This window comes from Papaver somniferum, chromosome 2, assembly GCF_003573695.1.
Source record: "Papaver somniferum cultivar HN1 chromosome 2, ASM357369v1, whole genome shotgun sequence".
Lineage (NCBI taxonomy): Eukaryota > Viridiplantae > Streptophyta > Magnoliopsida > Ranunculales > Papaveraceae > Papaver > Papaver somniferum.
Window position 1 is genome coordinate 49447158 of NC_039359.1, and position 72089 is coordinate 49519246.

The window sequence follows — 72089 nt, forward strand, 5'->3', positions numbered from 1 at the left end:
TAATTCTTAACCAAATTGCATAGATAATTCTTATATATTGGCTTTGTGTATTTTAAGTTACATGAAGAATGCGAGTGTAGTTAATATTTTGCCTTAAAACTAGATGATTCAATTGAAACTCTGTCGGGAAGTATTCTAAGGAAATGTAGGATTTGGAAATAGTATCTGAACTTGTTACTGGTAGGAATCTGGATTTGCATTTGTTCTGATTCTGTCTCCATGTTAATCAGTCCCTGATTATTCGGCAATGGAGTTTTAGTGGGTATTGCGATCTCCATGGATGAGCAGTGATATTTCGAGCTTACATGAAGACGTTAGAGTATCCAGATAAGTACGGGTAAGTAGTCTTTTCTTATCAGCCTAACTTTAATTTGAATGGCGAATTCTCTTTCATAGAAAATCCTGAAACATGATTAAAATGTATATATCTTTATTGAGTGAGATGCTTCTTAGTGATAATATTGTAGGAAACTTAGTAGGCATTGTTGTAGTAAGTTCTATAGTTCGAAGGAGCCATCAATGTTGATTCATCTGTTAAGTCTAAATTCAGCCGTTAGTAAACTGTAACAAACACCACCCCTTTTTCAAGTATAATGAAGGATTTGCAATTTCAGTAAATCAAGACACATTTTATTATTATTTTTTCTGTGACTTATATGCCGTATTCATTTATAATAACTGGCATAGTGCACCGAGGTAAAATTTGAACTTGTGAGTTCGAAGTTTCAATAGAATGTAAAAAGGATGAGGTGACATGATTCTATGGCTATATGTTACAAAAAGTTACAGTTTCTTGACTGAGGTTGGCTGCATTGGTGGTGAGAGCATCTGTTGCTCGTTCTGCTTCGTAGGCATGAGGATGAGGTACCTGTGATGGTGGTATGGTTCTCATTTATTAATAAGTGGCATCGTGCACGATGTAAAGTTTGAACTTGTTGGTCCAAAGTTTCAACAGAATGTAAAGAGGATGGAGTGACATGATTCTATGTCTATGTGTTACAAAAAGTTACAGCTTCTTGACTGAAGTTGGCTGTGTTGGAGGTGAGAGCATCTGCTTTTTTGTAGGCATGATGTACCTCTGATGGTGGTATGGTTTGAAAGTGTTGGGTTGATCTTGGTAATGATCTTTGCCAGGTTACCATAGTGGTGTTTGGTTCTTGATTACACAATTCACTAAAGTAAGTGAACTTCAGGACTAGCACAAATGCCAAGTATATAGAGTTGCTGCACTTATAAACCTCTAAGCTTCTGCAGTTCCCATCAAGGCGAAGTAGAGTGCATCCCAATGGTTTCTGCAAATGTCCACAATTTCAGCGAAAATCAGGTGCACGTCTTGAAGCTCCAACTGGGTTGATCTTTAGTGTAACCCACTGGTTTGGTGGTGGCTGACACCCAGTTATATTGGTATGGGTTTGTCGTGGTACGATGGCTAAGGTGGAAGAAGGAGACATGCTCTGAATTATAATGGAGTGGATATGGAGAAATGTTCCAAAAGCATATGGCTATAGATACTTGGGTTTTCTGTGCCAGCTCCATGAAGATGGGGGGGGGGGGGGGGGGGGGGGGGGGGGATAAATCTGGCAGCTATTGCAATCAGCTTTTAAATAGTCCCCCCAAGTAAATGGTTGAGGCTGATAATGTAGGAACATAAAATTAACGTTTTGGAATCGGTAATCTGTATCTCAATCAAGCTTAGGGAGATGCCTTAAAATGGAATTTTCATTTTATGTTCTTTAGTCTTAGATAACATTTTATGTTCTTTATCAATAATTTTCACTGGAAAAATTGAAGAAAAATCTCGAATTAGATGCATAGATGCTGGAAAATGTGTATGATATTAAGTAGCAATTTGTAATATTGAGCAACATGCCATGCTGGAAAATCTGTATGACTAGGTTGCAATTTGTAATATTGAGTAACAAACATGCGTAGATGTTGGAAAATCTGTATGACTAGGTAGCAATTTGTAACATTGAGTAACATGCATATTTGATCCCTTCTATGTATAAATGTACAGTTTCTTCCTCTAACAAATGTGGCTGAATTAACAGCAATATCTAAATGCCTGCAAATACATGGATTGTTAAACTTCTTATGTAGGATGTATTTTTTTTCTGTATAAGGCCACTCCTTGTATTTTACACAATTTCATTCTCTTAATTTTGTTTTTTCGTTTCATTTTTGTCCTAAAAAGAAACAGAAAAAGAAAAAGAAAAGAAATATCTATTTTGGTAAAGGGTGTTGTAGTAAGAATGCCTTATTTTAGAGTTCAACAAACATTTCCCCTCCTATATATACCCTCTAGTAGAGCACACTAATAGCCCAAGAAACGTAATAGAGCAAGAACAGCCGCCCCAGAAGATCCATAGATCCTCTCCTTCTCAAACATGTTTAACACTTATTTGTTGTAGTTTGATTTATAGAAGAAGGATACCTCATGTTTCTCACGTTTCTCATTGATAGAAGAGTACCTTGATTTCTGATACTAATACATACCCAGTGATAAAATTTGTTGATCTTGAATACCCATACTCCAGTTTCATCTCTAATCAAATTTTAAACTGATATTTGGGATTTCTCTCTTTAACAACCCTAATTTGCACCACAATTTGATTTTCAATGGCATCATCATCTTTTTAGTTTCCAATTTTAATGGTTGGGCTACAGTAGGCAGATTTGTTGGTCTTTGGTACCCATATTTTAGTTTCATCTTTAATCACCTTTTATGAGGAAATTTGAGATTTCTCTCTTTAACAACACTTGATATGTCAAGGTGTTTGATGTAATGTCAAACTGAAATTCTTAGTATATTTGTGCATGCAGTGCTTAGATGTAGTTTTTGCAATTTGGATTTTAAGAATGGCGTGGGTTTCAGTTTGCACTTTGTATCCCATCACAATAACGGAGTCGACAACGGAGTCAACAAGGCAGCAGCAGCCGAGTTAGCAACTTTTGAAGCACTACCTGTTCCACCACTAGCTACCAATGCTGGTAAATATCTCTTTGTTTTTAATTATCATATATATATATACATCTCTTAGTGTTTTATATTTTGAGAGCTCTTAGTCTTAAGTATCACTATATTGGGAGTGAACGTCTTTTGAAGATTTCGTAACACAAAGTCAATGGTAAAGTGCACATGGATTAAGCTTAACTTGTCCAGGAATTCTGCTCAAGAATACCCGCAGCTTAGCACTTATCGTTGCGCGTACTTAAACATAGCCATCCATTAGAATCCGTATTGCTTTTGCTCTCTTTATTTTATATTAGGCATAGCCATTTTGTTATTCATCTTTTTTTTTATACTTAGCATGAACATTTTATCTTCTCCAGCATATTTTTCTTGTTAGTTAAAGTCAGCCGTTTGAACACATCTGACGCCATGAGTCTGTTCTTGGTGTTTGTGTTCGTCTCTGCAGAGTGTTTTACTGATGCTCATACCTGCCTCATAAATTTTCATTTGCTTATCAAAAACAAGAGAAAATCCTTGATGTAAAACAATTTCCTTCAAGTACACCTTGCAAAAGATATTGTACAATTTGCTAACACTTTTATCTCCTTCCCTTCATAATTCCTCCATTTCTCTACCATAGCAAAACTAAGTTAGCAAGAATAATGGCAAATGCCACCTACGACCTGGTGTCAATACTCATCTACCTCCTACTTTATGAACAATAATTGTTATCAACAACATGACATGTCTATTTACTATTTAGCGATGCTAACAATCGAATTCTGCTTTTGTGGCTGATTTTTCGTTGATATTCTTTCAGCATAAAAAACATGGTTAGCTAATTTAAGTTATTTCATCCGTTTATGGAAGCTTCTGATGCATTTTCATCATTTGAATTGTTTTTGCTAATTAAAAGTATTTTTTGATGGTGTTGGTTTCGTTATTTGTGAAAATTAATTTGGGCATTCTTTTTTGATTGTTATGCAGGACCGCCGAGATGTTCTTGCCCGTTGGAATTTAAGACAGTTACTGATCTCTTTGACCACATGATATCTCATCACTATCCTCTATTGATAGAGGCTCTTTATCCTCCAGGGGGACCGGGAAAGCCAGCCGCGAAAGTTGTTGGCGATGATGAAGTTTAAGGTTCTGTTCTCGAGGGTGATGTTGCAAATGATGAAGTTAAGGCTCGACTGGGGAGTGTTAATCTCACAGGCGACAATATATGGTGGCTTTTGTTTGTTTTATTTAAGTTTAAACTACTTTTTATATTTTCAGTTGTACTGTTTTAAAGATTTGAGTTTGTAATACAGGGAGGAGTTGGTTGTTTCTTAGATTTTGAGTTGCCCGCAGATTTGTACTGTTTATTTTTCGCCAAAAAAAAATACGGAGTATTCTGTACGCTCTCCATTTAGCTGGAGTTTTGGGCATCTGGGCGGGGATGCGGCTTGTGTCCTGACTCCTGATGTTCATCACTCAATACTAACTGAAGATGAACATAGCATCGACTTTATTGTTCTGAATGTTGAGATCAGTCGTATAACACAACATGAACTTAATGTTGCAATCAGCAGAGTGCGACCATCCTCGAGCTGATTTCCAGCGAAAATCAACCTTTACTGATAGTGGTTGTGTATTTTTCTCAGGATACAATGCGGCCCACCAATTGAATAACGGAATACGGGAATAGACATTATGAACAAGCAAAAAGGGAAAAAGAGAATGCAGTACATGCAAGGCTAAGTTTATAAACATAATTGTAGATTTTTGTTTTGTCAGTTTTGTGCATTAAATTTCAAATAGATTCCAAGCATAAACTTGAACTGAAGTGAAACTAAATTGTACAAGAAGAACTAAACACACTCAACATTGGTTCTATGAATATCCCATTCTTTCCCACAATCTATACTGTGATTATAGAGATTATATTACAACCATTCTCTGAAAGATCCTAACAAGAAGACCTAAATACACTCGGGCAAATTGAGAATGAGGCGGTCGGAAACAGGCTTTAAACTTCAAGCACTTTCACTAACACTACTCTCTGGTTGGAAGGATGAAACAAGGGGGCGAGAACCTGATGGTGGTCCTACGGTTGTTCCACAAATTGGGCAGTATCTATACAAGAAGCATGAAACCAATGTTTACACCTAGACAGCTGTCTAACATCTTGACCGTCTTCGTAAATCGATAAGCATATAACACAATCATCATCCTTCCCTTCTTTCTTATATTTGAAGGTCGAAATTAGTAGAGAGTCTCTATTGAAAATCTGGCTAGTGATTACCGGTAATGGTGGATCAATAGGGACTTGACGTGGTTGTCTTCCGCGACGATATATGCACCATCCGACGACAAAGATGTTATATATTGCAAGAATAATTGCTGTGGAACCTATCACGACTAAACCGTAATAGAAAGGAGATAAGTTAGTTCTTGGCATCTCCGGAGGAGGTGGTGGTTGCTGTAGGGATCCCATGGAAGGACAGACTAGCTATTCCTGTTAATCACATAGAAAAAGATTACGAAGAGTACGAGGCGCTTAAATAAGATTAGTGTAGGTATCAAGATGAATGGAACCTTTGCTACAGGTTAATTAGGAATACTAATTTATTCCAATCAGTGTAGCTTTTACGCAATCGGCAATAGGTTTGTCAATCAACTTATTCTAATCAATTATCAGAAGTTAAGATTAACATACTAAAGGGCAAGTCTAGAGTGTGAATCAATTGTACAGAAAAAATTCACTTTGCATTTGTCCTTGACATAAATATAACAGTGGTAACGGAATTGAGGAAGAAAATCTAATACCATCAAAATAATGCATATTCTATAAGCTATTAAGCTTAAAATTTTTTTGTGAAAATTCAAATCAGAACTAGTACCAATAGGGCAGCAGCAGTCAATAAAAAAGCAAGAAAATAAAATAGCCGAACTTGCAGTAATCAATTAGCAGGTTTTGCTGGCAGCAACTTATTTTGGTGAACCATTGTTGTTGGTGACGGCTTAATAGTGAATGGAAAGACTCCATAAGTTGATGATGAATGTTGCTTCAGTACTTCCTTTTCCTTTGTAACAACATTGTAAGCGTATGGACTAGCCTTATCAGAATCAGTTAAAGGCTTAGCCTTATCAGAATCAGTGATACTAATCTCGTGTACCAAATTCCACTTCTTTCCATCTTCAAGTACCCAAACAAAAATATTATTACCATAGCGGTGGCTATAGCAGACTGAACCTTCAGACTCCTCAAGACAATAATGCTTATCGTCATGTGTTCCACTCTTCGTTGGCAGATTAGACATTCATTGCGGCCTCCACAGCTTCTCTTGAAGTTGGTGTTTAGATCGTAAACTACTTGTCTTGTTTTATATCCTTCAACCCAGTACAGGTCTCCACTGTTACAAACTACACTACTTTTGAAAGGGTATGGCTCTAATAATCTCTTCAGGGCATGACATTTTATGCACATTGTAGATACAGAAAATATACTCGCCACATGGAACGAGATGGTCCGAATAAGAGAAGGGAATCTTACCAAAAGATCCCTGTAATCCTCCCGAGAATGTCTGTCAGTGACTTGTCAAATCAGTTGTCAGAGTTAATTTCATTATTATCGGATCTGCGAAATTCATAGAATCACCCGAAGCAGATAGACTTGAATACGAAGGAACACGGCAAAGTTAAACAGTAAGCGAAAAAGATTGGAGACACGAAGGATTAGTTGGAGTATCAAGCAAGATATCATCCGCGAAATTGAATAGGCGAAATAAGGTTACTTGGACGAGAAGATATCTGACGAAGTATATAGATTGCTGAGCAAGAAATGAGACAGATGTCCCGACAAAGTACCGGGGTTATCGGCGAAAAGAAGGGGAAAAATTATGAAAAATGGCTTGGGTGAAGTAAAAAGCAAGTTCACTTGAAATGTGTGAGCACCGGCCAAGTAAAATGAGTTGTCTTCCACTAATTAGCTTGCCTATAAATAGAGACCTTTGGTCATTGTAAGAGGGGTTAGATTTTTGGTATCTGGGGAGGGATTGTCTAGAGCGGAGATATTAGGGTTTACTTGAGATCTCAAACTTGTATAATCATCATAAGTTATTAATAAATAAAATATTTTGTTTATGCTTTGTTCTTGAGATTTCTTAGATCTTATTCATTCTCTTATTTGGGTGTAATACTGGATTTCCAGTAGTTACATTTTTGATGTCTTAGATCTTATTCATTCTCTTATTTGGGTGTACTACTGAATTTCTAGTAGTTACATCTTGGCGTCCAGAAACAGGGACTTAAATTGAGGATTCATCCTCATCTAAGAATTTGCGGAAAAAATTGAAGTTGCTTTTAAGTTATCGTTATTTAAAAATTTCCAGCGAGTTGTTTTGATGAGATATGATTTCATAAACCTTAGACGATTTGTTTACGATTGAAATCTGAGGAGTAAGGTAATCTTCGAGCGCTGGTTTGAAAGATTTGTTAAGATCTATAGGGAAAATCTATCTTGAAGTTTTTAGCCAGGATTAACTGTTCTTCATTGATCAAAGAAACATTGACGAGTCGAGAGGTGAGGGCTGATTTGAAGACATTGAGCCAAGGTTGGTTAATGGCAAGAGTACCGGATCGGGAAAAGCACGTAATAGCGGCAATAAGGAGCAAACGTTTGGAGGTAAAAATAGGAGGAAGGATGGAAAGAGGAGAAATGTCAGTGGCAGGAGAAAGGCCTGACGTGAACCGGTAGCAGGACGGTGATACTGGCGAAAACAACTTTAGTGAGGGATCTATCCACTCCTAAGACACCTAAACTGATGCAGGAGAAGAGCCAACTCACGAGGAAATGGAAGAGAGTATCGACGAAGAAAACATAACGTTGGAGCAGCTGAGAGAGACAGTACGACAAGAAAGAGAACGAGAAAGAGATCTAGTGGAACATCGCACTAGGTTAGCAAGACAAAATGCCATGCTGACGCTACAAAATCGTCAACTTAATGAAGAGAGGGCAATTAATCATTCGCGAGGACGAGATACAGACTCAGAGGTAAGAGCGATTTCCTCGGGAAGAAGGAACTTATATCAAAGGGACGATGCATACGAAGATGGCGAAAATGAAGAAAGAATAGGTGAGGAACGAAGAAGGAGGCGACGAAGATAGAGTAGCGAAGAAAGGAATTTAAGAAGAGCATTAGAACAAACGAGATGGGAGGATCAGAGGCGAAGATACGAAGAAGAAAGAAGGCACGAAAAAGAAAGACGATACGAAGAAGAGAGAAGACGAGAATAAGAAAGAAGACTCGAAGGAGAAAGAGGGCGTGACGAAGTAAGGAGGCGCATTCATGGAGGAAATTGGGAAGGCTTGAATCAGGAAGTTTTGAACGAGTTGCGAGATATGAGGGCACTAATAAACAATTCACGAAGAGGAGGAAGAGTGCAACTCATAGAGGTGATAGAAGAAGCTGACAAATATCTATTCACTTATGAAATCTTGCATGCGAATATTCCCGAAAAATGTATGTTACCGACCTTTGAAAGCATATTCAGCGGATCAGAAAGCGTCGTACAACATTTAAAGCAACATACCCTCTCCTTAATACAATGGGGACGAAATGATGCAGTCCTGTGCAAATATTTTCCAGCGAGCTTGACTGGAGAAGCATTGGCTTGGTTTGATGGATTGCCAGAGAGATATATTTCATCGTTTAAAGACCTACATAGAATATTTCTAACAACGTATATAAGCAATAACATGCTGAGGTCAGGGATGGAAACCTTGTTCAACTTGAGACGAAGACCTCGAGAGAGCTTACGAGGACTTGTGACGAGATGGAGGACTGTATGTAGTGAACTCACGGGAAGGGTTGACGAGAAGAATTTTATCCTAGCCTTTGTGAACGCCTTGATCCCGAATGACCTGCTGTACAACCAAATATTCATAATTCCAAATTCCTTAACAGTGAATGAATTAAGGGAGTACCAGGAGGAATACATAGTCCTGGATGAGAAGCATAGGAAAATTAACTAAGTCACGCCAGCCCCGCCAAAGGAAGGAAACTCTCGTCTCTTACCACGAATGGTACATATACTGTAGAAGACAATCCAAAGTATGAGACAGGAGAACCCTCAAATGTAATTCCTGCAAAACTGGTAGCAGTGTCAAGCGGAGATCAAGAATGGATTGATCAAAATCCAAGATATGAAGAACCAACATGAAGGAATTATGAGCCGCGAGGTAATAACGCGGCGTATCAACAAAGAAACAACCAGGGATTAAGGTATGGAGAGCGAAGGAAAAATGCACCGGAGTTTGAGGATGTAAAGCTTCCTAGACTAAATACAACTGTGGAGAATGTATGGGAGGCGATAGTATTAACAGAAGAAATTCCTCCACCACCAAATCTAGGAAGGGAGCCACCCCCAGGAAACAGGAGTCACGAGTTCCGCAGATATCATAGCTTTCACGAACATCATAAGAATGATTGCAGAAACATTCGAAGAATTATACTTCGCTTGATAGATCACAGAAACCTCGCACACTTCTTGGAGAATCAAGCACCACCACCACTACCTCTACCTCGTGAAAATAATCAGAATCAATCACATGTGTACCGAATTGAAATAGACAGAGGAGCACAGAGGTTAAATTTTAATTCAATAATATACTCGGCTAAGAACATCCAGGATTTTCATGATAACATCCTTAAGAGAGTGCATAAGAGAGACTTTGATGGGAACGAAATATTCAGTGTCGCAAAGAAGGAACCCTTAGAGGAATACAGATCCGTTGGTTATAACCTTAAACTTTGGTAAGACTCAAGATGGGAGGATGACCCTATCAAGGATAAAAAGATTTGGGCGATAGATAGGATGTTAGTAGATACGAGAAGCTCAGTTGATATACTCTTTTATCACGCGTTTAGGACTATGGGATACAAAGACTCCGACCTTGTTCCCTCAACATACAACATGTATGGGTTTAACGGAGTCGCGTCAAGACCAAAGGGTGTATTAGTCGTGAAAATCTCGCAGGAGAATTGGAGACAAAAGTCATAGTCTGTGTGGTAGATGTGGACTCACCTTATAATGCCCTTATTGGAAGACCGTGGATACACGGGATAAAAGGAGTTGCATCGACCTTTCATCAGGCAATATAGTTCCCAATGTCAAGTGGGATAGGCGAGATCAAAGGAGACCAAAAGGATGCGCGAGATTGTAATGAGAAGGATGTTCATAACTACGAAGAGAAGCTAAAAACAAATATGGAGCAAAAGAAGAGTGTGTCGGAAGCAAATAAAGGAGAAAGAATGATGGTGTTCAAGATTGGAACAAATGAAGAAGGGATTATGTCACCTAAGAACCCATGAAGAAGGGGTAAATCCCTAATTATCCATGGGGAGAAACACGAAATAAATCCAGAAAAGGATGGCTTCGGCGAGATAAAACAAGATGAAAAGATGACAACGAACAAAGAAACAAATAAAGAAGAAACATCGATAGCAAAAAAAGGGTAAATCTCACTAGAGAAACAAAAGATAAACTCTAATAAGAATAAAAAGAGATCAATTCAAGAAACAGAAAATAACGTTGAAGATAGCGAAGCACGAGATCAAAGAAATAAAGAGAGAGATACTTTCAAAGAACAGATAGATTGAAAGATTAAGGGAGGAACTCTACCAAGAAAGGCGAAGGAAGGAAAACTTGATAATGGAATGAACAAAAATTGAAAGACAAAATGAAGAACTTATAATCAAGAACAACCGTCTCAAAAGGAAGCAAATTAAGTATGACACCAAGAGAGGAGGAAATACCTCGGACAAAGAACCAGCGCCTATTGAAATGAGAAGACGAGGAGATCGAAATAAGGGGAAAGACTTGCGAAGATTCATAGAAGCACGTAGGAGGGAATTTAGAGAAAGGGAATATCGGACCCAACAATCGATGACAACCAGCAAAAAGGGAGCGATAAGCAATGTCATGGCGAGGAGAAGAACAGAGCCATGGGAGCAAAGCGAGATGGTGAATATATATGCACGAAGTGAGCCCTGCAAACCTGAGATCGCGACATTATTTTCTTTAAAACAAATGGACAATGAAATCCTACGAAGCATATTAACGAGGTGGAATGGGATTTGCCGCGAACTCAAAGGAAGATTGTCGGAAGAAGATTTAGTACGATCTTTCATCTATGCTTTATCAACTAAGAACCCCTTATTCCTAAGATTATTCAGGATCAGGAAAGAGGTGCAGATGAAGGAATTAAGAGAGTATCATCATGACTATATTTGCGAAGAGGAAGAAAACTGTTGTTCAAAATAAAGGTTACTCAAGAAAAGACAAGGAATGGTTCAAGAGGAAATCAGGCAAAGTTATCTATAAGCGATGTATTGTGTTAGGAAAATTGAGATTAATAACATTTGAATGTTCAATAAACAGATCAATTACTTGATAAAATAAATTTTGATACTTTCACAAGGTGAATCAAAGCAAACCAAGACCTAAACAACAGACGAATAAGACCCTATATTAGGAGGCTGATAAGATGCACGAAATAAAATGGTTTCCAGGGAAACCTTAAAACCTTCGCTAGGAAGGTTGAGAATCCACGACATGCACCCTAGTTCGCGCGAAAGTGTAATAGGAAACGATAAATCCTAACGCACGTCGTGAACAACTCTCGGAGATATAAGCTAGGGGCAATGATAATACCTATCCTCCGAGGGTTCCCCTTTTTGGTGATGGCCTTCGGTAAGGGGTGCAAAAATATGACCAGGGCACCGACGTATTCGGTTGAGCTGCGGGTGCCTGGAACGTCTGGAGCGTTACCAATCATGACCGTGTGGCAAGTCCTGGCTACGATGCACTCGGTCCCAAAGAAACCCCACCTAGGGTGTGACTTCGTAACCATGAGCCATATCGGCGAAGGGATAAGAAGTCACGAAAACAACTGACTATTGTAATAACCCGATGGGAAGAGATCAACATGCATGTTAGGGTTAACTTCCTTGAAGGGGAAATCAGAAGGAGTATAAAGGGACGACACCCTCCAGATTAGGGAGCTGTGTGACTAAACAAAGACGGCAATATCATGGGGCTATTACTCACGGAAGTTGATGGATCGTTATTCGTAAGAATAACGAGCGCCTGATACCTCATCGAATTAAGACCCTTAAAGACAGGGCGAGGCACAATAAGACCTTAATTAGGAGGCGCAATAAGACCTCGTATAGCCATATACAAGTAGAAGACAAGGACACGGTAAGTCCTACTCAACCGGCTGGTAAGACCAAAATCTAATACAAGTAGAAGACAATAAAACCGTACCCGAAACAATTCATAACCCAAAATATAAGAAACATAAGGGGCAAACTAGAGGAAAATATGAAACAGATGTCAAAGCAAAATCATCATATAAAGAAAAAAGATGAAAAGAAAAATGAGACCGCCATAATACCCTATATCGCAAGATAAGGACGATAGCTGCGAAGAATCACGAGCATCCTACGAAATGGACGACAAAGTGATTTAATCGGTATCAGACTAAGGAAACGAAAATAAGAAAAGGTCAAAGACTGGATATATTCTGTGAAATGAATAAATCCACATCAGATCAAGAGGCAGCATGCAAAACGCAAAGCGCTAATAGAGCTCAGAATTGAATGCAAAACAAAGGCAATGAATTAAAAGAAGACGGACGTGGATATGCTACGGAATGCTTCATAAGAATAAGAGGTAAATATATATTTTTATATTTGGTATTCTTCTAAGCATTACCTTCGCAAATTTTTCATTCCTTAAAGAAAAAGGTGGAGTCAAATATTCGACAAAGGCGAAAATTCTTAAGCAAGAACCGAGTTACAACTGGTAAAGTAGCCAGACTAATATCGAAAGAACTAAGGCAACAAAGTGCCTAGCAAAGACATAACGAAGAGGCTAAAAGGTTGCTTCTGAATTTCACAAAAAAAATAAGAGGCAAGTATATAATTCTATATTTTGTATTCTTTTGTGCACTTCCTTCGTAAGTATATACTTGGCAAGGAGAATAAAAACAAGCGTAAAACTTATGGAAAATTGGCAAGCATGTGTCAAATTATAATTATACCCAAGAAAATGCGAAATATATTAAAAGGAATATCCAAAATATTCTGCCCTCCAAACTTGGGAGCGCCCAGTTCAAATAAAAGTCATCAGGAGAAGCGAAATAATATAGACCTACAAGAACAAAGGCAGAGAAACGAGGATTGTTGCCGAATAGGAACACCTCCAGTAACCTCTATCTCGGGAATACCATCACCAACTTCGCAAGTTCCTGCACCAGCACCAGCCTCGATGTCATTTACCTGAGATTGAAAAAGAGGATTGGAGGCCTGACCAGCGAAGTTTGCTGGAACAGAAGCATCTTTAGAAGCATCACCTTCTACCCTTTCTGCTTCATCATTTCTGTCAGAACCATCGTCCTCGTCATCATTCTCCTTATCTGATAAAGTCTTCTCGTCATCTTACTGTTCATCATCAGAAAATATTTCAAGATCAAGAGGTTCACGAGGAATGCCGCGAATATCGCAAAACTCTTTGAAAAGTTTGACCATATGGTCCTGGGTATTCTTGCGAGACATTTTCGCAACCTTAGCAGCATCCTTATCCATCTCGTCCAAATCCGCATTCAATCCTTCAACATCCGCTTTAAGTTGAGAAACTTCATTACGAGGACCATCCCTTTCACGAGACACGTGAAGGATCTGATTCTTACAGTGTTCCTCAGACTCTGCGAATACGAGAAAAGAGGGATTAGAAATCCGAGAAAGTCAACACAACCAAAGTTATCTACAAAGCCTTAAACTACCTTCCATTTGAAAGATAGTGGAATTCAAAGTCTGCTGAACATCGGAGTTCAGATGATCAAGCCTGGAGACTTCAAGGTTTGCAGCTTCAAGTTGTAGACAAAGTTCATGATATGAATTGTCCCAACCTTTACCATGATCGGATTTCGAAACATCTTTGTCAGGTTGAATAACAAGCGACCCCTTATTCTTGCGAACATTGGCACGGTTAACATGAGTGGAGGGTTTAACAGACTTTTAGCGCTGAGGGTTTTCTGAATGGGCAAGAAGAAACTCTATTTTTCTCTTTAAACATTGAATCTCTTCTTTTAGACCAACCACTTAGCCACGGGATTTGTGAAGTTTACTCTCAGACTTGTCCTTCATATTAATTATTCGTCCTTTATCTTCTTCAAGACGTTTATTCAAGCTTAAAGACGTAGAATGGAGATTCCTTGAAGTTGTAAGGGAATTGTTGACCCGTTGAAGCTCGATATTAAGATTTTGATTTTCAATACGAAGATAATGGTTCAATTCTTCATTACCTGCACAATCGATGGACAGGCGATCCATTTGTGAGAAAAGAGTTTCAACCTTCTCATTAAGAATTGCGTTTTCGGTCACATAACTGTCATTCTGGGTTGAAAGGTTCAGATTCTCGGCACGAACATCTTCGAGCAAGGCAGACGCTTCGAAAGCATCCATTTGACGTTTCATGCATCGAGCTTGATGAAAAATGGAATAAGAAAATAACTGAAACAGAAGCAAAGGCAAGGGCTAAATCTACGAGGAAAAGGGCTTACTTCGCAATTTTTCATTCTTCTTGTCTTGTTTGCTACCATACTCCTTTTCTTCGTTAATCTCTCGAATCAACTTCTTAATAAGAGCATGAGCTGTATCCAACCTCTCCCAAGATAGTCTGGTCTCCACGAGATTAGCCATATGACGGTTGACTTCCTGCGAGTTAAAAAGATCAGAACCTTAGAAAGAAAGATATTACCAAAAACCTAAAAGATAAGATAAAGAAGAAGCTGTAGATACTCACTAAACCCATCAAAGGAGCATGTTGTTGAAGAGTTAAATTCAACGAAGCATTCTCGAGAAAAGACGGATCTTCACAAAGAAAATCTTCAGAACTAAAAGAATCCAGAGACTCAAGAGCTGCAGATCCGATAACAGGGTTGTCACGAGCAATGTAGTATATATCCTGCAGGAACTTCATGTCCGGATCATAGATCGGATTATTCAGTTTGGAAATAAATTATGCAAAGACCAAATGGAATTAGAAGAAACAAAGTAGAATAGAGGCAGATGACGGTAAGTAATTTTGGCTCTTATTTAGTACTATGTATATAATAATACTCTAATGGTAGTCTTTGAGTCTCCCACCTCAAAGATCGTTTCATTGAATTGTAAGTCACCTTCCCAAATGGCAGCCTCTAGGGATGCAATTGTTTCCGATTTTCCACTAGAGCTGGCTCGGGTGCTAACCAAGATTCGCCATGTCTAAATTCCGAATCCTCCATTGGCCCCCGAGTGTATCCGTACCTACGACTGTAAACTGGTACAGAGTTGGATGGTGGGGATACGGACATAGGTGGTGGTAGTTCCACTGGCATAATGTTAGGTGGTTCGGATGCGTCCACCACTGGTTGTCCCAGTTCTGGCATAATGTTAGGTGGTGCGGATGCGTCCTCTACTGGTTGTCCCAGTTCTGGTGCGGGCATTACCTCTGCGTTCTCACCATCAGAGCTGGCTGCAGTACTACTACTACCCATGTTTAGGTTACCATTGTTGTTGTTGGTGTTGTTGCTTATATTAGCGGTGTTGTTTTTGCCGCTCCCACTGATAATAACGGTTGTATCACCCTGGGCAGCGACACCACTTAGGATAATGAAACTCTTAGTATCCATAGAAAGCACTGTAACGATCATGACAACAAAAAGCATTTTTTTATCACTCTCCATTGGATACACAATCTTCTTCTCTCTCTGTCAGGCTAATCTAGCTCACTCACACTGTCTGTGCATGATTTATAAAGGCTGATATCAGTATTACTAGGGCTGATACCATTTAGCCTATTCAACGGTCAGGATCTTGTAAGATCTTGAGATGGTATCAGTCTTTAGTAATTTGGTATCAGCCTTTATAAATCGTGCTGTCTATATGCACCATTCAGATTACTAATTTATAATGTGAACCCACGAGGTACGATGGTAAATAAAATCATAATGTATTTATTAACAATCTAATTAACAATTGAACTACGTTTGTCTTACTCATGCATCTAAAAATATGAAGAAAATTGGAGGCATTGTGTGTCGTCAATAATAGCATGTTTTCTTCTTGCGGTGCGATGATAAAAATAAGTGTATAAAGATTTTGGTATCCATATTAATCCATTTGAATTTGATCAGTCACCAAATTGAACTAGCTAACTAATGCATCTGAATATGATCAGTCACCACCACACTGCATAAATATGGTGAACTATCTTTTTCTTGCCATCACCGCAGTGACCGAACTGCAGGTACTGTAGCCACATAGAAATTTATAAATCCAATCCAAAATAACTTTATTTTTCAAGGTTAAAAATAACTTTCCTTGTTAAAAGGTGACTTTTGAACCATAAATCTATTTTGGCCCCCTAAACTTTTAACCGTGTTTCCGTAGCTGGTTACCGATAACCTTTCTTTACCTGTAGAAGCTCATCCAATTTCATAAATATGAAGGTAGCTAGTCGTCAATTAATCCATAATATCAACTGCATTCTGTTCTAGCAATTACAGTTCCACTAGTCCAGAAGGGACTATAAATGACGAATGAAGTCTGTTACAAAACATGGTTTGTCACGAGTTTTATCTGTTATTAGAACCGTCATTTATTTGGTGTGACTCTTTATAAATGACAAACTAAAAACGCCATTAACATATGACAAATAAAATACATGATTTTAAGTCACAGACATATTCTGTTATTAAGTACCACGATTCTCGTATGTTAAATTTAATAACAGGTTATGTCCGTCCTATGTAAGTGCTCCATCATCATTCAGGCCACTGATTCAGACTTTATAATTCAGATCTGGCGATTCAGATACTACCATTCAGATCCTGTGATTCATAAATTGATTGGATCTGAAACAAAATTTTTGACTATCTCTGGAAATAAATGAAACGGTTTAATTGAACAAAAACTAATTGCACTGTAAAGATGAATTTAACTTTATATTAATACCAAAATAACATTCAAAACATATAATCTCTGAATACAAATTGAAAGATAAATTATATTACTATCAACATAGAATTGCATATTAAACACTAAAACTGAATTCTATCAACTAATAATGTCACCTAATCTTGCCACTCTAATATGTTAGCTCTCCTACAGGATTTACATAAATTTTGGCCACTTAGTCATGTCACCTCTTGCAACATCTCCAAGTACTCTTTCCTTATCGCATACATAGCACCTGCATCTATAATTTTATCAAACTTATGATCACCCACCTTCCAAATGAACACATTCTGCAATGGGTAAATGCTTGATGTAGCCTTCATAATATCTTTTCCAATCATCGCAGGGATAAATTTTGCCACCAATTCTGTAAGATCACATGAAGAGGCCTGGCTTACCATGTTTTCAACCATCTGGCGACGAGTCCGACAATACAAAGTACAGATGATACAATCGTGAAATAATAAGAAAATGCTGGTTTACCATGATTTCCGAATTCTTCCAATAAGGTCACAAAAAAATCTTACACACATGAATAACATGAAATAATAAGAAAATGTTGAAATCGAAAGACATGAACTCACCTCTCAAATCTGGCTAGATTGAGCATAACAGGTTCTCCTGACCTGTTTGTCTCGCTTCTTGGTGAATCTGATGCAGAATGACCTCAAGGTGAAGTTGTATGTTTTCTTGACATCAATATGGGTTTTAATCAATGTCTGTCACTTTCTTTCAAGACGTCTCAACTTGTCTGTGGTAAAATCCATTCCCTGAATATCGAACAATTATAAATATATATATCAACATAAATCATGAATAAGAGACGAAATGGTAGATTCTTACTTGCCCAGAAATTGGTAAGAACATTCTTTCTTTGAACATCCTCAACTCTAAGTCTGAACTTCTTACACGCTTGATCCTCATCGCCTGAAAGATCATCCAATGAAACCACAAACACTTGGTGTGTGGGTCCTTCAGAAGCAATCTGGAAAACAAGGAGAACAGGCAATCCATTATTAAAAAAATATATTCAAGGGTTGATAACGGGGTAAATTTATATTAATTTAAATTGTTAAGATTATGAAATGTTGAAATTGTACTTTAAGCAGGTCGAAGTTTTGGAATCAGATAAATTTCAGTGCTTAAGATTTATTTATTAGAATTAAGTAACCTTTGATCATCTAAACATAAGGCATACAAGCTTTAGATAAAAAGGTTTGCTATTAACCATTTATTTAAAACAAAATATAGATAAGGTTGTGATGATTATTACGTGCAAATTTCTGTGAGGATGTTACCCATAAAAGACTTATTAGATTTCTGGTAACTAAAATTGTAACGCTTCCAATACATTCTGGTATTAGACCGTATGCAATAAGATTCCCACTTTCAACTTGCCAGTTGCAGAAGTAAAATTAAACCATATACAGCAATCCCATGAATTCCACTTAAATAAGAATTCTTTCGAATTCCATAAAAGACGAAGTCACAACAGCTTGCAAGAGCTGGAGCTCCAAAACAAATAGAAGAGTCTTGCCATCTAGAAAATTGTAAAAAATGAATCTTAGATTATCTTGAATTCTCTTAAACTCCATGGAAACAACACAAACTTGATCCCAAGGTACCACCAACAGATAATACTGAAAGATATTGGAGTATTACCTTTCTGAAATAGTCTTTTCCAAATCAATAAAGGCTCCACCACATGTATCAAATTGGCAAGCATGTATCAAATTATAATTATACCCAAGAAAATGCGAAATATATTAAAAGGAATATCCAAAATATTCTGCCCTCCAAACTTGGGAGCGCCCAGTTCAAATAAAAGTCATCAGGAGAAGCGAAATAATATAGACCTACAAGAACAAAGGCAGAGAAACGAGGATTGTTGCCGAATAGGAACACCTCCAGTAACCTCTATCTCGGGAATACCATCACCAACTTCGCAAGTTCCTGCACCAGCACCAGCCTCGATGTCATTTACCTGAGATTGAAAAAGAGGATTGGAGGCCTGACCAGCGAAGTTTGCTGGAACAGAAGCATCTTTAGAAGCATCACCTTCTACCCTTTCTGCTTCATCATTTCTGTCAGAACCATCGTCCTCGTCATCATTCTCCTTATCTGATAAAGTCTTCTCGTCATCTTACTGTTCATCATCAGAAAATATTTCAAGATCAAGAGGTTCACGAGGAATGCCGCGAATATCGCAAAACTCTTTGAAAAGTTTGACCATATGGTCCTGGGTATTCTTGCGAGACATTTTCGCAACCTTAGCACGAGGACCATCCCTTTCACGAGACACGTGAAGGATCTGATTCTTACAGTGTTCCTCAGACTCTGCGAATACGAGAAAAGAGGGATTAGAAATCCGAGAAAGTCAACACAACCAAAGTTATCTACAAAGCCTTAAACTACCTTCCATTTGAAAGATAGTGGAATTCAAAGTCTGCTGAACATCGGAGTTCAGATGATCAAGCCTGGAGACTTCAAGGTTTGCAGCTTCAAGTTGTAGACAAAGTTCATGATATGAATTGTCCCAACCTTTACCATGATCGGATTTCGAAACATCTTTGTCAGGTTGAATAACAAGCGACCCCTTATTCTTGCGAACATTGGCACGGTTAACATGAGTGGAGGGTTTAACAGACTTTTAGCGCTGAGGGTTTTCTGAATGGGCAAGAAGAAACTCTATTTTTCTCTTTAAACATTGAATCTCTTCTTTTAGACCAACCACTTAGCCACGGGATTTGTGAAGTTTACTCTCAGACTTGTCCTTCATATTAATTATTCGTCCTTTATCTTCTTCAAGACGTTTATTCAAGCTTAAAGACGTAGAATGGAGATTCCTTGAAGTTGTAAGGGAATTGTTGACCCGTTGAAGCTCGATATTAAGATTTTGATTTTCAATACGAAGATAATGGTTCAATTCTTCATTACCTGCACAATCGATGGACAGGCGATCCATTTGTGAGAAAAGAGTTTCAACCTTCTCATTAAGAATTGCGTTTTCGGTCACATAACTGTCATTCTGGGTTGAAAGGTTCAGATTCTCGGCACGAACATCTTCGAGCAAGGCAGACGCTTCGAAAGCATCCATTTGACGTTTCATGCATCGAGCTTGATGAAAAATGGAATAAGAAAATAACTGAAACAGAAGCAAAGGCAAGGGCTAAATCTACGAGGAAAAGGGCTTACTTCGCAATTTTTCATTCTTCTTGTCTTGTTTGCTACCATACTCCTTTTCTTCGTTAATCTCTCGAATCAACTTCTTAATAAGAGCATGAGCTGTATCCAACCTCTCCCAAGATAGTCTGGTCTCCACGAGATTAGCCATATGACGGTTGACTTCCTGCGAGTTAAAAAGATCAGAACCTTAGAAAGAAAGATATTACCAAAAACCTAAAAGATAAGATAAAGAAGAAGCTGTAGATACTCACTAAACCCATCAAAGGAGCATGTTGTTGAAGAGTTAAATTCAACGAAGCATTCTCGAGAAAAGACGGATCTTCACAAAGAAAATCTTCAGAACTAAAAGAATCCAGAGACTCAAGAGCTGCAGATCCGATAACAGGGTTGTCACGAGCAATGTAGTATATATCCTGCAGGAACTTCATGTCCGGATCATAGATCGGATTATTCAGTTTGGAAATAAATTATGCAAAGACCAAATGGAATTAGAAGAAACAAAGTAGAATAGAGGCAGATGACGGTAAGTAATTTTGGCTCTTATTTAGTACTATGTATATAATAATACTCTAATGGTAGTCTTTGAGTCTCCCACCTCAAAGATCGTTTCATTGAATTGTAAGTCACCTTCCCAAATGGCAGCCTCTAGGGATGCAATTGTTTCCGATTTTCCACTAGAGCTGGCTCGGGTGCTAACCAAGATTCGCCATGTCTAAATTCCGAATCCTCCATTGGCCCCCGAGTGTATCCGTACCTACGACTGTAAACTGGTACAGAGTTGGATGGTGGGGATACGGACATAGGTGGTGGTAGTTCCACTGGCATAATGTTAGGTGGTGCGGATGCGTCCACCACTGGTTGTCCCAGTTCTGGCATAATGTTAGGTGGTGCGGATGCGTCCTCTACTGGTTGTCCCAGTTCGTGGCATTACCTCTGCGTTCTCACCATCAGAGCTGGCTGCAGTACTACTACTACCCATGTTTAGGTTACCATTGTTGTTGTTGGTGTTGTTGCTTATATTAGCGGTGTTGTTTTTGCCGCTCCCACTGATAATAACGGTTGTATCCCTGGGCAGCGACACCACTTAGGATAATGAAACTCTTAGTATCCATAGAAAGCACTGTAACGATCATGACAACAAAAAGCATTTTTTTATCACTCTCCATTGGATACACAATCTTCTTCTCTCTCTGTCAGGCTAATCTAGCTCACTCACACTGTCTGTGCATGATTTATAAAGGCTGATATCATTATTACTAGGGCTGATACCATTTAGCCTATTCAACGGTCAGGATCTTGTAAGATCTTGAGATGGTATCAGTCTTTAGTATTTGGTATCAGCCTTTATAAATCGTGCTGTCTATATGCACCATTCAGTACTAATTTATAATGTGAACCCGAGGTACGATGGTAAATAAATCATAATGTATGTTTAAACAATCTAATTAACAATTGAACTACGTTTGTCTTACTCATGCATCTAAAATATGAAGAAAATTGGAGGCATTGTGTGTCGTCAATAATAGCATGTTTTCTTCTTGCGGTGCGATGATAAAAATAAGTGTATAAAGATTTTGGTATCCATATTAATCCATTTGAATTTGATCAGTCACCAAATTGAACTAGCTAACTAATGCATCTGAATATGATCAGTCACCACCACACTGCATAAATATGGTGAACTATCTTTTTCTTGCCATCACCGCAGTGACCGAACTGCAGGTACTGTAGCCACATAGAAATTTATAAATCCAATCCAAAATAACTTTATTTTTCAAGGTTAAAAATAACTTTCCTTGTTAAAAGGTGACTTTTGAACCATAAATCTATTTTGGCCCCCTAAACTTTTAACCGTGTTTCCGTAGCTGGTTACCGATAACCTTTTTTACCTGTAGAAGCTCATCCAATTTCATAAATATAAAGGTAGCTAGTCGTCAATTAATCCATAATATCAACTGCATTCTGTTCTAGCAATTACAGTTCCACTAGTCCAGAAGGGACTAAATGACGAATGAAGTCTGTTACAAAACATGGTTTGTCACGAGTTTTATCTGTTATTAGAACCGTCATTTATTTGGTGTGACTCTTATAAATGACAAACTAAAAACGCCATTAACATATGACAAATAAAATACATGATTTTAAGTCACAGACATATTCTGTTATTAAGTACCACGATTCTCGTATGTTAAATTTAATAACAGGTTATGTCCGTCCTATGTAAGTGCTCCATCATCATTCAGGCCACTGATTCAGACTTTATAATTCAGATCTGGCGATTCAGATACTACCATTCAGATCCTGTGATTCATAAATTGATTGGATCTGAAACAAAAATTTTGACTATCTCTGGAAATAAATGAAACGGTTTAATTGAACAAAAACTAATTGCACTGTAAAGATGAATTTAACTTTATATTAATACCAAAATAACATTCAAAACATATAATCTCTGAATACAAATTGAAAGATAAATTATATTACTATCAACATAGAATTGCATATTAAACACTAAAACTGAATTCTATCAACTAATAATGTCACCTAATCTTGCCACTCTAATATGTTAGCTCTCCTACAGGATTTACATAAATTTTGGCCACTTAGTCATGTCACCTCTTGCAACATCTCCAAGTACTCTTTCCTTATCGCATACATAGCACCTGCATCTATAATTTATCAAACTTATGATCACCCACCTTCCAAATGAACACATTCTGCAATGGGTAAATGCTTGATGTAGCCTTCATAATATCTTTTCCAATCATCGCAGGGATAAATTTGCCACCAATTCTGTAAGATCACATGAAGAGGCCTGGCTTACCATGTTTTCAACCATCTGGCGACGAGTCCGACAATACAAAGTACAGATGATACAATCGTGAAATAATAAGAAAATGCTGGTTTACCATGATTTCCGAATTCTTCCAATAAGGTCACAAAAAAATCTTACACACATGAATAACATGAAATAATAAGAAAATGTTGAAATCGAAAGACATGAACTCACCTCTCAAATCTGGCTAGATTGAGCATAACAGGTTCTCCTGACCTGTTTGTCTCGCTTCTTGGTGAATCTGATGCAGAATGACCTCAAGGTGAAGTTGTATGTTTTCTTGACATCAATATGGGTTTTAATCAATGTCTGTCACTTTCTTTCAAGACGTCTCAACTTGTCTGTGGTAAAATCCATTCCCTGAATATCGAACAATTATAAATATATATATCAACATAAATCATGAATAAGAGACGAAATGGTAGATTCTTACTTGCCCAGAAATTGGTAAGAACATTCTTTCTTTGAACATCCTCAACTCTAAGTCTGAACTTCTTACACGCTTGATCCTCATCGCCTGAAAGATCATCCAATGAAACCACAAACACTTGGTGTGTGGGTCCTTCAGAAGCAATCTGGAAAACAAGGAGAACAGGCAATCCATTATTAAAAAAATATATTCAAGGGTTGATAACGGGGTAAATTTATATTAATTTAAATTGTTAAGATTATGAAATGTTGAAATTGTACTTTAAGCAGGTCGAAGTTTTGGAATCAGATAAATTTCAGTGCTTAAGATTTATTTATTAGAATTAAGTAACCTTTGATCATCTAAACATAAGGCATACAAGCTTTAGATAAAAAGGTTTGCTATTAACCATTTATTTAAAACAAAATATAGATAAGGTTGTGATGATTATTACGTGCAAATTTCTGTGAGGATGTTACCCATAAAAGACTTATTAGATTTCTGGTAACTAAAATTGTAACGCTTCCAATACATTCTGGTATTAGACCGTATGCAATAAGATTCCCACTTTCAACTTGCCAGTTGCAGAAGTAAAATTAAACCATATACAGCAATCCCATGAATTCCACTTAAATAAGAATTCTTTCGAATTCCATAAAAGACGAAGTCACAACAGCTTGCAAGAGCTGGAGCTCCAAAACAAATAGAAGAGTCTTGCCATCTAGAAAATTGTAAAAAATGAATCTTAGATTATCTTGAATTCTCTTAAACTCCATGGAAACAACACAAACTTGATCCCAAGGTACCACCAACAGATAATACTGAAAGATATTGGAGTATTACCTTTCTGAAATAGTCTTTTCCAAATCAATAAAGGCTCCACCACATATAAACAGGATATCCTTTATATCTATCTGCAGACCATAATACACCAAAGATCCAAAGGCGATTCAACTGCTTGTTTTTATAAAACACATGAAGTAAGAATAATATAATTTAAAAATTGTGCTTCACCCTTTACCTGGATGTATCACCACAAGGATGATTGCGAGCTCACTTCTCTGGCACATTCGCTATCAGAGAAAAAAGGCTGTAGTTTTAAATAATCAGGTAAAGATGGTTGCAAAAATGTAAAATTGCTAAAACTAAAATTAGATGAACAACTAGACATACTAGTTAACACCCTACTGAACAAGAAATTTGCAATCTTTGGATCAAAATAAAGATCCAAATTACACAATTAGCATCATTTATTCAACTGATAAATTACTACCTATGCTTCACCAAGCTTTTACTTGGATACATGCTGAATACTACCACTGGAATGACCAAAGGCATAAGCTTTTCACCAACCTAAATGATCAACTAATGCTAATGCATCATGTGCCATATTGTTGTCCTGTATCTACAATCCCATTACACAAATTTCAAAACTATAACAAAAAATGAATCAAATGTGTATTCCTCATAAAAATCAAAACTTTGTCGAAATCAAAAAAAAAAAAATCACAAGAGGGGGGAGATAGAGACTACAATGTATTCAGATTTCTTGGTGCGTATAGAACTCTAACCCATTCCACAATTATCAAATGCACCTCAGTTTTATTTCTAAATCCATTGAAATCATCCATATACTAAATAAATGAATCGTTTCTAATGATTTTCTTCTCATTATTTGGTGTCTCAGTGTCTCAGTCCCTGCAAGACCTTTAATTTGACGTCCTAAGAATCATGTGTTCCAGCTAATCTTTTGTTTCAGTAATCAATCAAACTGATCAAAACTCACCATTAAAACACCAATAAAAGCACGAATTTGATAAAAAATTAATCAACTTTATTAATTACAAGAAAACAGAAACTTGGAAAATTAGGTTTTCATTTTGTGTTTCTTACCTCGCTAGCTGCTCTGTAGATAAATAAATCTAGCAACAATTCAGAAGATAGGGTTTTCGTTTTGAAGTGAGAAAGAAACTGCTGCGTTTGTGGAGGAGATGAAGATTTTCTTCGGAGGAGGCGGCTGTGGTCTGTGGAGGAAAAGGAAAGGGAAGAAAAAAAAAGGAAATGAAAGAGAAATGCGTAGGATTAGGGTATCTAGGGTTTTGTTTCCTATAGCTTCTAGATAATGGGGTACCGACCAAAAAAGAAAAACTCATGGCAATTGTGCCGGTGAACCATTTTCAAACTTTTACTCTGGCCACTTTTGGGTACGCAATAGGAAATTTATGGTGGGCGTATATAAATCTAATTTATTTATCGGACATAATCTTGATTTAATGGTTCATCCTTAAATCACACACCTAGGAAATTACCACCTTTGATAATGACGGTTCTTTAACGTGAAATGATGGACCCCACTATTTTGATGTTATATGATAGAATTTGTTTGTAATATTATATTCACGCAATTAGTCTGTTATTTAAAAGCGTGATTAATAGCTCTTTCTGGACTAGTGTTCTTGGATTATTATAAAAACGAGAAATGGAATAGAAAGAGTGCAAGATAAGAAGATATATTGCACCGGTCCCTTTTCTCTATCGTATTTTTGTGGTTATTTGTTATTAACTTCTAGCACATCGGTCAGTAGTAACTAGTAAGATGTGATAGGAAACAGTGATACCGCTAGGAATTCCTTTTTTCATGCGGTCAATTATATATATTAACTATTAAGGTGGTTTCAAAAACAGGAAAACTATTTGGCTTCTTTTGCAATTTGCATAACACGTAATATTTTAAGTTATTTCCCACTTCGAAAATTATCAAACAGCAATTGTACATAACTCCCATGTGTTCCAATTCCAAACCGTGTCACTAATGGTACTCCAACATGCTATGTACGGACCAATATGGTAACCACTTGTGGACGTATGAGGGGGTTAAGTATGACATGCCAGGAAAGTGGCGCACAATGATTGTGCGTTACTGTATTACAGGTCAAGTCAGTGCTCGACAATGATTGCGCGACACTGCATAGACTATCAAGTGTTAAGAATGACGTAATCCTGCAGGGCCAGTGAAGTGTTATGGTAGCGCTACACTGTAAAGACATTTGGCTAAGTAACGAAGTTTATTGGCCGACAAACAATGAAGCTTCATTGAGGGAAAGGAAAGACTAAGCCAAAGTGACAAGATGCAACATGCCATGTTGGCACTAAGGCATATCCATGAAATTTAGATGGCCCATAATCAAAAATGATGCAAGAAGGTAGAATAGGCCAAGAGTTGTTCTATGCATTAGTTCAAGGCAGGGCCAAATCTTGAACAGTGCAAACAAGCTAGCAATGCAAGAGTGGCATTGTTATTGTCAAGCAAATTGGTTAAGTGAAGCATATGACGCATGAACAACCAGAATGAGCTTAAGGAGGTGGCCTCGGTGATTGAAGCACAAGGATTGTCCGTGCATTATATTAGAGCAATAAGCATGCACGGACAAAATGGCAGAGCATTGGATCAAGGTTGAATTTAGTAAATCGCAGAAAGTGTGTAATACGGCTCAAGTGACAGTTAGGAGTTGGTTACGAACTTCACAAGCATGCCAATGACGCGATATGAAGTAGAACAGTTATAAAGGGAGTTTATAAGCATGAGAGAAGGTTCCTAACTACTAGAGATATTGTGTTGGACAATGGCGCCAGTTTAGAGAGAAACTGTCCAGTTAGCACAGTTATAGGAAGTTATGGAACTGCTTCATGGGACAAATGGCTGTCATATGCGTGTGCAATGTCTGTGCACGGTTTTGGCCAAGTAAAGTTGTTGTATAAATAGTCCTAAGGAATGGAAAATAAGGCTGTATTACATAGGAGAGCATGATACTCAAATTGAGAGAGTTTTTGTAAGGTTAAGGCTTGGTTCAAGGTGAACAAGTGTGTGTAAGTCCCGAGGTGGGAAATTTTGTATATCTTCCTTATGATGCAATAAAAGAGCTGATTATGTCGTGTTTTAAGTGTTCCTGTTTTACTGATTGTTGCTGGTAATGTATTACAATGTTTGAATGTATTATGGATGCATTTGAGAAGTTAAGTGAACAGAAAGAAGGCTAAATACTTCTACTATAGAACTTGTGAGTTGGTTGTTTGCGTTGGTGTAAACTTATAAGGCTGAAGTGCAGGTGGGTGAAGCTTGATTCACAGAACCACTGTGATGCCGGGTTACATTTTCGCAGAAATTTGTCTGGGCATTTGAAGGTGTGACAGTTCGGGTATCAGAGCTGTGTTTGGATGGTACTTTTTTCTCTCGTAAGCTATTTTCCTGTGAGCAAGTAAGTGGTGCATTGTATTAAGAGAGTTTGCATTAGAAATGGGTTCTAATGGCATGATGATCGACAAAAAACTACCGAGTATGTTTGATCAACTAGAGTAATATGGTGATCTTGGAAGTATGACCATTGACATGGGTTGTGATGGCCTAGATATTCCTCTTGTTTTTGAAGAAAAATGGCAGGCTATATTTACTTGAAGTAAGAACATCAAATTGGTTTAAAGAATTTGACGAAAGGGTAAGTGTAGTCGAGGACAAGGTGTCTGATGCAACCTTGTTGAATTACGAAACCAATGCTGAAGTGACTGAGTTGAAGGGGTAATTCAGTGACATGAAGGAAGGACTAAGATGTCAGTTCTGGCCGAGCAATGGTGCTTGGTACGCAAGAGAGAGTTTACGTAGGCTAAAAATGACGAGTACACCACAGGCCTATGATGAAAACTTCCTTCCATTGGTGCAAGAAGTGCGTGGCATGAGTGAAGAAGATCAGATGTTCCAATTTCTGAGTGGCGCGAATTCTTTAGTTATTTCTGAACTTAAGAAGTGCGAAATTCAGAGTATCCAGATGGCTATTCAAGAGGTAAGAGGGCTTACCAGTTTCACAACAACAGAAGATGTGCAAAGTTGTGAAGGTGAGGCCAAAAGAAAGGAGAAATTTGTAGGAAGTAAGCACAAGCATGATCCAAATGAAGATGAAATATTCCCTTCAGCCCAGAAGTATAGGGGATGTTTCATTTGCAAAGGTTTACACTTCGGTAGAAACTGTCCACTTAAGGTGCAACTTAATGCATCAGTTGGGGGTGACTATGGGAGTCATTCTAGCAAGACTCGTGAAGGCCGAAGTGAAGGTTCAAGGAAGAGACCATGCAGCGAAGTTCTTGCTCACTTAGACAAAGGCAGAAACTAAGCTAGAACAAGAAGGAGTGTTGCTGTCTCCATTGGCAACACTTGGTACAATAAAATATGGTGTTTTCTGAGATTGTTTTATTTAGCTTTAGTTGTTGGTTGTTGCAAACTATGTGTGTAGAGTTTGGTTGTACAGACTTTTATTTGAGTCTTCAAGTTTGTATATACTTTGCTTTGGTGTAAGCAAGTTGCTTTGTTAATGAAGTTTTAGCTTTCCAAAATGATCGGTGGATAAATCATGTAATGATACATGGTATGGTTATGTAAGAGAAGTAATGAATGAAGGTGTTTTCGCTTATAAAGTCTTACCTCTTTATTTATGATGTAAACCTAGTTCATGAGGAGATGCTGCAATAGCATACTAGTACAAATATGGGATTTGGTGACAGTTCATTAATGAACCGTCTCCAAAGAATTGATGGGAGATATAGGTATCAGTTTCTTTTTAAAACTCACACTAATAATGGAATACAACCATGACAGTTTTAAAACCGTTACTGAACAATTTTACAGTGGCAGTTCTTATACAAAAATGTTACCATAATATGATGTATGATAACAGTTTAAGAACTGTTACTATTTTTAAGATATTGTAATAGTTTTTAATAAAACTCATATCTAATTAAAATATTATTAATAACAGTTTCTGTAATTACAGCCATAGTAACATGAAGAAGTATCGTACGAGTATAGTTATAGATACTGTAGGATTCATAGAAAAAAAAGGAAAGAAGTAGGGTCCACAGATGGGTTCTCAAAATACTATGTAATCGCACTGCACGATCCCATTTTCTTTAACCTAACCTCCTAATTCCCCCCTCCTAAGCTCTTCCTCTCCCTTTCTTCCCCACTGTGTTTGCTAACTCCAACCAATGCCATAGCCACCTATGCTTTCACCTCCTCGGTACATATTTTTTGAGCACTAAAAATTTCCACCGAGGGTTTTGATCCAACATGAAATTGAGGGGATGTGGTCAAGGAAATCAAAAATCAAATTGGGGATCTAAGTCATCAAGATTTGAGATCTTAATTAGCAATTAACCACTTCCTATGATACTTAAATACTTTAATTTTGGATCTTCCTCTTCTACTTTTTCACCAGTACATCCTTTTTTACAATCCTCAATGTGGGTTTTGCTTTTTCAATTCTTTTCTTTTTCCGGGTGAATTGTTACCTTAATTTAACCTACTCCAGTTTTTAACTTGCTATCATATTCTCCATCCATGTTTCAATTTATTTCTCAATCCATGTTTCAGTTTTTTCCTCATCCTTTGATTCAACTGTGATTTGTGGTTGTTAGAGTATACAAATATTATGTGGAAAGTTTTAGTATTTGGAGTCATATTTAGCGTTTGATATATTTTGTATGAACTGATTTACAAGTATTAGTCTTGCATACCAAGTTATGGTGTCGCTATATATATATTATGGGTTCTCAATGTAAATCATCTCATTCAATAATACAATTCTCTTTTATCATAATATCTAGTAGTTCTGTATGTGGTTTTTGATTAAGTTTTGTTTTCTGGGTGTAGGTTAAAAGTGATGTCTGTGAATATGGAAAGCAGATTACCTCCGGCTCAGTGAAATCTACAATTGGAAAAGTGGAGGGTACCGAGACCATTATTTTTGGTCTTGTTTGTGACAAGTTTATGAATTCACTGGATGATCTTCTATATTTATTTGATAACAAGGTACTGTTTTATTCATTTCTTAACTCTCTCTTTTGTGTTGGGTTAAAGAGTCCCATTGTTATTTTTTATTGATGATTGATTGAACTCAAGTAGTCCTAATTGGGTATAGAAATCACAGGAGCTATACTTTGAGGTTTCTCTTAGTGTGCCTGGATGTAATGTTATCTAATTGTAAACTTATAATAACTGTTTCATAAATTAGTTCAAATCTGATTATTTATTACATACATTAGTGATTGAGAATGGTGATTAAAAAATCAGTAGTCGGAAAAGATCTGAGTATTATACCATCAGTAGATCCAACCAAAATTGAAGAACCAGGAAGTAAATACTGCTACGTCACATTCTACAATGTATATGGGCGTGTAACACACATCTCCTTTGAAGTGGTACTTATTATTTCTGGTATGATGGGTCAAGCCTGATATTATCGGCTATCATAATATCAAGGATAGATCGGATGTAATACATCTCAAGTAAAAATCTTGCAAAGAACATAAATATATTGCAAATTTAGGGTGTTATGCCTTGGAGAGATTTAGAAAGACATAATTTCAATGAAACAAAATGATTTTTTTTTCTTTCTTAAATCATAAATATGGATGATTAATTACCGAATTGTCACAAATAGAGTGAAGGCTATCCGTTTGGGTTGGTTACTACCTCACATGGATTAGGATTTACTTGCAAAACTAAGAATTTTTGTAAGCAGAATATGTATGTGGGGGGTATTCCCCTGATTCCGGCAGCTGAAACACGAAACTGTCAGCTTAATTATTAGACATACCTAGGGATGGATTTTAGTGTAAAAGAATGTTCCTAAAGATATTATCTTGTAACTCTTCATCCCTTACTCGACAACTTTTTTGTTGATTGATGATGCAGTTTTATATGTTATTGAAGATTTCTCAAGGTGGAATCGAGGATGACCCAGTTTTGGCCATGTAGGTGATAGCAGCTTTGACTATGGGCCGGCTAAACCAGGTGATTACTCATTTATGTCCATTTTATTTCTTCATTATAATTGGTTCAGAAATGCCCAGGTGTTCTACACACTGAATTCATCTGCTCAATATATCTCGTTTCAATTAGTGTGTCAATTTCTTTCCTCAGCTGTTGCAATATTGGATGTGTTTTGATGAGAGATTGGTCCTAAACCTTCTTTTGGTCGAGTTTAATTGCAAACGTTTTAAATACTATCATCAAACATTTTATATAGTATAATTAAAGATACGCTCATCAATGTTAATTATGTCGTACGTACAAACTTTGTACACACTAGCAAATAGCTAGTAAATTACATCTGCTGTAACACTAAAAGCAATAAATAAATGGTATGTGTGACGGACCGGAAAATTATGCCTTTGGCGCGTTGCCCCGTAGGCCGTAATCTTCCCGATGCACCGTGATGAAGTTACGATACGGGCCTCAAATCTAGGCAAATGCACGTTCAATTGCCCTTGCAAGCATGCTCGTAGAGCATGATGCATCTAACTTAGCTTCCACGCCGTTCCAAAACTTACCCTTTGTCCGCTAAAGGGTTTAAGGACATAAGGCCAATGTTGATGCATATTGCGTGCTTCACTGGCTTTGCCTCAACGTAGGGAATTCATCACTGAATTTCCTATCTAGCTGACCAACCGTCACATCATCGAGTCTTGTCCAGGCATAAGCCTTGGACTTTGGCGTAGGCCGCACCAAGCCCTTGTCATTCCCTACGTTACCTCACTTACCAACTCTTTATGACTTGATAGGAAGTATGAGCATCCACTTTCTGGCAAGCAACTAGCCTCATCAAGTCTGGCCGCAATCATCTCTTGCTTCGATCTACCGAGCCAGATGATATAAGAGGCCAGAATGTCGCAATCATCTCCCAATTAGATGATATGAGCGACAAAGTGCTGGACCGGCAATGCTGCAACTCATTGCGGCTGCCTACGTACCCTTCCCTACTCTAAAGGGATCAAGCACAGACCGTAGTTCATCCTCGAAGGGACAAAAACTTAAGCCAACTCGTTTTCATGGCCGTGGCCAAGCAATAATGGAAAAATGGCCTAGTCCGTATAGGTCGTTCCTTCAAAATGCATCCAAGTGATGCATGTTTTGTCCGCAATATGGCGTAACGATGCCTATGCATCAAATACCCTCTTCGCGAGGCTACACAACTATAAATGAGCCTTAGGCATCATTCATACTCTTCCGACTAAGCTATGAAGCTTACTTGGTGCATAGTCTGCATATGCACCATCAACCAACTACCTGATTAATATTTTTTGTGTGGGTTGTAGTAATGAGGTTCAAACTCTCGGACTTGTGAAGATTAAATTTAAAGATTTGATAAAATTATATAAACAAAAATATTAACAATGGGTGCGAGAGGTAACCAAGACACTAGATTCCACTATTATGCAAAATTAAATGATAAATATTTCAAAACTCTATTCAATTATTAAGTCCTCTTTTATCTTTAATTCACTATCAATCATACAGATTCTCAAATATTATTTGTAAACCTTAAGCATAGATTATCAAGAGATTAAACCAAGCATAACCTATCAAACTGAATAACAAATAATTAAGACAATCATTCAAACAATTTAAAACTCTGCAAAAGCAGCGATTAGGTGAATTATATAATTAAATGAAATAGTTACCCATTTATGTTGCGTGAATAGCTTCCTCCATTGCCTTGGTTACGAGGGAATTAGCTCATCATAGTATAAATGCTCTCAAAATAATTTATTATGGCTCAAAAATGATTTACAAATGATGAGAAGAAGAGAAAATGGTGTAAAACTGTAATCTGTGACGCACAAAAACGCGTCACAGAATGAACGATAAAAGACAAGTGCTGCTACTGTTTAGACTGCGCTGCGACCCACGGATGTGCGTCTTACACACTGTTCATAAACGACTGTCTTTGCGAGTCCACTCTTCGTGTTCTTGGTGTTCTTCATCAGCAGCAGCAGCAGAAAAATGGCAGCTCTGCAACTCGTGAGTTCTTCATTTTGTAGCCTCCAAAACTTCCCCAAACTCTCGACACCATTTTCTATCACCTCAACAGCCTATTTATACTCGACAGCAACCAAAATATTCTTGGTTTAATCCCACATATCTTTTCTTTATTATCACGGTAATAACCAAGATTTGTTTCCCTGTGAACTCTGATTATGCGTTAATAGAAGATATTTGGTATTTCTATCTTCTAGGATTCGATATATATCCTTCTAGGTACAATATCTTCCCTCTTTACTCGAGTATCTTCCACATATATTCTTTCTAGGATGCTTCGGTCTCTGTTTAGCTTTGATCTTCTCTAACGGATTGTTCAGCCCAAGTTTTTCGATCCAATTCATTGTACCAAGCCTGTTAGGCTATATTAGGCCCATCCCAATCATTTCCAGCGATTGAATCTCGCTCAAATCCCATACAAGATCGAACCCTAAACTGCCAGTGAAGTGTGCATGGCATAAAATTTTCCCGCCATTTTTTGTTTTTTTTGAATCGTGAAGAAAGGGTGTCTCCCTAACCACTGTTGGTTTCCCTTTAGCAACTGGGGTGGAAACATCCTTTTTTTGGGGGGGAAATAGTAATTTTTCTAGGTTCCTCCGGGACATTTCTGGGGTGCTTCCGACATACTTTCGGGGTACTTCCGGTTCACTGTTTACAGAGGTCCAAATGCCACATTTTCAGTCACTTTCGCCGCAAAACCTTATTTTTCCAAAAACACCTACAAATAAATAAAATACCATAATAAGTACAAGAATGGGTACTAACAATATATACAATTGGGCTATATTAGACACATAAATGCGTCTATCACTACCCCTCCCTATATGTTAATTTGACATTTTTAGAACTCAAATTGGGGGAGGAAAAATCATTCATCCTAAATACGGTGCTTTTATGAATAGACTCTTTAGATGTTTCCATCTATTCAGATTGGTTCCTCAACTCCTACAACCAAAATGCTTCCATCCACTTAGATTGGTTAGTGTCATCCTAAATACGCATAATATTCTAGGCTCCGGAGTTTATTTATTGCAACTAAAAAGTTTCTCCCATACCCCCAAACTTAAATCTAACATTGTCCTCAATGTTCTAAAGATGAAACTAAAAGCATGAACAAGGAGAAATTGTTACCATTTGAAGCGGAAGAGTTAAGGAAAGATATTACCGTGTTGCATGAGCATGGGATACCTCCCAAGAAGTGCTAAATTTAAAGTCTTCAGCCAGACTTAGGAAAGGATTAGTCAACTCGAACCATAAAGTAACAGTCGAAATAACTGTGGGTCTTCAAAACTAAAAAGAGCTGACAAAAGGAAACTGCAGTGAACCAACGAAATGAACAACACTAGCATGCCCTTACCTAGTTTCCTGATAACTATCGCTAATTGTGGTTCAGGTTCTATGAAAGGGTATAAATAGAATATTTTCATTGGCTGCGTTTCTTCATAGGTTGGATCCAAATTATTAGGTCCTAGAGTCTGGAAAAACTCAAATAAGAACTTGAAATCACAAAGTAATAACCTAAATAATTGCGGATCCTCTAAGTCAATCAGATATGACTTACACAATTGACCAAAATGAGAGTAGTGGTCATTCTTAAGCAAATGTGTCTATTCTAATTTCCTAAAGCATTTAGGTTTAGTCTCACAACTTAATATTCGACACATTTGGAATATAAACGTTCCCACAGTTGGAAGAAAACTATTTGGTGGGAAAACAAAGTCAATCTGGGGATCATAGCCTGGGAAAACCACATCAACCAGAGGATGGGTTTCTAACGACTGAACTCCTTCATGGATATCATTAGGCTCGGGAAAACGAGTATGAAGGTAATCTTGTAAAATGGTCGAGGCACAAATATCAAGTCCTAAGTGTAGGGACTTTTTGAGAGTTAAAGGTAAGGCACTAGGGAAGTGATAATCACCCCCAAACTTAGAGTTTTCAGTGTCTCTAGATAGACCTCTAATTATTTCTTGAATTTCCGTATCTTCAGAGTCCTTAAAATATTCAAGAGATTCTTCTAAGTTATTATCAGGTAGTGCATCTTTACTCATCTCTACGGGTCTATCTTATTCTTCCAAGACTATTGTTTCTAAGTCACTAGACTCTAAAACAGTATTTTTGAAATGAACCCGTTCCTCTAAACCACTATCGGCTTCGTAATCAAAAGAAAAACTACATCGTCTAAAACGGTGGTATCCCTAATCAAATCCTCGTCCTTTTGAATAGGTGAATAATCGTAAAAATTATTTGGATTTGAACTAGAAATAATATAATCACTATACAACTCAATTGGATTACTAGACTCCTGATCACTACGCCTACATATTTCGGATTCTTCATTACTGCTATCCTCATCATCATAGTACGAAAATGATTGAACCTTATCTAAATAAGTAGTGTCTTTTATTCTAACCTCGTCCTCTAAATTAGGCAAATATTCACTATTTACATCAAGGGTAAAATTGGAAACACTATTTTGGAAATTTAGATCTTTTAGAGAAGTTCTATTCTGGGTCTCTAACAAAAGCTTTTGGGCGGACTCACATGAATTCCTGACGTAATCTAGGAAGTCAGGTAAAAAAAGTTCACTCATTGCATTGTTTTCGTCCATAACTAAGTTATTCATTTCAGCGAACTTACGTGTTGTCTCATCTAACTTACGTGTCGACTCAAGTAAAGAGGAATTAACAGAATTTTTCTCGTATGACTAATGGTTGTGAGGATAGTGATTGGGCTCACCACGGTATGAACCATAACCTTGAAAAGTTTGGCGTTCCCAACAACTATTCCCACCATGGTAATAAAACTGATGATGTCCATATTCAAATTCAGGTCGATATTCATTGTATTGGCTTCTATCATACCAGCTCGACATTCTTAATTGCAAGGGAATTCTACACAATCACAAACAAGGCTGACTCGACCAAATCAAACCTATAAAATCTAGCAAACAAAAAGCATGATGGCTCCACTTAGATTGTTTCTAGACAAGCTTATATCTTTCGAAAGGGAATTCGTTACAATTTAAGCAAACCCCTCTGGAATCAATCCGAGTCAAAGTAAGTTGAATTGAGGCGAGGGAAGATCAGTGGAGCTTTGATACCCAAGGCCTCACCGCTATCACAAGGCGGCGCAGTCACGCATTCAACTCACAGAAACCATCATGAACTTTGGAGTGTGCTTAAAGAGCAACCAATATTTTTCGAACGAGTTTCCTATTAAGCTCGTTACCCTATCGGTCTCGTTCTATTCCAAATTTTAAGCTTGGGTTCGCGTTAGGTTTCGTTTTCCTAAGGCGGGCAAGAAGGGAGCGGTGATGAAATCCGAACCCTTATCTTGTATTGGCCAGGCCTTTCCCTTTACTAGGAATTTAAAAACAGTCCAAATTCGTCCTCAATCAATGAATCACCTTAAAGAATACAGTAACTCGCTTACAGGAGATTCGCGAGTGTTTCGATGGACTTACCTCCCGTACCAGACGGGGGATGAACCGTTGAAGTCGACTCGGGCCACGACTCCTATGTCATGTATGAACTCGAGGGGCCGAGACGATATAGTAATCGTCGTCCTTCCCTGCACACAGTTTATATAATTTTTTTTTTTTTTTTTTAATAATACTCTTCCGTAGGGTAAAAAAAAGAATAAAGTCCAATTGTTTAAAGTCCAAAGTCCAAAAATAAATAAAAATTAAATCCTAAAATTGTCCTTTTTTCTTCTCTTTTCGCTTTAAGATTTTTCCTCTCCAAGTCCTTAGTGCTCCACTTCGAACCTGTAAATCAAAGACACAAAAAGAAACGTAAAACAGAACAAATTCTACCTAAGCACAAATCCGCGTCGGCGGCGCCAAAATGATTAATGTTTTTTGTGTGGGTTGTAGTAATGAGGTTCAAACTCTCGGACATGTGAAGATTAAATTTAAAGATTTGATAAAATTATATATACAAAAATATTAACAATGGGTGCGAGAGGTAACCAAGACACTAGATTCCACTATTATGCAAAATTAAATGATAAATATTTCAAAACTCTACTCAATTCTTAAGTCCTCTTTTATCTTTACTTCACTATCAATCATACAGATTCTCAAACATTATTTATAAACCTTAAGCATAGATTATCAAGAGATTAAACCCAAGCATAACCTATCAAACTGAATAACAAATAATTAGGATAATCATTCAAACAATTTAAAACTCTGCAAAAGCAGCGATTAGGTGAATTATAAAATTAAATGAAATAGTTACCCATTTATGTTGCGTGAATAGCTTCCTCAATTGCCTTGGTTACGAGGGAATTAGCTCATCATAGTATAAATGCTCTCAAAATAATTTATTATGGCTCAAAAATGATTTACAAATGATTAGAAGAAGAGAAAATGGTGTAAAACTGTAATCTGCGACGCACAAAACGCGTCACAGAATGAACGATAAAAGACAAGTGCTGCTGCTGTTTAGACTGCGCTGCGACCCACGGATGTGCGTCTTAGACACTGTTCATAAACAACTGTCCTTGTGATTCCGTTCTTCGTGTTCTTGGTGTTCTTCATCAGCAGCAGCAGCAGAAAAATGGCAGCTCTGCAACTCGTGAGTTCTTCATTTTGTAGCCTCCAAAACTTCCCCAAACTCTCGACACCATTTTCTATCACCTCAACATCCTATTTATACTCGACAGCAACCAAAATATTCTTGGTTTAATCCCACATATCTTTTATTTATTATCACGGGAATAACCAAGATTTGTTTCCCTGTGAACTCTGATTATGCGTTAATAGAAGATATTTGGTATTTCTATCTTCTAGGATTCGATATATATCCTTCTAGGTACAATATCTTCCCTCTTTACTCGAGTATCTTCCACATATATTCTTTCCAGGATGCTTCGGTCTCTGTTTAGCTTTGATCTTCTCTAACGGATTGTTCATCCCAAGTTTTTCGATCCAATTCATTGTACCAAGCCTGTTAGGCTATATTAGGCCCATCCCAATCATTTCCAGCGATTGAATCTCGCTCAAAGCCCACACAAGATCGAACCCTAAACTGCCAGTGAAGTGTGCATGGCATAAGATTTTCCCGCCATTTTTTGTTTTTTTTTTGAATCGTGAAGAAAGGGTGTCCCCCTAACCACTGTTGGGTGTCCCTTTAGCAACTGGGGTGGAAACATCCTTTTTTTGGGGGGGAAATTGTAATTTTTCTGGGTTCCTCCGGGACATTTCTGGGGTGCTTCCGACATACTTTCGGGGTACTTCCGGTTCACTGTTTACAGAGGTCCAAATGCCACATTTTCAGTCACTTTCGCCGCAAAACCTTATTTTTCCAAAAATACCTACAAATAAATAAAATACCATAATAAGTACAAAAATGGGTACTAACAATATATACAATTGGGCTATATTAGACACATAAATGCGTCTATCACTACCCCTCCCTATATGTTAATTTGACATTTTTAGAACTCAAATTGGGGGAGGAAAAATCATTCATCAACTCCCCAGGCCATGATGGTTGCACCTTACCATTCTGGCCAACATCGATGTACGGCCGTGATGGATGTATTTCCGACTTTGGCCCATAGGCCACTCAAATGTCAACTGGATGTTCAACCAGGATGGCTGTATTATAGCTTTGGCCAGTAGGACACTCCTATGCCCAGCCGTGATGGCTGTACATTACCAACTCGATGTCTATCCATGTTGGCTTTCCACTGCCAACTCGATGTCTAGCCATGTTGGTTGTACATTTTCCACCCGATGTCCAGTCATGTTGGCTGTACATATTCAAGGCCATCTACCCAACTGGCCTAATGCATCATTGGATGCAGGATTGGCTCTTGTCCAATGGAGCCTCCAACTAATGTCATATTGGCCTTAGCCAATATGCATACGCGATGTGCCTTACTTGGCACCGTATATTGTCCCTGGGACAAATGCATCTCATGCAACGGAAGCTATGGATGAAGCTTCATCTCGATCAATGGCGCATCTTTTAGCCTACGCCATGCTAAAAACACTCTTCACCCCTTCAAAGGATTTTGTCCCCGAAATTCAAAATCAAAACTATTATGGACAATCTTTTCGGTTTGGATTTCCTGAGAGAAAGAGTATAAACCATATAGATACCCAATTTTTGTTTATGTATATCTAATGGAATTAGTTCAGCATACTTTATAGGAGGTGACATAATCCCTTCTCCATTTAGGACCATTAAGGTTATCGGTAGCATTATGTCACCTCCTAAAATAGATCGGATGATGGTTGCTTTAGTATAAAAAAAAAGACTATGCACCAAAATATTGATCAGATCAAGATAAACATGTACCGTCGGCTAAGCTATTACCGTTTTGTTCCAAATTGGTACTGCTAGCTAATTAGGACATCCTAGTACATATATTCCATTTGGTATTTGTTTCATCTTCATTACTTCATGTCGGAAGCAAGTATCTTTATGGTCTTTGCATCTGTATTTTAGCAAAGTCCGACGTTCAGCAGACTTTGAATTCCACTATCTTTCAAATGGAAGGTAGTTTAAGGCTTTGTAGATAACTTCATAAGGTTTGTATACTCTTTGATGCAATAAAATGGGTAAATTGTGTGAGGGTCAATTGGTTTGATGCATGGCAGATGCATATTTTGATGCATTGTTATACACCATTTCTTTAAAAACATTACCAAGTCTCTAACTCAATAAAATTCCTAAGTAACCTCATTTGGATTAATGAATCAACTGTTCAAGCTGTGGCAACTAAAAATGAAAGGAATCTAGAAAGTTTGCGTTGCTTTGCATCGGGGAAAACATATCTACTAAAAATTGTTGCCTATGCTCATGTTGGATTCATGACACCCCCTTCAAATTAAAACTAAAGCAACCATAAGAAGTAACAAACAGAAAACATAGACTTAGTCCCAAGGTACATCTCTCACTTGGTTCCAATCACCATCCTCATATGCTAGAACATATTATGTTCCATGTAGAAAAACCCTATGCTTGCTTTCTCTCCCAGGAGCCCCATGTGGCCCACATTGACCTGAGGAATACAAAAAAACAAATCACTAATCCATGATAACAAAGGCTTTCGAAGAGTCACAAATTAAATACTAGGTTAAGGTTTTTGCAGTCGGGAATACAAATAAATTACCAATAATAAACCAGATGATATCTTGTCAAGAGAAAAAGATAGCTCCTAATACTCTTAGTAAGTTCTCAAGTTAAACTTTCGAGGATAAGGGGCATCATCCATGCTGACCTTGACATACAAAGCACTGGAACCAGGTTTTCCATCTACTTCTTCGCTAGTCTTTGTAGCAGTCACTAATGTATTTTTCTGGAATGACGTTATTGGCAGCCAACCAACGACCTGAGCCCTGACATGTGAGGAACGTCAGTAACTAGCTTCGTGGTAAACCAAATCCAATTATCTAAAACTCCAATTTGTTGTAACTTAAACTGAAAATTAAGAATGTATCTAGCAGTACCAATTGCTAAAGAATGTTACCAAAAAGACCGAGACTTAGAACTGAAATGACTGTCAAAAATGACAGACCCTATTCCCATGATCAAGTAACAAATTACTCGGCTTAATACCTCTATAAATGATACTATTTTATAGAGTACTCCATAATTAAACAAGGATAGATCGGATGTAAGACATCTCAAGTAAAAATCTTGCAAAGAACATAAATATATTGCAAATTTAGGGTGTTATGTCTTGGAGAGATTTAGAAAGAAACAAAATGATCTGGTATTATTTCTTCTTCTTAAATCATAAATATGGATGATTAATTACCGAATTGTCACAAATAGAGCGAAGGCTATCCATTTTTATTGGTTACTACCTCACATGGATTAGGATTTACTTGCAAAACTAAGAATCTGTGCAAGCAGAACATGTATATGGGGGGTATTCCCCTGATTCCGGCAGCTGAAACATGAAACTGTCATCTTAATTATTAGACATACCTAGGGATGGATTTTAGTGTAAAAGAATGTTCCTAAAGATATTATCTTGGTGCATAGTCCGCATATGTTAAAACGTTTAAACTCGACCAAAACAAGGTTTAGGACCACTCTCTCATCAAAACACATCCTGTATCCCAAGAGCTGAGGAAAGAAATTGACACACTAATTGAAACGAGATATATTGAGCAGATGAATTCAGTGTGTAGAACACCTGGACATTTTTGAACCAATTATAATGAAGAAATAAAATGGACATAAATGAGTAATGACCTGGTTTAGCTGGCCCATAGTCAAAGCTGATATCACCTACATGGCCAAAACTGAGTCATCCTTGAGTCCACCTTGACAAATCTTCAATAACATATAAAAGTGCATCATCAATAAACATAGAAAGTTATCGAGTAGGGGATGAATAGTTACAAGATAATATCTCTAGGAGCATTCTTTTACACTAAAATCCATCCCTAGGTATGTCTAATAATTTAGATGACTGTTTCGTGTTTCAGCTGCCGGAATCAAGGGAATACCCCCCACAGACATGTTCTGCTTGCACAGATTCTTAGTTTTGCAAGTAAATTCTAATCCATGTGAGGTAGTTTCCAACACAAACGGATAGCCTTCTCTCTATTTGTGACAATTCGGTAATTAATCATCCATATTTATGATTTAAGAAAAAAAAATAAAACCAGATCAGTTTTTTTCATTGAAATTATGTCTTTCTAAATCTCTCCAAGACATAACACCCTAAATTTGCAATATATTTATGTTCTTTGCAAGATTTTTACTTGTTCACCGATAATATCAGGAGGAGAGTTTGTAGAATATGGTTACAAGTTTATTCACCTTGGTGTTATATGACTAGTTATGTTAATAGTCCGCGAGTTACAACACCAAAGGTGTCACTATCCATGCACAAAAGCTCCAACAAAACAAATTGTTCACAAACATAAACTGTATATATTATCCTTTTAATTAGATGTACATAAACAAAAATTGGGTATCTTTATGGTTTATGGTTCTTTCTCTCTGCGATATACTTATAATATTGGTATCTTGGAACGGTGTATACTTAAGAATGTAACTAGCAGAGCAAAAGTCCCATACCAGATGCTCATAAATCACGAGTTTCTTCAAGTTGTCATGAACAACAATTTAGAACTTCTGAGCACATGTCCCATACCACCTGCCCAGGAATCCAAAAGTGCCCACAACAATACCAAGAATCGCAATTGTCTAGTGCCAAGAGGATATCTCGACCAGGTATCCTAGATGGCATCCCATACTACTACCCAAGAATCCCTAAGGTTCACAAGTTTAAAGATTTAATCGAAATGACAATATTTTAGCACAGTACTGCGTGGAATAGTTTCCAGTTGCCCACCGTCCCTGACGGTCATCCAGCTTGCCACTCGTAAGTGGGATGCTAGCCGGGCCTGACAACGCACACCGTTGGACAGTTTCCAACGTGTGAGGATGATCAGTCCCAGTGTCTACCCACCGTCCCAGACGGTCTTCCGGATATCCACTCGTAAGTGGGGTTCCACTTAGGCAAGGGAAACTCACAACACTCATCCAAGCTCAACTCGAATTGCAAAATAACTGGCAGTTCCAGTCACAAATTATTTCCGCGCAAAAGTTGGCCTACTCTCCAACTTCAAATTTCCATTAAGGAAAATATTCGCCAATGAGTCTACTCCGCACAAGTCCCTAGATTTTTCCCGGAACTTGCTCTGATACCAACTGTGAAGGACCGGAAAATTACGCCTTTGGCGCGTTGCCCTGCAGGCCGTAATCTCCCCGATGCGCCATGATGAAGCTACGATCCGGGCCTTAAAGCTAGGAAAATGCACGTTCAATTTCCCTTGCAAGCATGCTCGTGGAGCATGATGCAGCTAACTTAGCTTCCACACCGTTCCGAAACTTACCCTTTGTCCGCTAAAGGGTTTAAGCCATAAGGCCAATGTTGATGCAAGTATCTTTATGGTCTTTTTTTTATACTAAAGAAACCATGATCCGATCTATATTTTAGGAGGTGACATAATCCGATCTTAATGGTCCATAAAGATGACGGAAGATAAACATGATACGATCGACTATCATAACCAAGGATAGATCGGATGATCCTAAAGATTGTTTAAACCGTTATATTTCTATAAAGTTTCTAAAAAGCCTTAATCTACCTTCCATTTTGTCCTAGATCGGATCATGTTACAGTAACTTGCAAACAATGGCATGTTAGTGAGGAAACCGTTACCTTTGTACAAGAAACTCCAGTGACAGTTTTGTTTAAAATATGTTACCATAAGTCTATAACAATGATAGGTATATGAGGAAACTGTTACTTTATAGTGATGATTCTGTAACAGTTTCTTATACACCTTTCGTAACAGAGGTTTTGGTGACAGTGCAGAAAAATTTCAAAACTGTCACATAAATATTTCGGTGATAGTTTTAAACTATCACATAAGCCCATTTTTATACTAGTGACAAGGTTCCTAGTTGATGCAGAAGTGATGTTGTTGTTTGGGGTTTGCAAGATAGCAAGATGCCAGATGGGAAGTTTTGCTTTAGCGATCGAGTTAAGGAAAGAGACCTTGCAATTTCAGTTCGGATATGCAATAAGGCCTAAGTATAAAGAGTTTATACTTAGTGGTCACATTCATAGAAATGAGTTCTTGAATGGCGTTTGCAGGAATGGAATTTAGCGAGGCATGAAGTGCTAAGTTCGGGTGTTTTATGTAAAGGAAACCCCTATGCACTTTGTGTCGTGCTTAACGAAGGTCATGGAGGACAACAGGCCAAGGAAGGTGCCAGCAAAATTGATGAAAACGAAATCCAAGTCCTTATAAGTCCTTGTCATGTTGAGTTAGATGCAAAAGGAAAAGTCGGGAGGCGAACGGGTATGGTAATGATCGTAGTGATCAATTTAGAGAAGAATCATTTTGTGCGTACACTTAGGCGTAAATGATTCAAGTGGAATTCAGGCCTAATTTGGTGGAATTGGATAAGAAGAATTTCAAGTTTGCATTTGGGTACTGATGCATGATTTGAGTAGCAGTTGAAGCGTAGTGCACGACGCTGAGAAGTGGCTCAAGTAGATGAGATCAATGGAAATCAATATACCTAAGTGATGCTGATACTATGGCATGAAAGTTGGAAAATGACATATTGCAAAAAGCCAGCAATGGTTGCTGAATTTCAGAAAAGGTTTTGGGAATGCATGCGGGGAAGTTAAGACAAGTATAATGTTTATACTAGGTCGCGTTCAGCGAGGGCGTTGAACGGATCAGGTGGGGGAGGTCTATGACGTGTCAGGAAAGTGGCGCACAATGATTGTGCGTTACAGTGTTGTTGTCTAAGTCAGTGCTCGACAATGATTGCGCGACACTGTATAGACTGTCAATTACTAAGAATAGCATAACCCTACAGGTCCAGTGAAGCGTAAAGGTAGCTCTGCACTGTAAAGACATTTGGCTAAGTAATGGAGCTTATTTGGCCGACACAATGAAGCTTCATTGAGGGAAAAGCAAGGCAAAGCTAAAGTGACAAGATGCAACATGCGATGTTGGCATTAAGGCATATCCATGGTATTGAGCTGGCCTAAACTCAAGAATGATGCAAGAAGGTAGAATAGGCCAAGGGTTGGTTTATGCAGTAGTTCAAGGCACTTGAACAGTGCAAACAAGCGAGCAATGGAAGAGTGGCATTGTTATTGTCAAGCAAATTAGTTAAGTGAAACATATGACACATGAACAACCAGAATGAGCTTAAGGAGTTGGCGTCGGTGATTGAAGCACAAGGATTTTCTGTGCATTAGCTTAGAGCAATAAGCAGGCAGGGCCAATATTGTTGAGCATTGGATCACGTCTGAATTCAGTAAAGCGCAGAAAGTGTGCAATATGGCTCAAGTGATGGTTAAGAGTTGGTTACGAACTTCACAAGCATGCCAATGACGCGAGATGAAGTAGAATGATTATAAATGGATTTTATAAGCGTCAGAGAAGGTTCCTAACTGCTAGAGAACAGGTGTTGGACAATGGCGCCAGTTTAAAGAGAAGCTGGCCAGTTAGCACAGGTATAGGAGGTTATGGAACTGCTTCAGAGGACAGATGGTTGTCCCATGCGTGTGCAACGGTTATGCACGGTTTTGTCCAAGTAAAGCTGCTGTAGAAATGGTCCTAAGGCATGGGATATTCGGCAAGCTCACGTAGGAGAGTGTGAGACTCAAATTGTGAGAGTTTTTGTAAGGTTAAGGCTTGGTTCAAGGTGAACAAGCCTGTGTAAGTCCCTAGGTGGGCAAGTTTTGTATTTCTTTCCTTTGATGCAATAAAAAAAGTTTGTTGTGTCATGTTCTAAGTGTTCTTGGTTTACTGATTGTTGTTGTTAATGTATGGCAATGTTTGAATGTATTATGAGTTGCATTTGAGAAGTTAAGTGAAGCGATAGAAGGCTAAAGACTTCCGCTGTAGAACTGGTGAGTTGGCTGTTTGCATTGGTGCAAATTTATAAGGCTGAAGTGCAGGTGGGTGAAGCTTGATGCACAGAATCACTGTGCTGCTGGGTTACACTTACACAAAAGTTTATCTGGGGAATTTGAAGGTGTGACACTAAGCGAGGCTCAATCCCAAGATTTCCTTTTACTAGTCCTACTAACAGATTTTATATCTTAAGGTGAACGGTGGGTAATGCAGATTATTACACCATATATAATTTATTTGGAGACAAAAAAAAATTGACAATTGTGAAACAGCCCAATAGGCGTCACTGTCAACCAAATTGGTTGAATAATACTCAAAAAACCTTTCTTCTTTTTTTTGGTGTAAAAGACTTGATACTGTTTAAATACAAACAAATTAAAAGGATACTTTTTAATATTCTATATTGAATATTTCACCCAATCTTTTATATTTTTATATAACTGATTCTAAAAGTAACTACGTGAACTACCATTTTTTTTTTAATATTATTGGACGTGAGCGATTAATAATTATACATGACTTCACTAGTATTACATTTTATTTTCCAAGCAATACGTCACAATCGTCGAACTTCTCAAATGGGAGTACGACTGTGGAGGTGTAAAACGTGCTGGCACAACACAATCCATCCCACGAAATCACGTGCTAAGTATACTATGTGTCGCGCTGTGCCGTGTCAGAGATTATGACATGTGTGTTGTGCCATGCTAGAAGTCGTGCTAGAATGAGTTGTGCGTTGCTGTGCTGGAGCACCCCTAAGTCACCCCCAATTCCGTCACTGAGCATACTAAAAGAGCAAGTCTAAAATGCGAGTCAATTCTACAGAAAACTTTCACTTCTTATAAAATACGAGTCCATGACATAATTAACAGTAATCACAGAACTGAGCATAATACCAACCAAATCTAAATGATAAGCATAATACCGATAAAATAATGCATATTATATAAGCTCAAACAGTGTTGTGAAACCAGTTTAGAGTTCAAGCAAGCAATATTGTGAAAATTCAGTTGAGAACTAGTATCAATCAGGCAGTAGTAGGATAAAAAAGCAAGAAAATGAATAGCAGAACCTGCGAGCGGAAATCAGTTAGCAGGATTTGGTGGCAGCAATCTATTTTGGTGAAGCACTGTTGTTGGCGACGGCTTAGTAGTGAATGGAAGGACTCCATAAGTTGATGACGAATGTTGCTTCAGTACTTCCTTTTCCTTTGTAATAACATTGTAAGCGTATGGACTAGTAGTAGTTTTGTCAGGACTAGAAGTACCAATTTCGCCAAGAATTAAGACATTTCGATCGGTTGGGTTGAAAGCTAAAGGCTTAGCCTTATCAGAATCAGTGATACTAATCTCGTGTACCAAATTCCACTTTTTTCCATTTTCAAGTACCCAAACAAAAATCTTATTACCATAGCGGTGGCTATAGCAGACTGAACCTTCCGACTCCCCAAGACAATAATACATATCGTCATGTGTTCGTGTTCCACTCTTCGTTGGCAGATTAATTACCCGACATTCGTTGCGGCCTCCACAGCTTCTCTTGAAGTTGGTGTTTAGATCGTAAACTACTAGTCTTATTTTATTTCCTTAAATCCAGCACAAGACTCCATTACTACAAACTAAATTACTTTTGAAAGGGTGTGCTATAACAATTTCTTCAGGGCATGACATTTTATGCACATTCCATTCACTGGTTTCAGAAGAAAATATCTCAATATCGAACATCTTGTATGGATTTAAAACTTCCGGAATCTGAATGACCTTACAAGTAGTTGTAGTTTCAAAGCTTCTCGTACAAGATGTATCACAAAATAAACAATTCAAGGCACGTTGATCGTCACGTCCATTAGGGTTCGATATTAAGACCCATTCATTAGTAATTGGATTATAAACGTAGTACCAAATTTGATATTCTTCTGTAGGTGAAGAAAGCACCAATCCATTACTTGAACCTAAAAGGTACGCGTTTTCGCCGTTGCCTCGCTGTTGTTTTTCATGAGGAATTCTAAGCCACAACCCTATACGCGATGATAACACCGCCTGATTGACAAACGAGCCAACAGAATTGCAAAATATAGTGCATGGCGAAGAAAGTATCAAGTTATTAAATACTTGGGATATGAAATAAGGATTTTTAATTAACGAATTCCATCGTTTCGAAACACACCTTAAATCATAGACTGAATTATCTGGTAGAAGAAGAACGAAGATTTTAAACCAACGTTCATCTGGTAGATAACCACCGCTACCAAAAACTTCCAACTTCTTATTAGGGCTGCTGCAGCCGCTGCTTGATTCAACCTTATTATCAGGGATGCTGCAGCTGCTGCTTGATTCACCTGTGCTCCTGAATGTATCCCGGATTTTAAACCAAAGTTCATCTGGTAGATCACCACCGCAACCAAGAAATTCCATCTTCTTAGCTGCTGCTTGATTCACCAATGCTTACCTATTGGAACTAGGGCGGTTATACTTGTAGAAAGTAATACTACGGTTACCATATATATATATATAGAGGATCTTATTTTCCAAATCCCTTTAGGTCAAGGTTAAGTTTCCTATTCTATAAAGGGTTCAAAGAGTTTCCTATTCTAAGTCAGCATGGAGGTGAAAGCATCACTCCTTAAGGGAGGAATTCTGACAATAACCAAATTCTTACACAAGTTGAATGACCAAGAACCCACGGCCTTGCATTAAGGTTGAGCAAACAAGTGATACGGACTGAATATGATGCACACCAAATGGTTCAAAGTTGTTAGGAGTTCCTACACACATGGATTACCAATCCTTTTATTGCAGTTGAATGTCGACTAACATTAAAGCTGGTCCAGAGTTTATAGGTGTTCTTCGGGGTTTTGCAATGGAGCAGTAGTGTTTTCTGCCTGAATCATCAATTGCTTTTATCCTTTTACAGCATAAACCTCCAAAAAAAGACCATAAATATCGATAGTTATAGGGCGCAGAACTTCATTCGCTAAACTATTGGGCACATTCCTGTAATCAGAAAATCGTCTCTGCTTTACTTCTACATATCTCATGCCCCGAAATTGGGCACGATATACAGTAGGAATTGCGAAGTAAAAGAAGTAGAATCACAGTCAAAGAAAATTTAACATGAGACGGTGACCTCTTATTAATTTTGTTTTGTGTCAACCATCATTTAAACTTTTTACCCCCTTGCAATTTTGTTAGCAAACCTACTCTCTATAGATCTACAAACCTCACTTAAATTTCGAAAATCAATGTATCTACAAACGTCTCCCTATATATATCCGTGGTAACCCACTCGTTAATTACTGTCAACTATGAAACATATAGACGCAAACAAGAATTTCAATCCAAATCATTTTGTTTTTAAACTTGACAAACAAGAAAAACCAAGACGGCTACATACTTGGATCAAAGTGGCAAATTAACGCATATAAGTACCACTAAATGGGAGCACAAATTCTAGCTAGATGGAGTTATACTTGTAAACGAAAATGCTATGCTTGTACTTGGATTGATTTTTTTCTCTCTCGGTCTGTCTGTTTCAGTTGGAGTTTGACGTCCTCTAGGCTCTAGGGTTAAGTTGATAACCTGATACTTCTGTTGTTTTTCTTTCTTTGTATAAGAGAAGAGTCAGAAGACGAGAAGTTAACTTTGGATTTTCCGTTCCCGTTCCTTTAAAATTTTGACATAGCAAAGACGAGAAGTTAACTACTGGGCCATCAAAATGCAAGCCCGCGGTAACTTTAAAAAATTATCCACCTTGTGCAAGAGCACAACTTGACGGGCTTCAGAGACGGGCCTGTCGAAGTGCAGCAGGTCTACTACTGCTCTAGTTGTTAGCTTCGAACTAGCAAAGAAATTCTCATTATGATTTTCCTAGTGATTTTGATGCAGAAACATAGTGTACCAGGTAGCGAATATTCTGATTGACTGCAATGGTTCCTAAAGTTTAATCACCTCTCTTCAATGGGGCAGATTTCAAATGCATTTGAAAGGGTGGTCGTGGAGCAGCAACAGAAGTTTCTAAGGATGATCTAGACGTAGTTTACGATGTAAAAGAAGAGGGTTGTTTCATGTTCTAAGCCTTTGTTGCAGATAACTAAGCACTTGATAACTTAAAACTAAGAGCTGAGCAACAGGTTCAACGTGAACGGGAAACAGATATGATCAAGAATCATATAATTGAACTAGGGAAGCCCAACTTACCAAACAGCAGTATACACAGCACCAAATGTTGCAAATTTATTCATGCATTTAACTGTAAGAACCAAACAGGCACATAGTACTAACACAACATTTCACCACTGTCCATGCAGTGTAAAGTACTGCACAAATCGACAGATTAAAAGATAAACTCAGATAGGACTAACCTAAGTTGTTCACAGATTGAAAACAAAAGATGAACTCAGAAAACAGGAACATCTGTTTTCACAAATAGCCAACACACCTTCTTCAAAACCAATGCCATCAACAGACATTTAATTACCACCACGGAGGCGAAGGACAAGGTGAAGGGTGGACTCCTTCTGAATGTTGTAATCTGCAAGAGTGCGGCCATCCTCGAGCTGCTTTCCGGCGAAAATCAACCTTTGCTGATCAGGAGGAATTCCCTTCTTGTCCTGGATTTTGGCCTTCACATTGACAATAGTGTCAGAGCTCTCTACCTCCAAGGTGATGTTTTTTCCAGTTAAGGTTTTCACGAAGATTTGCATACCACCACGAAGACGCAAGACAAGATGGAGTGTGGATTCCTTCTAGATGTTGTAGTCAGCAAGGGTATGCCCATCTTCCAATTGTTTCCCAGCGAAAATCAACCTCAGCTGGTCAGGGGGAATACCTTCTTTGTCTTGTATTTTCGTCTTCACATTGTCAATGGTATCCGAACTCTCAACCTCTAAAGTGATGGTCTTTCCAGTGAGGGTTTTTACAAAAATCTGCATTCCACCTCTGAGACGAAGCACCAAATGGAGAGTAGACTCCTTCTGGATATTATAGTCAGTAAGGGTGCGACCGTCTTCCAATTGCTTTCCAGCAATGATCACACGTTGCTAGTCTGGAGGAATCCCTTCCTTGTCCTGAACCTTGGCTTTTACATTGTCAAAAATATCTGAGCTCTCAACTTCTAAGGTGATAGTCTTTCCTGCAAGGGTTTTCATAAATTTCTGCATTCCACCTCTGAGTCTCAGAACCAAATGGAGAGTGGATTCCTTCTGGATGTTATAGTCAGCCAGGGTACGCCGTCTTCCAATTACTTTCCAACAAAGATCAGCCTCTGCTGGTCTGGAGGGATTCCTTCCTTATCTTGAATCTTAGCCTTTACATTGTCAATGGTGTCTGAGTTGTCAACCTCAAGTGTGATGGTCTTACCAGTTAGGGTTTTCACAAAAACCTGCATTTGTGAATCAATGAAAACAACAATCTCATCAGATACTGATCAGAAAAACTACAATGCAATAACAAACTCCTCCCCAACAATCAAAAAACATAAATGAGATCCAAATTGAAACTAGATGAACACCAACAACTTTCTTCAATTAATTTGTTGTTTAAACAGAATCACTTTTCTAAATAATCCATTTGCACATTCTAAAATCAAAATTTAGCTGAAACTATAACCTAAACATGATCAAATTGAAATGCTACACACATTTTAGAACTCAAATTTAGCTGAAACTATAACCTAAATATGATCAATTTGAAATCCTAGAGAGACTCTAAGATCAAAATTAGCTGAAACTAAATATGATCAAACTGAAATCTTGTAAAATCAAAGTTTAGCTGAAACTATAACCTAAACATAATCAAATTGAAATCCTAGCCCTAAAAAAAGCAATTAGATCAAATCAATAAATAAGATTAGATTACCTTAGAGAGAGGAAGATGTTGAAAAACCTTATTTTAGATCGCCAAATAACAAGGCCTGGGTTGATTTCTTCTGCGAAGAGACGAAGATGATGATTGTGGAAATTGGTGAAGAGATAAATGGGAAAGCCTCAATTTATATTCAAAACCTATATATGTTAATAATTTTTGAAATTGGTGTTTCGTAAAAAAAAATCAAAGTGCTTTTTATCCAAAACACTTCTCAAATTTCTCAAAATTTACAAAAGCATAAGCTTTGTAAAAGCATAAGCTTTGGTCCCACCAAAATTTAATGTTTGATTTATCTTTTTTGTCCCTATTTTATTTTATAAATGACAAAAATTACCCTTAAATATATATGAAATCAATTTTTATTTCTTATATTTTATTCTTTAAATATTAGTATATTTTATTTTTAAAGTATTTTATGATATCATTTCATTTAGTTTGTCAAAAATAAAAATAAAAATAAAAATTAAATAATAAAATATGTGTTTAATAACATAGTTGATAATAATATTAAATAAGTACTTAATTTTAGTTTGATTTTTTGCTTGAAAATTATATATATATATAGTATATATACATATATATATATTAAAAAGTGGTTAACTAAATTTAATATTATATATGTTTATATTTAATAGTAAAAAATTTAATTATTTTTAAACCCAATAAAATTGAGACAAAATTATTTTCAGATATATGTCTGTTTTTGTCATTTGCTACAGCAACAATGGTTGAGTATGATATTTTACCAAACACACTTTGATTGCTTTTGTTAATCAGCTTTAACTTTAATTAATATTTTATCAGACGTCTAACTGTTTTTTTCTCACACCACAGCACAAAAACGCACAGCAGAAAAGTGCTTTTGCAAAAGCTGCAGCAATACCAAACTAGGCCTAAGACCTTTCAACACAAAAATCATCTCCAATCCTCAAGGTTTTATCTAATAACTTTTCAATTAAAATAGAGACAAATTGATGATGTGGCCTTAGACCCAAGGTTATGGAGAAGGTATTATTTAGCTTTCTCTTCTACTCCCACATAAGCATGTCACATTTTCCAAGGACATTCACCCTTGCATTGAAGATTAAATTTTGGTGAAAAAAGTCTTAAATCTTAAGTGGCATGCTTTTATATGACCCTCACACCTAGCATTGGAGATGTTCTTAAGGGGGGGTACTTAACCCAATGATTACAACCGAACAAAAAAGAGGAACCAGAAGGGAATTCGATTACCCAAGTAAGAAACCAAAAAAAATTACGGAGGCCGGTAAAATGAATCTCATAAAGAAATTACAATATTTTCCGTAATCCCTAACATTCTTGTATCTGATTCGGCCCAAAAGAACGCTTGTAATTCTTGTATTCAATTCGGCCCGATATTTGTTGTAATCCCATAAATATTTACATAGTGATATTAATATCCACAAAGCTCTGATCCTCCCTATTTATATGGATTCTCTTTTGTTGTGGATGTTTTAATATCCATACCATAAGGCCAAGGATGAGGACCTCAAAGGCAACCTCGATATGCCTCTCATTTATCCCTTAGCTACACTGCAAAAAAACTAAGTTTCTGTTACACGGAAACTCAGTATCCGTTTGAGAGATATAAGCTACCAGTAAACGCACATATTTTCCCATTTCTCCTTCTTCACCCTTTTCATTTCTCTCAAACCCTCTCAAGCTCTTTTTTTACACCCTTTTGACCTTGATTATGATTTTGTATGTTTTGTTGGTTGAAATTAAAAGAGTTTGTTCCATACTCAAAGATAATTCTATTGCATTCTTCAATTTGGAATTCTATCCACAAAATCATCTAAGGTAAGTGATCATAATTTCAGGGTTTAAAGTTTATTTTTGCCAATGTTTTTTTCTAAAAATTTTAACAATAGGCTAGTTATGCATTATGTAAGTCAATAACGAAACTAAGACATAGATTTAGTAAAATCCATGATAATTACTTATTGTGTGATGTATAACAGGAACACCATTCCTCCATTATAAACAATGTTGTTGAGCAAATTCCTTTTGTGCATCTCACGTCTTTTTCTTCTAATTTTTCACTTGTAATTCTAATACAACTTCCAGGTGTAAATCTCTAGCTGGTTATGTATCACCCAACATGACAACACTTTCAAGCATCGTGTCAGTTTGTTTGGATTTAAAGACTTCAATCCATTGCTCGGTGCAAAGGATAGTTTGGTCATTTTCACAGTATTGCACTAATTTCTATTAAGGGTAATATGGTCATTTTCACAGTTTGTAATATTTACTTTACTTATTTTCGATAAGGATAATCTGGTCATTTTCACAATATCCATAATATTTATTGCATATGTTTCCAATAAGGGTAAAGTGGTCATTTTCATAGTCTGTAATACTTACTTTACTTATTTTTTATAAGGGTAGTTTGGTAATTTTCATAGTCTCCATGATATTTATTGTAGTTATTTCCAGTAAGGGTAACATGGTCATTTTCAGTATGTAGTATTTACTTTACTTATTTTTGATAAGGGTAGTTTGGTCATTTTCATAGTCTCCATGATATTTATTGCATTTATTTCCAGTAAGGGTAATATGGTCATTTTCACAGTCTGTAATATTTATTTTACTTATTTCTGATAAGGGTAGTCTGGTCATTTTCATAGTCTCCAGAATATTTATTACACTTATTTCCAATCAAGGTAAAATAGTCATTTTCATAGTAAGTAATATGTACTTTACTTATTTCTGATAAGGTTAGTTTGGTCATTTTCATAGTCTCCATGATATTTATTACACCTATTATTAGTAAAGGTAATATAGTCATTTTCATAGTCTCCATGATATTTATTGCACTTATTTCTAGTAAGGGTAATATGGTCATTTTCATAATAAGGGTAATATGGTCGTTTTCAAAATGTGTAATATTTCCTTTACTTATTTCCGATAAGGGTAGTTTGGTCATTTTCACAGTCTCCATAATATTTATTGCACTTATTTCTTATAAGGGTTGTATGGTCATTTTCACAGTCTGTAATATTTACTTTACTTATTTCCGATAAGGGTAGTCTGGTCATTTTCACAGTTTCCATAATATTTATTGCACTAATTTCCATTAAGGATAATATGGTCATTTTCACAGTCTGTAATATTTCTGATAAGGGTAGTTTGGTCATTTCGACAGTCTGCATAATATTTTGTTGCACTTTTTTCCATTAAGGATAATATGGTCATTTTAACAGTATTGAATATTACTTTACTTATTTCCGATAAGGGTAGTCTGGTCATTTTCACAATCTTCAGAATTTTTATTGCACTTATTCCAGTAAGGGGATTCTGATAATTTTCACCGTCTTCGGAAGAAGCAGATATGTCAAAGTCAAATTTTTATAAAGTCATGACTTGTTGACTTGGTCTCGATCATGTTTTCTAGTATTAAGAAAATTAAAAAGAAAAAGAAAAATGTATTTTGATTTATAGAAATGAAATATAATTATTAATTTGTACAAATGTGGAAAAATTAGTGACAAGTAAAATTCAAAGTGTTATAATTTTGGGGTTGTTTTAGATGTGGTGAAATATTTGGGTGGAATCATCACTTTGAATTATAATTGTGATTGTCTGTAAAATTGTCAACAAATATTATTGTGATTAATAAAAGAAATTAATATTCCTAATTATTATCATGAATCCATTGCTCGATGCTAAAATTACCAATACGGATAAAACCATGCAAATCAGGCCTGCCAAGGAGCTAGACTGACTGATCGGAAATGTGAAAACTACAGGGAGACCCATTCTTACACATTTTCCTACTGTGAAACCCACCCTCACAAAATCTCACGGGCGCACCCAAAAGCAGCCAACAAATTATTTGCAGCCCAGAGTTTTCAAAATTCGTTTATTTTCTTTTTTATTTCCCAGTTTAGCCTCACTTTCAGTTTCAGTATATCCTGTTTATTTTCGAGAGATTGATTATCGAGAGATTGATTCAATTTACTCAGCAAGATTTAGCCTCACTTGTCCTTGATTACCGAGAGAGATTCAATTTACTCAGCAAAGCTTCAGGTTCGTTCGTTTTTATTCCAATCTTGATTCTGATTTTTGTTTAATCTTGATTCGATTCTATGTTTTAGTTTCTGTAAGATTAGGATCTATTATTTTAGGTTTCCGAAGCTTAATTTAGTTTTTCGAATCGTTTTTTAGATCTTTTAAGCTTGTTTTTGAATTTTTGTTTATTTTCTAGGTTTTGAATTTGTTAACATCAATGTAGATCTTTTCGATTAATTTTTTTTGTTTCGCTTTCATGTTCCGATGTTGACATACCAATTTACTAGGTTTTTCTTCTGTTCTGTTGGATTTTTTATTTGATTTGTTTTTCCATTCTTATTTTTGATCTGTTATCTGTTATTGATTTTGATATCCTGTTGATTTCTCATCTGATTATGGTTAATGTAGATTGTTTGCTGTTGTTGATTTGATCTTTTAATTTTGAGTAAGAATTTTTGTGAAGCAATATGCAGGATAGATATGTTTGGTTTTTTCTCTTTTGTGTTTTGCAGGGTGAAAATGCCTGTTGGTAGTGCACTAGCTGTAATTCACTACTTCAGTGAATTCTTAGCACATCCTGTTGATGTCAACACAACTTTGGAGTCTTTGAAGACAGCTGTTTGCCAGAACTGGACTCGTTTATTACCACATCATGTCAGATTTTCCTTTAATGATGGAAGCAAGTTTGTGCGAGTTGATTCTGATATTCTGCTTCAATGTTTTGTATCTCGTTGCCACTGTAAAGGTCAGAAGAGATTTGATTTACTTGTCGAAGTTGGCTGTAATTCTTCCAGAAGTCGTAGTAGAGCTTCAAGTAGTCGTGTAATAGAACCTGAACCCGAACAACCTATGGTGAATTTCCTTGAAGATGGTTCTGTGCCTGTTAACAAGGTTCTTAGGACTGAAGGTTGGGATAAATTACGTGGTGAAGTTGGTAAAGTGTTTTTAGGAGGTGTAGTAGAGGTACGTATCGTAGTGAAGAAATACGAGTTAAAAGCTGGGCGTGTTCTTGTATATAAGAAGAATGAACCTAGCAGGTTCTATGCAAAATGCTCAAAAGAAAATTGCCCTTGGGAGTATAAGGTTTGTGCTGTTGATGTTGAAAACATGATGCTTAAGGTTAAGAAATATGAGAGCAGTCATACCTGTGGTGTTGGAACTGAAAGGCTTTTCCACAGGCTCAGCAGTAAATTTGTTTCTAGTCTGATCAAGGATGAAATCCGAAGTGATCCGAGTTTCAAAGCATCTGATTTGGCAAAGTTTTTCAAAACTAGCTACGGGATCAATGTGAAATACTACCAAGATTACAACGGAAGAGAGAAAGTGTATGAGGATATATTTGGTGATGAAGCCATGTCGTATTCGCATCTTTCATGGTATGTAGATTCCATTCGCAGCACAAATCCTGGGAGTTGGGTTGATTTTCAAGTTCAAACGGATGAACCTGAAGCGAACGAGGATAGTTCAGCTGAATTAGAAGATGAGGCACCTTCAAATAAGTTTGTGCGTCTTTTTATTGCTTTCGAGGCATGCATCCATGGTTACCGTTACCTTCGCCCCATGGTTTATGTCGATGCTACCTTTCTTACAGGGACATATAGAGGATGCCTCATGGCTGCCGCTATCAATACTGAAAATGGTAATTTTTATGATAATGCATCCTTTTTATATATGTGCATAATGTCTCATGCATTATTTATTTTTGCTTCATAATGTCTTATGCATTATTGTTTTCACTTTTGTGGTTATGCATCATTTCTGTTTTAGATGCATAAGACATTACACATTTTTTGTTTTAGGTGGATAATGTCTTATGCATTATGGTTTTCACTTATTGATTTTATGCATCCTTTTTGTATGCACATGCATAATGTCTTATGCATCATTTAGTTTAGATGCATAAGACATTATGCATTATTTGTTTTCACTTTTCTGGTTATGCATCATTTCCGTTTTAGATGCATAAGACATTATACATTTTTTTTTAGGTGCATAATGTCTTATGCATTATGGTTTTCACTTATTGATTTTATGCATCCTTTTTATGCACATGCATAATGTCTTATGCATCATTTAGTTTAGATGCATAAGACATTATGCATTATTTGTTTTCACTTTTCTGGTTATGCATCATTTTCTGTTTTAGATGCATAATGTATTATGCATTATTTAGTTTAGATGCATGAGCCATTATGCATTTTTTTAGCTGCACATACTTCATGTAGACGCTGGCTTGATTTTATATTCTTTTTCTGTGCAGGATTCTTCCCACTATCCATGGCCCTGGTACCTGGTGAAGATAATGATAACTGGGAATGGTTCATGAGGAATTTGAGTAATGTTCTTGATCATGATCAAAGGCCAATCACATTTTTATCTGATCGTGCAGAAGGATTAAAGAGAGCGATTCCATTTTACTTTCCTGCAGCCTTCCATAGTTTCTGCTATTATCATCTTAAGATGAACTTACCTATTAATGCATCTGACGAAAGGTATGGTGCAGTTATTGATTCATTTCAAGCTGCTTCTTATGCTCTTAGTCGCGAAGGTTTCCAAACTGCCATCGCTACTATTAGGGGTCTTGGTTGTGGTTGGGTTGCCGACTATATTGAAGATATCCCTCCAGAGAAGTGGTCAAATGCCTTTTTCCAGGGTTGTAGGTATGGTAGGACATCTTCTACTCTTGCTGAATCCTTCAATAGTTGGATGAAGGTACACAAGAAGCTCCCTGCAAATGCTCTTCTGGATCAGATAAGGAAGGATGTGATGAGTATGATGTCAGAAAGGCGGAATACGGGTAATAGTTTCATAACAATTCTCACACCGAAGAATGAAAATAAGATGAAGGCTCTTATTGATGGGGGTTTAACCTGGCTGGTTATACAGTCCGATACTCATGTTTATGAAGTGGAAGGAGGGGACAGTTCTCATAGTGTTAACCTTGAGGCAAGGACATGTACCTGTCAGAGGTGGCGCGTCTATGGGTTTCCATGTGTGCATGCTTTCGCATCGATAACAATGTCTGGTTCTAATCCATATGATTTTGTTGAACCTTATTTCACTACTTCATACTTCAATAATGCCTACAGTCATGCAATTCATCCTATTCCGAACTATAACAGGCCTGAAGTTTATGAAGGTAATGATATTATCGATGTACCTGATGTTAGGAGGCCGCCAGGGAGACCACAAGCTAATAGGCATTTGAGCAGATATGAGAAGCCGCCCAGGAGAGCTATTCGCTGTGGTAATTGTTTTGAGCTTGGTCATCATAACAAGCAAACATGTACGAATCCTACCTGTTACAAGAAGCCTCCGAAGCCGCCGAAGCAGCCTAAGGGAAGTTAAAGAAGAGCAATTATCTTGTTTGTTTCTTCAGACTATTACTTTTATGTTTGAACCTTATTCATTTTTCTTTCATTAGTTTCTGTATTAGTTTTTATGAACAAGTACTTTTTCTTTACTTAGTTTCTTTTTTGTATTGGTTTTATGAAAATACTTTTTTTTTCACTGTGTGTTTTTCTGCTTCTATCAGATAATGTTTTCATTTTTATTCTTAAATGCATAATGGATTATGCTTTAGTTTTTGATGATGCATAACTTGTTATGCATTAGTTTTTGATGCATAACGTATTATGCGTTATTGTTTTGAAGATGCATAATCTCTTATGCATTGTTTTTCGACGATGCACGATCTGTTATGCATTTATTCTTTTAAAGATGGCGTCATAACGACTCATGCAAATGTGGTTCCTTCATGCATCTGCATCTGCATAACAAGTCATGCACATTTATTTTATTAGGAATAACATGTTATTCAGGTTTATTTTTTGCATAACTTGTTATTTAGATGTTTATATGTAACCTGTTGTTCCTTCATTTTCCTTGTAAGATTTATATCATAGTACAGTTAAATGAAATAAGATTGCAGCAAATAGAAGCACTGAAACCAGCATTGATATATAATAAATATATATATAAACATCGACAAGATAACATAAGTTGTTCTGACAAGAACTACTGACTAAAGTTAAGTTTTCATACCAACACATTACACATAACTACTGACTGAAGTTAAGCTTCACACTAACTACTTTCCCATTAGTTTTCACTCCCAAGTTAAATTTCTCAACCTACCAACAACACACAGGTTGTTAAAACAAAGTTATGTTTGAGCCTTTCTATTATGCACAGCTTCACATTTGACGCTCTTCATCACATTGACGCGCAACATCATCCCAGATGTCTTCATTGGCATCTATCGCCCAACTGTTTCTAAGATCCGTCAGCATTTTCAATACCAGACTTACTCTTTTCTTGTTGGCTTTTTCTACTGCATCTTCCTTTCCCAACTTCAGCCATTTGTCCCTGACTTGAGACTTCATGCTCATCTTCATATAATAGCATACAAATATGAGGCAGTCGGGGTGATGACCTTGTTCAGGAACAATCTTGGTAAAAATATCCTTGTATACAAGCGGTTCCCGCTTTATATCCACGATTTGTGGTGATAGATTCAGTTCATCATATCTTTGGATCAAATACGGCATACAAGCCTTTGCCATTATGAGAGCTTGTTTCTTGCAGTTAGATTTATAGCCTTCAACACTGTTATAGTAGTTCCACTCACCCTCTGAAAAGTCATACTCTAACAATGTCCAATGTGTACCAGCAGGGTTTTCCTTTGTCATATAGTTCATTGGAATGAACATTCTCTCAACTTCAATAGGGAGATTCAAGATGAATTCTCCAACAAATTTGGCAATCCCATCTTTCTCCTTTGTTTTAACAAAGAACTGCAAAAAATATTTTTTAGGAAAAAAAAGTTAGTGGATGCAATTGAAAGGGTGCACAACAGGTGTAGAAAACAATGCTGAATAACTTGTTATGCAGTTCAATCTAGTTGCATAACATTTTATGCTGAAGTAATTATATGGGCATAAGATAATATGCAGGAATGACTTGTTATGTAGCAAAATGATTTTATTTTCTTGACTTACCCAAGCATCTGGCGTCATGAATGCAGACTCCGCATACCTATGTTCAACACTATCAGCCATCTTTTCATTTTCCCGCTTCCTGAACAACCTATAACTGTAGTAGCGTACTACTTGGTCTTCTAAGTATTCGTTGTTCATTAGCTGCCTTATTATATCTCCGTGAATCCGAATATCCCACAAGTACGGGTCTTCTCCTTCTCTGATACTCCAAGCCGAATTTCTGCAGATGACATAAGACATAATTGGTGAGATGTTTTATTCAAGTGACATGCGGCAGAACCATAAACTAGAGGGTTGTGTTATGCATGGGTTTTTTTTAAGCATAACTTGTTATGCATTTATTTCATAAGAAGCATAACCTGTAATGCATTGATTTCTTAAACAAGCATAATAAATATAACAACATTTTTTGCATAACTGAACATGCATTAAACATTGGAGCTGCATAACATGTGATGTAGATATTTTAAACAATGCATAACTAACCATGCATTAAACATTGGGAGCTGCATGACATATTATGCAAACAAGCATAAAGGTAATTTTGATGTACTTACAGGCTGTTGGCATTCTCAAAGTATGTCTCCAGTACTTCCATCATGGCTGGTTCTATTGTATCCTTGTAATCTTGAAAGCATTCCATTGTTTCCAGCGGAGGTAATTTTCTGAACGGCAAGCCAGCAGACGTACGGGGATTTTCTTCTTCAACTTTATTCTCATCAGGCTTGTCTTTTTGCTTCTTCTGCTTCCCTAGCTCACAATCTTTGAGTAGTACACTGGTTGTCCTTTGATTCCATGTTGTCCTTTCCTTGATTCTTCTTACCTTGCTTCCTGGTTGCTTCCCATCCTCTTCTGCCTTGTTTGCTTTTCGCTTCAATACTGACTTTTTCTTCAATGGTGACCTCTTCAAAAATTCTGTTCTTGGTACAAACTCCCCTCCTACGTCTTCTTCCTAGAGATTCATGTAACCAAAATGTGTTAGATATAAACAGTTTATTATGAAATTAAGTAAATAGTTGATTAAACAAAAAACAACAATATAGTAAACAGTTTATAGTTGATTAAAAATAATAAGTAGTACATAGTTGATTTGACATTAATAAAAATACCATAATAAAGATGTTATATTTTAGGTACCAGGTTTTTTGAAATGGTCTCCATCTCAGCATCTTCATTATAGCCTTTTTCTTTTTCAGCATCTTGTGTGGCACCAGGAGTTAAAGGATTCTCAACCACCATCTCCTTCTCTGCATCAACAACCATCTCAACAGCTACTTGTTGTGGCTTTTCAGCCACTGGCTCTTCTGGTTGTTGTGGTTCTTCAGTTTGATGTTGTGGTATCTCAACAGCGGGTTGTTGCAGATTTTCAGCTTGCTCTTGTGGTCCACCAGCATCATCTTTAATTGCAGCAGCAGGTTGTGATAAATGCAGATTAAATGTGGGCACCACATATTCTTCTGCTTTCTTCTGAGTTTCTGGAAGAATGTCATCATCACCACCGGCCAAAAAGTCTCTTTCCTGTGCTTCAAGTCTTTCTTGTGTTGTTGCTATATTTGGTGTTGTCTCCAATTCCACTTGAGTTTTTTTCCTTGTCGTCGCTGGAGAGATTAACAGCTTTTTCCATGTCCATGAACTTGAAAGGTGAAGACTGGATACCTTGACTAGCCGTTTGGTCTTGGCTATCGAGTCTGATAACTTCTGGAACTGATTCTTGTGTAGGTGGTTCAGTTGAAGATACCAGTTCAACAAGAGTCTCATTCCTTGGCAAGTTTTGGCTCAGTGGGTCGCTTGGCTCAGCTGATGATACATTGACACTAGGTCCACCTGACGACTCCTCCTGCACTTCTATGTTGCCACAATCAACGAGCAATTCCTTCACGTAATTATACAACTTTTCATTGAAGTCTACTCCACTCTGTCTATTCCTCTCCTGAGTCTGCTTCATGTCTTTCAGCTTTGCTTCAATGATCTGCAACCTTGCTTCAGCACAATCGGGGGGCACGTTTCTTGTTCAATGATCTTAATCGCATCCAGAAATGCTTCTTCATACTTGTCCCTGTTCTCTTCAAGATTCATTGCGACGAGATCATAATCTCTTTCCTTTTTCTTGGTTTTCTTGGTTCACAGAATTCCATCTCCATTGCACTGTACTCATCTCTAAATTTCTCATTATACTGCAACATGATTAATGACACTCATCAAAGGAATGCATAAAATATAACAACATTTTTTATATGCATAACCTGTGATGCAGCTAATCTAAACAATGCATAACTAGTCATGCATTTAATATTGGAACTGAATAATATGTCATGCATTGATTTTGTTAAGGTGCATAACTTATTATGCATTTAAAAACACAACCCTGCTTAACTCCTTTTCAATATTGAAAAATGCATAACCGGTCATGCATTCATATATTGGGCTGCATAACATGTTATGCATTGATTTATTAAGGTGCATAACTTATTATGCAGTTATCATTTTTTTGCTAACGTAACTTATTATGCATCTATTTTTAAGGAATTTAGAGATACAGTCATAGATGCATGAAGGTCAATTATAAATCATGAAATATTCACAAACAGGTACCTTTAAGAACGTAATATTCTTCTTGAGCATTGCTTTCTTCATTGCTGCCAAGTCCCACTTCGCAGCTCTCGGTGTAGCATTGGAAATGACCTTGACGATGTCTGATGATATCTCATCTATGTTAGAATGCTCAGCCAAACAAAGCTGCAAAAAATAATAACTAATAAGATATTTTGTATCCAAGAAAGTAATATTTATTGACAGATGTTATGAAAGTAAAAAAAAAACTAACTCACAAGAGAATATATAGTGCAACCACTGCAATTCCTGATATGAAGATTGTTTCTTTTGACAGTCTTGATGCTCTCCATCAGGTGTTCATGAATAAGATCAGGAAAAGAGACAGAGTCCATGGTTTCCAAATCCTTAACCAAACCAACATACGAGACATCTAAATTGTCTCCACTTGAACGACAAAAGAACAAGACGACTAGCATGTAAAGGCAGATAAGGCAGACAACTTCCTCTTCATGACATTTCTTATCAAGTTTTCCCAACACCAGCCTTTCAATATCATCTATCCACACCTTTGTTACCCGTGATTTGGGATCTTTGCTGATAAATCCTGGCTTTGTTTTGAATGGGAATTGCTTGACGAGGGGATGTGACTGAGTCAGCTCTATCTCTGCCTTCGAAGTCAGAATATCATTTCCTCTGTCTCCTTCAATTCTTGGAATCAAAAATGTAACATCAAGCTCACTAGACTTTGATGCTATGGACTTGTTTTCAGATAACTTGAATGAATATTGATTCAAATCTTCATGGTTATATGATAGAAAGACTTCATCCATCAGCTTGTTGCTCTTACCATCCAAGTATGCCATGTTTGCAGCATATAACCAGTTATAGAACTTTCCAAACACACACACATTCATCATGTTAGCCTGCAACGGATTCAAACCACCTCTGTCTTTTATCTTACTAAACAAGTGACCTACCCTAAGGAAACCTGCTCTATAAGTACCTCCTTGAACTGCAGATTTGGTTTTAGGTTTAACTGCGTAAAAAAAAAGAACAAAAAAAATGCATTTTAGAACTGCTATTTTAGAACAACAAAGGAATGCATAACAAATATAACAACATTTTTTTATATGCATAACCTGTGATGCAGCAAGTTTAAACAATGCATAACTAGTCATGCATTTAATATTTTAGAACAACAAAGGAATTCATAACAAATATAACAACATTTTTTTATATGCATAACCCGTGATGGAGCAAGTCTAAACAATGCATAACTAGTCATGCATTTAATATTGGAACTGAATAATATGTCATGCATTGATTTGTTAAGGTGCATAACTTATTATGCATTTAAAAACACAACCCTGCTTAACTTATTATGCATTTAAATGATAAGAGAAGTTTATTAACTGATGCATAACAAGAACATGAAGGAATTCAACGCACCTTGTTTATAGACAACACATTGCTTATTAGATTCAAAGCAAATCTTACCATCTTCGGCATCATTTGTATTATCATCCTCATTATCTGTATCATTACCCAATACTTCCTTTGGTGCAGCTTTCTTTTCCTTGATTTGCATCTCCTTTAGTGTTTCGACACTATCAATTTCTTCTTGTTCATCTTCAACATCAGTAGGTAAAATCACATTGAGGAGAAAATCATGTTAAAATCGAAGAAGAATAAAGTGATAACTCAAAAAAAATTATGGGTATTCAGGATGAAACAGTTTTCTTTTTAGGTTTACTCTTTTTTTCTGGTTCATCATCGGCAATTACTGTAACAAAATTTAAGATTAAAAAAAAAATTCAAAAAAAACAAAATCAAACACTAACATATGAAGCTAATGATAAATCTCACCGGGTTTTTTCTGTTTCTTCGACTTCAAGAACAAAAATTAAAATCGAAAATCAAATGTACCGAATGCATGCAAGAATAAGATCGATTAAACTAGTTTAGTACCTAATTTCTTCTCTTTTGATTTCTGAAGACGTGTTTTTGTCGGTGTTTCATCCATTTTGGTTCTACTGAATTCTAGGGTTAAGGTTTTTTAGAGTTTGAAATTGATTTTTAGGGTTTAATCAACTTCAATAATCAATCATCCGTTGCGGTGTTTATGGAGGAATAGGAATAGAAAAACGGATGAAGAAAAAATGAGAAGAACGGATGAAGAAAAAATGAGAAGAAGAGAAAAGAAATGGTTCCAACCGTTTTTGGGAGTTAATAAAACTTCCCAGAACCGCTGAAGGGTAATTGAGAAACTCTGCACGTTTTTAATAATTTTAAATAATGTTGGGTGCGACTGTAGGGAAAAGTAATTCTGGGCCTGGCGGTAAGAAAAAAAAATTCTGGGCCAGCGCCTAAGTTCCGTGTGGTTCTGGTTTTTCCTTTTGGCCCATTCAATCACTTGGGCCAAATATAACTGTGGCCCAATAATTGAATGACGATACTGGAAGAAACAAATGCACACTACAAGCAAGGTTATTAAGTAGAATGGAATGTAGAATTTTCATTTTTGTGTTTATATGCTAATCGAATCCCTGAAAAAATTTGAAATGAAGGAATACTAAATTGTACAATAATAACTAAATATTTTATCGCATTCTTTCCCACAACATCTAATGTGAATATAGAGATCAGATAACATTATAACCATTTCTTAAAAGATACTAACACGAAGACCTGAGTAAACTCGGGCCAATTAAGCAAAAGGCTGGCGGAAGCATGCTTTAAACTTCAAGCGCTTTCACTAATACTCTCTTCTTGGAAGGCTGAAACAAGGGGTCGAGAGCCTGATGGTGGTCCTATGGTTGTTCGACAATTTGGGCAGTCTGAATGAGAGAAGAGCCACATATCTATACAAGAAGCATGAAATAAATGTTTACACCTAGACAACTGTTTAACATCTTGACCATCTTCATAACTCGATAAGCATATAACACATTCGTAATCCTTCTTTTCTTTCTTATATTTGAAGGTCAAAATTAGTAGCGAACTTAAGTTTCTATTGAAAACCTGGCTAGTGATTACTGGTAATCGTTGAATCTGATCGACAGAGGTTTCACGTGGTTGTCTTCCACGACGAGATATGCACCAGCCAACAACAAAGATGTTATATATTGCAAGAATAACTGCCGTCGAACCTATGACGACTAAACCGAAATAGAAAGGAGATAAGTTAGTTCTTGGAATCTCCGGAGGAGGTGGTGGTTGTTGTAGAGATCCCATGGGAGGACAGAGTAGCTATTTCTGTTAATCGAATAGAAAAAGATTGCGAAGAATACAAGGCGATTAAATAAGCTTAATGTAGGTATCAAGATGAATGTAACTTTTGGACAGGTTAATTAAGAATATTAATTTATTCCACATAGTGTATCTTTTACGGAATCGGCAACAGGTTAGTCAATCAACTTATTTTAATCAATTAGAGATTAGCATAAAGGCAAGTTTAGAGTGTGAATCGATTGTACAGAAAATTTCACTTTGCATTTGTCCTTAGCATAAATATAACAGTGATAAACAGAATTGAGCAGAATAACAAAAAAATCAAAACGGCAAGTAGTAATAGAGCAGAAAATTCAATCCGGAACTAGTACCAATAGAGCAGCAGCTGTCAGAAAAAAAAAAAAAAAACCATAAACAAGAAAATGGATAGCAAAACCTGTAGAAATCAATTTGCAGGTTACGGCGGCAGCAACTTATTTTGGTGAACCATTGTTGTTGGCGACGGCTTAATAGTGAATGGAAGGACTCCATAAGTCGACGATGAATGTTGTTTGAGTACTTCCTTTTCCTTTGTAATAACATTGTAAGCGTATGGACTTGAAGTATTAGTTTTTCCAGGACTAGAAGTACCAAATTCGCCAAGAATTAAGACATTTCGATCGGTTGGATTCAACGCCAAAGGCTTAGCCTTGTCATACATAGTCATACTAATCTCGTGTACCAAATTTCAGTTCTTTTCATCTTCAAGTACCCAAACAAAAATAATACAGATGAAACCCTCAGACTCCCCAAGACAATAATACTTATCATCATGTGTTCCACTCTTCGTTGGCATATTAATTACCTGACATTCACTGCGGTCATCACAACTTCTTTTGTAGCTTCTGTTTAGATCGTAAACTACTAGTCTTGTTCTATATCCTTCAACCCAGTACAAGACTCCATTGTTAAAAACTAAATTGCTTTTGAAAGGGTATGCTATAATAATTTCTTCAGGGCATGACATTTTATGCACAATCAATTCACCGGTTTCAGAAGAAAATATCTCAATATCGAACATCTTGTATGGGTTTAAAACTTCTGGAATCCGAATGACTTTATAAGTAGTTGTAGTTTCAAAGCTTCGGGAAGAAGATGTATCACAAAATAAACCATTCAAGACCCATTTATCGTCACGTCCATTAGGGTTTGGTACTAAAACCCATTCATTAGTAATTGGATTACAAACGTAATACCAAATTTGATATTGTTCTGTAGTTGAAGAAAGCACCAATCCATCACTTGAACCTAAAAGGTAAACTTTTTCTCCGTTGCTTTGTTGTTGTTTCTCATGAGGAATTCTAAGCCATAACCCTATACGCGATGATAACACGGCCTGATTGACAAACGAGCCGAACAGAATTGCAAAATATTGTGCATGGCGCAGAAAGCATTAAATTATTATATACTTGGGATATGAAATAAGGGTTTTTAATTAACGAATTCCATCGTTTCGAAACACACCTTAATCCATAGATTGAATTATCTGGTAAAAGAAGAAAGATTTTAAACCAAAGTTCATCTAGTAGATCACCACCGTTACCAGAAACTTCCACCTTTCACTGCATCTGCTGCTTGATTCACCTACGCTATCCTTCTTATTAGGGCTGCTGCAGCGGATGCCTGATTCAACTGTGCTATCCAATGTACCCAAGATTTTCGACCAAAGTTCATCTGGTAGATCACCACCGCTACCAAAAACTTCCATCTTCTTAATAAGGTTTCTGCAGCTGCTGCTTGATTCACCTGTGCTAACTCTGGCGGTTATACTTGTCGAAAATATATAGAGGATCTTCTTTTACAAATCCCTAAGGTCAAGGTATAGTTGTTAGGCTTCCAACAGTGTCAGTTAGGCCCGGCCCGACCTGGCCTAACCTGTTTTTTTTTTTTTAATGGCCAAGTTCTTACAAGTTGAAATGGGTGCAACGAACCAATGTTAGTTCTATCTTGGAAGCAAAATATAGGAAAGAAAAGAGAGTTCTATCTTGGAAGCAAAATATAGGAAAGAAAAGAGGGAATAAAGTAATATGCCGTATAGAGATGGCCTTATTACATTCGTTACATTTTCGTTACATTATTCTTTCATGTCCCACTTTTAACGGGTAAATTTGTTTGACTGTCCCATAATACTAGGTAAAATAGATGAGATAATTACTCCGATAATTTTTACTAATTGATCAAAGCTGATACAAAAACGAAAATGTATTGATTTACATATTCAATTTGATTATTTGCATTAAGAGCTAAAAAATGGATTTTGGGGTAGTCATGGAATTATCAGGAATACAGAAACATCGCAGTCTCTATGTACCAGAACTTCCTCCCTGTCTTCAGGTACACATATGTTGCTTCTCCATTGTTTATCCTGACAAGCATGAATTCGACATACACGTATTTATTTGTGTATCCTCCTGCCTGCCAATATGTGTTTATTTAGGGAAGCAATGTTCAAGTTGAATTTGGTGAAGCTATTGCTGTATCAGATCCTACAGATGCACATTCCATTCAGAGATCATTTCCTTTAACGTATGGGCAGCCACTTATTCATTTATCCAATTCTATTTATAATAATTCTTCTAAAGGTAGCACTGCCCAAGTCAATAAAGATCTCCCAGCAATCAGGTACATATATGCAAATTTATTGTCATGGAAATTAAGCTTAAGTTCTGGTGCATTACTCAATCAACTGGTCACCCATGATTTAGGGTTGGCATTGTGTTTTGCGGACGTCAATCTCCGGGAGGACATAATGTCATATGTGGGCTTCGAGATGCTATCAAGTCTCACAATCCGAAAAGTACTTTGATTGGATTCTGCGGTGCGTCTCATCTCTGCATGATAGTGTTTGAAGAATTTAAAGTGTTTCTTTTTCATGTACGGCTTTTGACATTCCATTAGGTCGTCTTTGGTCATATTACGTATAGGGGGTACTGAAGGTTTGTTTTCAAAAAAGACTATTGAAATCACTGAGGACATTGTTTCAACTTACCGAAATCAAGGTGAGCCGATCTCCAGTTCATTCTGGCTCTAATAAGCTTGTTTTTGGATATTGGTTTATAAGAACTTGTATAGCATCTGAAAATCTTCATGCTTTATTTGTGTGTGTAGGTGGTTATGACATGCTGGGAAGAACAAAGGATCAAATAAGAACAAACGAGCAAGTAAAATCTGCACTGGATGCGTGCCAAGCGTTAAAATTGGATGGGCTTGTTATCATCGGCGGTAAGCTCTACCTCCCATTGATGGTTAAATGATCATTGAATATGATTTTCTAATGTATCTGCACGCTTTCTATGGAAAAAGGGGTCCTATCCAATACTGATGCAGCACAACTAGCCGAGACCTTTGCCAGTGCAAAATGCCAAACAAAGGTAACCAATTGCCGCGTATATTCAGATGTACCTTTTCTTTTCCGCATACTAGTTTTACTCTAAAGTTATGTAAAGCTATGTGCTAGATTTTCTTGCAGATTTTTTATACTGATATTTATAAAGAAGAGTCTAGTAACTTTTATCCGCAAAAAACAATTGGAATAATTAAATTGTATGTTTTTTGGTAGGTAATTGGTGTTCCAGTCACGTTATATGGTGATCTAAAAAACCAGTTTGTGGAAGCTAACGTCGGATTCGATACAATTTGCAAGGTGCTCAATACTACCCGAACAATGATTACTTTTTTTTTTTAACTTAATTAAAATCTATTCGTTATATATTGGGTTAAGTGGCAAAATGCCCCAAAATGGAACCCATGGTCGTGAAAATGTCCCGGACGTTAGGGAAAAAATTAAAATGCCCCATTCTGTTAGTTTTGCGGCATTTTGATCAAAATTGGGCATCTTGACCGGTCAATGGAGTTTTGAAATTCCATTTTTACCCTTCTTAATCAAAACGCATCAATCCGCCACTACCACCGCCACCACCAAACGAACAACCACCAACCACCATCGCTGCCGCCACCACCACTACCACCACCATCCCCACCACCGCCACCACCACTACCACTAGAACAACCACCACCAACACCAACACCACCGCCTCCGCCTCCTCCACCACCACCACCACTACCATCGCCACCACCACCATAACCTCCACCAACACCGCCACTATCACCATCGCTTCCACCACCACTACCACTGCCACCACCGCCACCACCACCGCCACTATCACCATCGCTGCCACCACCACTACCACTGCCACCACCGCCACTATCACCATCGCTGCCATCACCAATACACCCCACCACCACCTGAATTCTAAATCCTGAACCCCAAACCTTGAACCCTAAGCCCTGAACCCTGAATTTTAAACACTAAGCCCTGAATTATGAACAATGTACCCTGAAGGGTAATTTCGACTACTTAACTCTCTCTAGCGGAAAATCTCACGGAATGGGGTATTTTAATCTTTTCACTAACTTCCGAGGCATTTTCACAACCATGGGGTTCATTTTGGGTCATTTTGCCACTTAACCCTTACATATTGTCGCAAAAGCTGCAAAACCTCTCGCTCTTTGTAGCATGTCCAGTCATAGGATGTTTCAAATGTTTCATTTTACTTGAGCTTTTCAGGTCAACTCTCAACTTATAAGTAATCTGTGCACTGATGCGCTGTCCGCAGAAAAGGTTTGACTAATACATTAGTTACATATCGAAAATTATTTGTAAAAGCAAATAAATCCTACAACACAGTTTACGTTTCAACGCAGTATTACTATTTCATTAGACTGATGGGAAGAAGAGCGTCTCATGTTGCGTTGGAATGCACACTCCAATCTCATCCGAATATGGTACGTAATTTTTCTTAATTACCTTCACAGTACAAAAAAATAGAATTGCTCGTTCATTTATTAACTTAAAGATTATCACGACATAAAATGAATTTTAGGTTATTCTCAGTGAGGAAATTGCTGCTTCAAACCTTACTCTCTTCGATATCACCAAACGAATCTGTGACGCAGTTCAAGCAAGGGCAGAACAAGGTTCTGCTACTTCCATCTTGTCCGTATGAGTTCCAAGCATGGTTGTTGTTTCACCATTGTCATGACTTCTGCTGAACCTATGTAATTTCAGATAAATATCATGGGGTAATTCTCTTACCCGAAGGACTTATCGAAAGTATACCTGAAGTGCACACACTCTTGCAAGTGAGTTTTACGTCAAGTTTATGTCTTATCTTAAGTAATAGCATTAATTGTTATTCGTAGTATTTTTCTCACCATTGGAAGTGATGCAATCGACTTAGGAAATACTCGCGCTACATAAGAAAGGGGTTCCAATTGATAGCATTTCAGCACAATTGTCACCTTGGGCATTGGCTTTGTTTGAGTTCTTGCCACCTTATATCAAAGTACAGGTACGTGTTGTTTTTGTCACTATCTTAGGTAAATTGTGAAATTCTTTTGAATTTGCCATTTTTAATCCGCAGTCTACTCGGTGCAGCTTCTTCTTTCTCCTGAGTCGGACGATTCCGCACAGTTGTCGCAGGTAATAAATATTCCAGCGTTATATATCAATATAATACTAGTAATAGTTTTCACTTCAATGATTATCATCTCGATGTACCTAACAGATCGAAACTGAGAAACTTTTAGCTCAACTAGTGGAAACAGAGATGAACAAACGAACGGTGAGTACCATGA

At 37.1% G+C, this 72089-nt stretch overlaps 3 protein-coding genes, 2 long non-coding RNA genes and 1 pseudogene across 11 annotated transcripts in view; 2 read left to right on the plus strand and 4 right to left on the minus strand.

Annotated features, from left to right (window-relative positions):
• LOC113347591 overlaps nucleotides 1-4325 on the plus strand; it is a 5528-nt gene extending 1203 nt beyond the window's left edge. The window contains exons 3-5 of one of the 4 annotated variants that reach the window (XR_003359108.1): nucleotides 1-337; nucleotides 2824-2991; nucleotides 3941-4325. The exon at nucleotides 1-337 is cut by the window's left edge and continues 291 nt beyond it. This is a non-coding gene — a long non-coding RNA (uncharacterized LOC113347591). Of the gene's footprint in view, nucleotides 1545-2823; nucleotides 2992-3940 lie in introns of those variants that run through there. The other 3 variants (XR_003359107.1, XR_003359109.1, XR_003359106.1) reach the window with 3 other exon arrangements.
• A 9658-nt stretch (nucleotides 4326-13983) lies between these two features.
• On the minus strand, nucleotides 13984-14986 carry LOC113350959. Its single transcript, XM_026595052.1, has 3 exons — nucleotides 14810-14986; nucleotides 14568-14721; nucleotides 13984-14309 (listed from the first exon to the last, which is right to left on the minus strand). Exons 1-3 carry the CDS (start codon nucleotides 14984-14986, stop codon nucleotides 14107-14109), a joined length of 534 nt encoding a protein of 177 aa, XP_026450837.1. The 3' UTR covers nucleotides 13984-14106.
• Nucleotides 14987-16972: 1986 nt separating this feature from the next.
• Nucleotides 16973-19124, minus strand: LOC113353218. 4 transcript variants are annotated; one of them, XR_003361155.1, is made up of 5 exons: nucleotides 18667-19124; nucleotides 18278-18544; nucleotides 17848-17989; nucleotides 17589-17774; nucleotides 16973-17417 (listed from the first exon to the last, which is right to left on the minus strand). It is a non-coding gene; the product is annotated as an uncharacterized LOC113353218 (long non-coding RNA). The 4 variants fall into 4 exon arrangements; XR_003361157.1 differs by lacking the exon at nucleotides 18278-18544 and having other exon boundaries at nucleotides 16973-17371; XR_003361154.1 differs by lacking the exon at nucleotides 18278-18544.
• Nucleotides 19125-19615: 491 nt separating this feature from the next.
• LOC113350961 lies at nucleotides 19616-21169 on the minus strand. Its single transcript, XM_026595053.1, has 4 exons — nucleotides 21122-21169; nucleotides 20442-20603; nucleotides 20200-20353; nucleotides 19616-19941 (listed from the first exon to the last, which is right to left on the minus strand). The coding sequence occupies exons 1-4, from the start codon at nucleotides 21167-21169 to the stop codon at nucleotides 19739-19741; spliced, it is 567 nt and encodes a 188-aa protein (XP_026450838.1). The 3' UTR covers nucleotides 19616-19738.
• A 28786-nt stretch (nucleotides 21170-49955) lies between these two features.
• Nucleotides 49956-51118, minus strand: LOC113347592 (annotated as a pseudogene).
• A 17564-nt stretch (nucleotides 51119-68682) lies between these two features.
• LOC113353220 (pyrophosphate--fructose 6-phosphate 1-phosphotransferase subunit alpha-like) overlaps nucleotides 68683-72089 on the plus strand; it is a 4976-nt gene continuing 1569 nt past the window's right edge. The window contains exons 1-14 of the mRNA XM_026596897.1: nucleotides 68683-68786; nucleotides 68890-69074; nucleotides 69158-69270; nucleotides 69377-69451; nucleotides 69561-69674; nucleotides 69756-69823; nucleotides 70012-70095; nucleotides 71020-71073; nucleotides 71157-71237; nucleotides 71336-71429; nucleotides 71521-71594; nucleotides 71693-71803; nucleotides 71890-71934; nucleotides 72020-72076. Coding sequence (XP_026452682.1) covers nucleotides 68703-68786; nucleotides 68890-69074; nucleotides 69158-69270; nucleotides 69377-69451; nucleotides 69561-69674; nucleotides 69756-69823; nucleotides 70012-70095; nucleotides 71020-71073; nucleotides 71157-71237; nucleotides 71336-71429; nucleotides 71521-71594; nucleotides 71693-71803; nucleotides 71890-71934; nucleotides 72020-72076 — 1239 coding nt within the window. The 5' untranslated portion in view covers nucleotides 68683-68702. The remainder of the gene's footprint in view (nucleotides 68787-68889; nucleotides 69075-69157; nucleotides 69271-69376; nucleotides 69452-69560; nucleotides 69675-69755; nucleotides 69824-70011; nucleotides 70096-71019; nucleotides 71074-71156; nucleotides 71238-71335; nucleotides 71430-71520; nucleotides 71595-71692; nucleotides 71804-71889; nucleotides 71935-72019; nucleotides 72077-72089) is intronic.

Bases quoted from the DNA above. Each gene is read 5' to 3' on its own strand.
- LOC113350959 (XM_026595052.1), bottom strand. From the start codon at position 14,986: ATGAAGTTCCTGCAGGATATATACTACATTGCTCGTGACAACCCTGTT. The intron at 14,722-14,809 runs GTGAGTATCTAC...TTTAACTCGCAG, and splicing joins ATGCTCCTTTGATGGGTTTA to GAAGTCAACCGTCATATGGC. The intron at 14,310-14,567 runs GTAAGCCCTTTT...TCGATTGTGCAG, and splicing joins GAAGAATGAAAAATTGCGAA to GTAATGAAGAATTGAACCAT.
- LOC113350961 (XM_026595053.1), bottom strand. From the start codon at position 21,169: ATGGGTAGTAGTAGTACTGCAGCCAGCTCTGATGGTGAGAACGCAGAG. The intron at 20,604-21,121 runs GTAATGCCACGA...AAGTTCCTGCAG, and splicing joins CTGATGGTGAGAACGCAGAG to GATATATACTACATTGCTCG. The intron at 19,942-20,199 runs GTAAGCCCTTTT...TCGATTGTGCAG, and splicing joins GAAGAATGAAAAATTGCGAA to GTAATGAAGAATTGAACCAT.